General features: G+C 40.4%; 2 protein-coding genes across 5 annotated transcripts; both read left to right on the top strand.

The window, feature by feature from the left end:
* Window positions 1-29,242: 29,242 nt before the first annotated feature.
* Window positions 29,243-46,126, top strand: LOC107767865 (uncharacterized). 4 transcript variants are annotated; one of them, XM_075253710.1, is made up of 12 exons: window positions 29,243-29,404; window positions 33,061-33,159; window positions 33,710-33,907; window positions 34,000-34,124; window positions 34,212-34,333; window positions 34,418-34,500; window positions 35,591-35,734; window positions 37,246-37,359; window positions 38,291-38,473; window positions 38,599-38,693; window positions 38,782-38,879; window positions 46,107-46,126. In XM_075253710.1, exons 1-12 carry the CDS (start codon window positions 29,363-29,365, stop codon window positions 46,109-46,111), a joined length of 1,308 nt encoding a protein of 435 aa, XP_075109811.1. In that variant the 5' UTR covers window positions 29,243-29,362; the 3' UTR covers window positions 46,112-46,126. The 4 variants fall into 4 exon arrangements, with proteins under 4 accessions (XP_075109811.1, XP_016442447.1, XP_016442448.1 ...); XM_016586961.2 differs by lacking the exon at window positions 46,107-46,126 and adding an exon at window positions 39,190-39,472; XM_016586962.2 differs by lacking the exon at window positions 46,107-46,126 and adding an exon at window positions 39,190-39,472 and having other exon boundaries at window positions 29,249-29,404; window positions 33,070-33,159.
* An 803-nt stretch (window positions 46,127-46,929) lies between these two features.
* Window positions 46,930-49,226, top strand: LOC107767866 (uncharacterized). The gene is made up of 3 exons (XM_075252913.1): window positions 46,930-47,949; window positions 48,087-48,341; window positions 48,966-49,226. Exons 1-3 carry the CDS (start codon window positions 46,930-46,932, stop codon window positions 49,224-49,226), a joined length of 1,536 nt encoding a protein of 511 aa, XP_075109014.1.
* The last annotated feature ends 22,863 nt before the right edge of the window (window positions 49,227-72,089 follow it).

Raw genomic sequence — 72,089 nt, 5'->3', positions numbered from 1 at the left:
ACATGTTTTATGCCGAGACTAAGAGTTGTAGCATTTGAACTGATTTATCTTCTTCGTGTTCTATGTGCCTACATGCCTTGAGAATATATGTGGCTTTATTTTGATACTTAGGCTCATCTTTTGACTCCTATGATTACTTCCATGTGTTGAATTACTATGATATTGTGCTTAGTTGTTCAACTTGAGTGTCGGGTTTGAGCCGTCCGGAGTAAATCCTGTGCATTTTGTGATGTAGGTCTTAATTACATTCTGTGGTATCTTGTGTTAGTCTAGAACTTGCCCCATGTGTTAGTCGAAGCGAAATAAGTAAGCTTTGTGAGTCTAGGAGATGGTGTAGGCGCTTCTTTGATTGTCCATTGAGCTAGTATGCCACCATAAATAAAATATCCTTAGAGAGCTCATTTGAGCCTATAAACCTTTTCTTTGGCACCCACATTACGAGCCGATTCCCTTTTTGTTCTTAATTAGATCCTTTTGAACTTTTACCTCCGAAAACACTTAAGTCGCTAGAAGAATAAGGTGAGAGTTGACGTAGCTTTTGAGTTGAATCATAGAAAGGCCTAAAGGTGCATATATGTTTTGAAAGATCATTAGTCGAAAAATTTAAATTTGAAGAGTGTTGAAAAAAAAAAAGAGAAACAAGAAAAAGAAAATCAAAGAAAATACAAAAAATAAAAGAAAAATTTTAAAAATAGAAAATAGACCTCCTATTCGTTTTAACCTCGGCTAGTGAATGCATAGTTGTGATTAAAAAAGAAAGGCCAAATTTTATATGATTTCATGACATTGCTTGAATTGGTGATGAAGAGTGTGTATTGGAAAGTTAAGTGCAGTGTATTAAAGTGCTTAGGAGGGTTAATCACTATACCCAAATATATCCTACCCATCACTTAGCCTACATTATAACCTGGAAAGATCTAATTGATCCTAGACTTCGCAAGCTTATATTAGTAGAGATATACACTATGGGCAAGCCTATGGAACGATTTCGGGATGCACATGAATTTCTTTGAGAGAGTTAGTGAATTCTTTCGATTTGTAAGTCCTTAAATTATACTTGAATGCATATTTGAGTGTGTGGACTAATTTCTCTTTTTGGTTTGTGGTGAGGGTACATGATTTACAAATTAGTGGTTACGTCCGGACATTTTGAGTTGACACAAGAAGTGAATCATAGTAGGGAATGTATTGGAGTCATCTTTTGAGGTTACGATGTTAGAAGAGGACGCACACATATTTTAAATAGTTTTGGTATGGGTCTAATTTTGAAGAAATATGTCACTAGTTCTTATGTTGAGTTCTAAGTGTTGGTATAAACCATTGTCATTGGTGTGATGCTTGAGTAATTTTTGTTGAAATATGTTTCTTGGCCTTGTGCTTAATTTTGAAAGTTGCTCGAGGACGAGCAAGAGTTTAAGTATGGGTATTGATAAACGGCTAAAAATGCATATTTTTAGTGTACTTTCATCTCATATTTTGTGTAATTGCAGGAGATTACATGCGTTTTTGTAGAATTATGCTTATTACGTACATTTTTATATGTAGGAGCAAGTTGAACGAAAGGTGAGCAAAAGAAGTTAATTCGGGACTTAGAGACAAAAGAAGAACTTCGCTTGTTCACTCTCACATTCACACAAGAGTGTGAACGAGCTAGCTGAGGGGAGCTTGAAAAAAAAACAGCGGATTAAGGCAAAAAGGCATGGAACTACACGAGAGTCCTAGAAGGAAAGGAAAAAGAAAAAGAGAAGAACTTCGCTCGTTCACTCTCGCGTGCCCCGAAGAGAGTGAGCGAGCGAGCTAACCTAAAAAGGTTGTTCCGAAGTGGGCTTGTATTATTTCACCCAATGCTAACCCTATCCCATATAAATAGTCCTTAAACTCACTTTTAAACGAGGGAATTGAACCTAAGGAGGCAAGAACACGCAAGGAACAAGGCGGAGAATTCCTCTACAAGTTTTTTACTTTCTTCTTCCTATTTCCATTATTGGTTATGAATTTTAGTATTGTAGTTTTACATACTTTTATGAGTAGCTAATTATGTTATCTAGGGTTCTGATGGAATCTTTTGGAGGATGAATTCTTGATACCTTTTGATATAATTGAGTCTTTGATTTGAATTTTTCTAGTGGTTCAACTACGTGTTTATTTTAGTTGATTGAAGAGCTCTCAATTAACAGTGCTTATTTATTATGTATTGATTTAAAAAGAGCATATATTAGGTGGTTGTTGAACAACGTCACTCCTAAGGTATATGAAAGATCAATACAGCGGGTTTAAAAGCAGAATTAGAGATAACGAAGCTTTAACGTGATCATAATGAGCGGTGAAAAAGTGCTAGCTAGCGTAATTCAGGAGAATATAACTAGTACATTATTGTAGTTGCTCGGGAGATAATTACGATAAGTCGAGTGCTCACGATCAGTATATAATAATTAGGCGAATTTATAGAAGATGTAGCGGGAAGGATTGCGACAATAGGGGAAATCATCACTCTAGACCTCCTTAATCTTGTCTCCAACCCTTAGTAACTTTAGTTATTAATTTATTACTTTAATTTGTTAGTTAATTAGTTAAATATAAGAATCTTAATATTTCTTACTTAGAAATTGTTCAAGCTTGTCTTCTTAGTGATAGTTGTAAGCACGTGATTTTTGCTTCACGGACAGTCACTCCAAAAGAAATAGTAACAAAGGACCTCGCTGTACAATTTTCAATTTTCCGTAACGTGTGCTGCTAGTCATGTGTGGTTCTGTCCATTTTGTCCATTTTTACATTATTAAACAAAATACAAAATGTGTATGTCCTGGTAATTAGACCATAATTCATTCAGTAAAAGAAAAATTCACAAAAATATTCTAGGGTGCGATTTAACCTATTTAAATATTTTGATAATTATGTTTGTTTGAATTTCATTTTATTTTTAGTTTTAAGATTAGAAAAAAAAAGAAGAAAAGAAAAAGGAAAAAAGAAAGGGAGAAAAGAATGAAGAAAACGGTTTGGGCCAAGGAAATAAACCAAAAATAGGCCCAAACCAATTCGATCAGGCCCAGTCCAAATCCGGCTGCCCAGGCACCTCCTGAAACGACGTCGTTTCAGGCAAATCAATCTGAGACGTCCGTTCCAGCCGATCCAACGGTTCAGGACCTCTTTCAGCGACCCATGTTCAAACCCGACCCAAATAACCAGCCTGATCCAACCCCTCACTTAAACCAAACGACCCCGTTTAACTACCAAACGAGCCCGTCTCATGTCTCATCCTCAGATCCAAGCCGTTGAGATCATCTGATCTAACGGCTCAGATCCAATCAGACTCCCCATATATAAACTCAACCCTTCACCCCGCACCCCCTATACCAACCCCACCCTTCATCGTCCCCAAACCCAAATCTGAAACCCCCCGAACCCTAGCAGCCGCCCCAGTATCCCTCGCCATTAAAGCCGGCGGCATGAACGCCGATGACCGCCTCCTGAACACCCTAGGACCACCTCACTGTCCTGAACACGAATCCACTAACCACGAGCCTCGAATCACTTTCGTTCGTCTCGAATCTTCATTTGAAGATTTGAGTCGAACCCGGATCTATGCCAAACCATCCCATCTTCATACCAGACACTCCCCTGACCTTCCTCGTGACCAAACCAAACTTGGTTTGGTCCGAATCTACCCACAACTCCCTAAAAATCAGATCTGGAAATCCAGACTTTAGAACACATGCACCTGGGGAATCCGGCCGGTTTGGACATGGGTTTGAGGTCTAATAGACCTTAATCAAGGTGTTCTCATGTGAGAACACCCTGATTAAAGTTTGTTCGGCCTCAAAAGTTCGAAGTTGAATCAGATTTGGGTCTGTTTGATTTAAACATTTTTGGTAAGTTTTCCTTTCTTTTGTTTTATTTCTAAATAAGTTGTCAGCATATTTCTTTGTGTTTGTTTGTTATTTTGTTATTTTTCATTCGGACTTCTTTCATCTCTGTAAAGACATTTTATTTGGTCAATTGTTTTCTGTGTATGATTTGAATGTATTCTGTGATGTACATGTTCGATTAGAGTAGTCGTCAAGCGAATTAATTCATATAGCCCTAGTAATTGAACAAAAACTGTCTGATGCCCTTTAGGTCCCTGTATGTGTTGTTTATTCGAACGACTGATTATTACCTGTTATGATTAGTATAGTCGACTCGATAAATGTCGTCGATCAGTTTTCTATAACTAATGAGTCGAATGGGCTAATAATGTCGCATGACTAATTGAACCTTGCTATTGACTGAATGCCCCAGCATTGTTTGAAATGGTTTGTTTGCATTGTGAAACTGACTGAAAAGGTTCAGCCCAGGCAGTCTTGAGTTCGAACTTTCATCAGTTCAAAAAATGCCCTGATGCTGCAATAGGCAGGGGCAGTAATAATCAAGGTTGACAGGGGTATTCTGGGGTGTTAAAAAGGGCAGAAAGATTAGTTTAAATGAGCTGACAAGTAGGGTACTAATTTAGGATTAAATTAATGCCAATGGGGAACAAGACATAAGAGCATGAGAATTTAAAATGAATACTAAAATGAACCCATAACTCTTGATTAAAGAAAGCCAGGCGTGGGGAACAAAAAGGGCTGGCATCAAAAGATGCTTAAGGATGGGCTTAATAGGGATGGGCAGACTGCAAGTTGCAGGATGCAGGCAGCCTAGCTGCACTAAGTCTTTGGCTTATAAATAGGCCATTCAAAAACAAAAAGAGGGCTGGATTTTTTTTGAGTCTTCAGAGAGAAAAAAAACTTTAGTCTGAAGAGAGGTCTAGTGAGTCCCAAAATCACAATAGCGTAAACACAAGGTAGTTTCCAATAGACATTGTAACCAAACACTGCCTGAAAGTTGTACAAGAGTGCATATTGGTCAAAGCTATCTTGGCCAAGTTCTGTTGCTTGCATTGGCTAAGTTGTTTGTGGTTGTTGAACTGTTGGTCTTACTGCATTTGAACCCTCAGTTACTGCTGTTATTTCCTTACTCTTTCCTGGGATTGCTGGCTTGGTTTCGACTATCTGCTAGTCCTTGTTTTCTGGGAGATATTGTTGGTTATCTGTGGTTGTGGAAAACACTTGGTTTAGTTGGTTGTTGCTGTGTTGTTGCTTTGTGTCTGCTGCTGCTGTATGTACTGCATACTGCCCAGCTGATCATTCCTTTCTTCTTCTGTTCCTCTATACCAGGTACACACCTAAGACACTGTCAGATGTAGCTGGAAATTTGAGCATGAATGTAAAGGAAAGACCTGAAGAATGTTTTTTTATAGATATAGATTGTTACATTAAATATTCATGCAATGTGTAATAGTTTTACATTTTTGTTCTGGGTACTAGAGTTAGTCTCATGCCTATAAATGTCAATGTATGGTAGTTGAATGCTAGAATGTGCATATAGGTTGGTGATGAGAGTATGCCCAAGGCAGTAGTTTGTATCTCATATTTAGTTCAAAAGTGTAGTATAAGCCTGTAATGTATGCCAAGCATGAAATTCGTACACTAACTAAGTTCTTTCCTTTCCAATAAATTGCTATATATGACTCTTAAAACCATGTTTTAAGATCCGGAACACAAATTCAGGGCCTCAACCTCACAAAGGTCGAGTTCAGGCCAAAACAGGCCAAGCCGGCCTGCTTCGAACAAGCAGTGGCCCAGGTCTGGCCGATCACGCTTGGGCTGGATTTGGGCCCGTGATTATTTGTTCGGACAGCCTCGTTTTTGATTTTAGGCATTTCTGAATGTTGTTACAAACAACTTGCAAGCATATAATTAATTAGGACTATCTACTGTTTTCAATTGATAAGGACAAACGCGATAAGAAACGTAGTTGCTATAGGATATCCTTTTAAAATAAGAACGAGATGAGCCTCGATGAAAATAAACACAACGTGCAGATGCGGGGCCCTTGTTTAAATGTATATTATCGAAGCATTTAGGTTCCAGGACGGGTTGTTTAGCAAATCTCGCAACCCTCCTAAAATAACAATACGTTAGACTCTTTAGGACGCGCCTTAATAAATCTTACCTTCTTAAACTCGGGTGCGCATTTATGTGACCCAAATCCAATTCTCAACGGAGTCGAAATGTGTTTCTAATCACGGGTACATTGATTGTGACGTGGTTCGAGATGCATGTCCATGACGTTGCAAATTCATTAAAAAATAAAGAACGAGATGAGCCTCGCCAAATAAAAAAAATACAAATTGCGGGGCCCTCAGTAAATATTTGCTTTAGAAATTATTTGGATTTCGGGATGGACCGTTTAGTAAAATTCCACGGTCTTACCCAAAATAAATACGCTAGTCGCTTTAGGCGCGTCTTTAATAATTTAATTTCCTTAAACTCGGGTGCGCATTGATGTGACCCAAATCCCAATCTCAACGGAGTCAAAGTGTGTCGACGACCACGGGTACATTGATTGTAACGCGGTTCGCGATACATTTTCACAACGTTGCAATTCCTGATAAAAACAGTAAAATGATAAAAACGGTTAAAAGTTAAATTTTGCACATAAGCTCGCACTTGTATAAAATCAGATAATCGAGCCGAATATGATAGTTAAGCAACCGTGCTAGAACCACGGAACTCGGGAATGCCTGACACCTTCTCCCGGGTTAACAGAATTCCTTATCCGGATTTCTGGTACGCAGACTGTAATATAGAGTCATTATTTTCCTCGATTCGGGATTAAAATTGGTGACTTGGGACACCCTAAATCTCCCAAGTGGCGACTCTGAAATTAATAAACCATCCCCGTTTCGATTGTCCTTTAATTGGAAAAACTCCCTGCGCCCCTCGGGCGCGGAAAAAGGAGGTGTGACAGCTCTGGCGACTCTGCTGGGGATCTAACCCAGAACCACTGGTTCAGGGTTAAGAATTCGAGCTTAGAATAATTGTTATTATTTGGCTTTATTTATTATCTGATTTTATTATTATTTGTTTTAGCCTAAATGTGCAAAATGCTACTTTTACCGCTTTGATATTATTTGAACTGTATATAAACTGTGCCGAAACCCTTCTCTTCTTACCTCTAGGGATGTGCTTACTGGTTGAGACTCCCTATTCTGTTAGTGTCGTACCCTAAATAAAAGAGGCTCGGAAAGTTTCTAAGCCGGCTGGCCTTTTGGTTCCCGGAAAGGAGCTCCTTCCTCAACTCGAGTTGTCCGCTCGGGTACACTGTCTAGAACACCGACCCAGGTTTTGAACATAGAATAACGTGACTTCATGCCGGATCCCTAGTAGGAACGCTTATTTGCATCATGTTGCATATGACTTAGGGGACTCAACACAGGGGTTGGGTCCGTCTAGGACTAGCAACCTGATATGAAAAGACCATTCTGATGCATCCTATTGTTTTCCGTGCATTTATTTGTCTCATGCCCGCATGCTGACCGGTTTGAATATTTGGAATATTGTGAAAAAAAAGGAAATAACGGTTAGGAGTTGATTGTTTATTGTTGAAAAAAAAGAAAAAACAAATACTGTCAAAACTCTGCCAAAATTTTGAAAAAAAGTCGTTGTTCTGTTTTTCAAAAAAAAAAAATAAAAATAAAAAAATAAAATATCAATAGAAATATAGAGTTTGTCTTGTTTTTAAAATGGTTTTTTATGAAAATAATAATAAAAAGAGTCTTGTGTTGTCTTTACTTTTATTATTTGTTGCAAATATATGTATATATATATATATATATATATATATATATATATATATATATATATATGAAAATTCAAAAGTTTTGCTTTACTTCAAAATTTATATATATCTTTATTTGTGGCAAAAGTATTTGTCTTGCTAAAGGTCTAGAAAAGTCCTTTCAGGCTCCCAGTTTTCGAAACAAAAATCCAAAATATTTTCCGTTATTGACTTCTTTAGAAAGTTTTTATATATATATACGAAAATTCAAAATTCACAAAAAATCGCATATATTTTTGTTTTTATCAGGATAAGTGTCGTTTGTTAAAATCTTATTAATAAATGTGCAGAATGAGCACGATTCCGAATGAACCCTTTTCAATCATGAATAAAATCCCCCTCCAATTGCGGCTCTGGTGGAATGATTTGGGCAAAGAAGGGCATGACGAAATCAAGAAGTATCTGAAAGGCCTCACAAGTTTGTTGGATATCAGGCCACGAGGAGATATCATAAGGGCACTAGTCCCCCACTGGGATCCTGCGCACAATGTCTTCCGTTTCTCAGATTTTGAACTTACCCCAACTTTAGAAGAAATAGCAGGGTATATCGGCAGCACTGAGACTCCTTTGAGGCACAAATATCTGATTGCTCCAAGAGCTGTAGCAATACACCGGTTCCTGGACTCTTTAAAGATAGTCAGAACAATTCATAACCCTGACTTGGCAAAAGGTTTTTGCAGCATGAGCTTCGTATATCAAAGATATGGTCACATAGGAGGATTCGACAAGCCAGAAAACCAGTTGTGCAGCAAAGGTAATCGCCAAAAGTGGGAAGAACATAGACGGATTGCTTTCATGATAACTTTTCTAGGACTACTAGTATTCCCAAGAAAAGATGGGAATATTGACATAAAGATAGCAGGGGTCGTCAGTACGTTGCTCACACAGGGTGATAGTACGTTGGCACCCATGATAGTATCTGATATATTCCGGGCACTCACTTCTTGCAAAGCCGGAGGAAGCTTTTTCGAGGGTTGCAATTTGTTGTTGCAAATGTGGATGACCGAACACCTATGTCACCGAGCCCAGTTTCTGAGCCATGGATCCGCTGGAAAGACCTGCATAGAGGAGTTCTATACCAGAGTTGATGAAACCTACCTACCAGAAGGGTTCACAGCATGGACCTCATATTTCCATACCCTCAACGCTAGTCAAATACAGTGGGCGCTAGGGTGGTTACCGATCGACGAAGTCATATACATGCCAGCAGCCAGGCCCCATTTTCTCTTAATGGGACTTAAAAGTATTCAACCATACGCGCCGCATCGGGTTTTAAGGCAACTTGGGAGGTATCAGATAGTGCCGAAAGATGAGGATCTGAGCATCCAGGTAATCGAGATCAGTCCCGACGGCCAGTTTCCTGAAGCAAGGGTTCGTCAAATTTGGAGTCAATGTCAATACTTAGAAGCAAATACTTGTGTAATGAATCGGGCAAAAGGGGAAGTTTCGCCCGGGTATCAGGCCTGGTACAAAGGGGAGACATCATCTGGAAAACCGACCAAAAGACCTCACCTGCAAGAATTTGCCAAATCTTCACAAGAACAGTGGGGCTGGTTGGCCAAAGAGCAGGAATATCTTGTCAAAGCAGGCAAACTGAAGCAACAAGTTCAGGATATGAGATTTGAGTGCCAATTACAGTCTGCCGCCCACGAGGGAGAAAAGAGCAGGTTAATCAGAGAAGGCGAGATCCTCAAAGCTCAGATCCGGAGAATGAAAAAAGAGGCTAATAGCCAGCTGAGAAGCCGGGCAGATAAAAGATTGATAGCAGGGTTAAAGGATCAGATTGCGGAATGCCGGGAAGATTTGGAAAAAGCCAGGGACAGCACAGCAAAATTGCGAACCAAGTGGGCAAAGGGTGCGATAGCTCGGAGGCAGCGCCTGCAACGAGTCATAAGGGATTATGAACTGAGCATCGGGACATTAAGGGAAACGAATGCCTCTCTTCAAGAGAGGATCTTCAAGCAAACACGAGATGCCCAAGCCGACAGAAGGCAATGTTACGAGGCAATGACCAGAATGGAAAGGCAGATGGAGATGTTCCAAGACCGGCTTGCCAGCAATGCACAAACACTAGGATTAAAGAACCGACAGATAAGGCAGTTGTTCGCGGAAAGGGACAACATTCGGGGAAAGATCGACGAGATCGGGCATTACATCTACATGAGATGCCTGGCATGCGAGCAAAAGCCTCGAAAGACCCTCCTTGTTTCCATCATGGGTTGCGTCCACCGAATCATGAATGAGCTAAAAAACCTGCAGAGGGACCTCACACCTAGGGCCGCGAAAAGGCCGAATGATGCCTCGCGGGTCCCTAAGTTGGAAAATTAATCTTTGGTTGAGTCCTGTTTATTTGGCTTTGTCGCTTTTCCATATGTTGTTTTCCTTTCTTTTAGTCAAAACGGGTTAAGAACTGTGGAGTCTGTACTATTGCTATCCCTTGCTTGAAGTAATTTGTAATAGCAAAATTTTGGGAATGAATTTAATGATTTCACAAGAATTGTGCGTTTCTTTACTTTAAGGCAGAACTACACCTGGTCTGATTCACGCGGGGACGTGATACGTAGGCAATCCCCATAAGATTCGACCGCTTTTAATAAATAAATAAAAGAAAATGTAAATAAAATAAAACGCAGAGTTTCGCAAAATACTTTAAAAGAGACGAATGAACAAGCCAGAATGACGCATGTGGTTTGAAGCAAAGCATGTAGAAACGGTTAACTGCCTAGGTGCATTGCATCCTCTATGTGTTACGATCAAATCTGTTAAGCTCTAACACTAACAAAGTTTGTTGTTGTCTGATACCAGACAGTTAGTTGTTAAAGAATTCTGGCAACACATTCATACCAAACCAGATCCAAAGGACCGGTAGCAACAAGCATGACTACTTCAGAGAATAGTAATGAGGAAGAAAGGCCGATGAGCCAGTTGCTAAAAGAGGCAATGGAAAAGATTGAAAGGATGAGACTAGAGATGCATGCAATGCAGCTAGCCCTGGCCAAAACGCAAAAGAGCCCTGAGACACTGGGACACGTGCCGGAGTACCCTCACTCTGGCCCTTCCACAAGCCGCCCAAATCCCCTCTATCATCAAGAAAGAAGCCCTCATGATTCCCAAGCTCCACCACCCCATCAACCTCTCCCAACACCCAATATTCCCATTTTTGTGGGACCTGCATCAGCCCCTTTGCAGCGAACGACCAGTGAGCCATTGTTTCAGGCTCACGATACACAATACTATCCCCCTGAGCCTACATTCCACGCACCGGAACCACAGGCTTACAATCCCCATTTGGAAGTACCGGCAGAGGTTGAGAAGCCGGTTAAGGCCCCTGAACAGGATGAAGTGTTAAGAAAGTTCAAAATCCTGGAGCAATCCTTCAGGAACTTGCACGGGCTGGGCAATCAAGTCAGCGTGGCATACAAAGATCTGTGCCCTTTCCCAGATGTCCAACTCCCGGCTGGGTTCAAGATGCCCAAGTTTGATTTATATGAAGGGCACGGTGATCCCATGGCACATTTGCGGGGATTCTGTAGCAAAATGAGAGGGGCAGGAGGCAAGGATGAGCTTTTGATAGCTTATTTCGGCCAAAGTCTGAGTGGATCTGCACTGGAATGGTATACCAGGCAAGATTTCAGCAGGTGGTACACGTGGGATGATCTGGCGCAGGCTTTTACAGGTCATTTCCAGTACAACCTGGAGATAGTCCCTGACCGTCTCACGTTATTGAGAACTGGGAAGAAACCCGGGGAAAGTTTTCGCGAATTCGGGTTCCGCTGGAGAGAACAAGCAGCTAGGGTCGATCCTCCCATGAGAGAGGGAGAGATGGTAAACTACTTTTTGCAGACATTGGATCCAACCTACTTTGGTCACTTGGTGACAACGGTTGGAAAATCTTTCAACGAGGTGGTCAAAATAGGGGTCATGATAGAAGAAGGTTTGAGGCCGGACAAGATCTTAAACTATTCGGCACTTAAGGCCACAACCCAGGCTATTCAAAGCGGCACAGGAGGTGCGCTAAGAAGAAAGAAAGAAGAGGTTGCCACGATCGAGGCAAGCAGTTGGTCCAGGGCTGGCAGGCCGCACTACAACCAACCCAGGCCTCACAGGTCAAACTACCCATACAACCCACCACAAAATTTCTATCCACCTCGAGAACCACATTGTTCCGTACACCAAGCCCAGGTATACACTCAGCCTCCGGTTCGCCCACAATGGCGCGCACCGGCTCCCCAGAACATATATGCACCACCACAAAACACTTACCCTCCACCAAGGGCATATAGAAATCCTTCAGGGGCAGGTTTCCGGGGAAATCCAGATGCCAGAAATGACAGGTTGCGGAAGCAAAGAACCTTCACCGAACTGGGAGAAACTTACACCGCTGTGTTCCACAAGCTGCGGCAATTGGGTTTGGTTAGTCCTGTCCATACTCGGGAACCAAATCCCCCGCCTCAGAATTTGGATCGTTCAATCAGTTGTGAATACTGTTCAGGGATGCTCGGGCACGATACCGAGAAGTGCTGGAAGTTAAGGCATGCCATACAGGATCTTATTGACGCCAATAAGATCGAGGTCCAGACACCGGAGGCTCCTAACATCAACCAAAACCCACTGCCAGCACACCACGAAACTCACATGATTGAGTTGGTGTGTGAGGGAGGAGAATTAAGAAAACCCTCACAAACAGTGATGATGATCCAAGCCGCCCCGAAGGAAGTCTTAACCAGTGGAGGAACAAATGTACAGTCGGAGGGAGAAGGCGTCAAGCCGGTAGTAATATGGGGGAAGAGCCCGTCCGTCATAGCAAGCAAACCCGAGCCAAGCAAGTTGGTAATACCAGGGATCCTGCCCACACCGGCAGTCATGTTGAAAGGGGTATGTGGAGAATGGGTGACCATAAAGCCGGTGGTCCAACTGCCAATGCTTGACAGCAGGGCTGTGCCCTGGAAATATGAAAAAGCAGTGGTGACGTACCAAGGAAAACAGGTGGAAGAAGTCAGTTGTGAAGCGCAAGGGCTGACTCGATCAGGTCGATGTTTTGCTCCGGTGGAGTTAAGAAAAACCAACCCAGTGGCAACCAAGAAGCCAGTGTCAGAAGAAGAGGCTGAAGACTTCCTGAGGAAGATGAAAGTGCAAGACTATTCTGTGGTTGAGCAGATGAGAAAAACACCTGCCCAGATCTCACTATTGTCATTACTCCTCCATTCCGAGGAACATCGCCGGGCCCTGTTAAAGATATTGAACGAGGCCCATGTACCCAGTGAGATTTATGTAAACCACCTGGAAACCATTGCCAGCAAGATTTTCGAGGTGAACAGGGTAACATTCTCAGATGATGACCTGCCGGTGGAAGGTACGGAGCATAACAAAGCTCTATACCTAGCTGTCAAATGTGAAGACTCGGTGGTAACTCGAGTATTGGTGGATAACGGCTCAAGCGCCAATATTTGTCCGTTATCCACCCTGGACCAGTTAAAGATTGACCGTGGAAGAATCCGGGAGAATAGCATCTGTGTCTGGGGGTTTGACGGAAACGGAACCGCCACTGTGGGGGATGTTGTACTTGAATTAACCATTGGTCCGGTCCTATTTACCATGGAATTCCAGGTGTTGGACGCCACGGTATCTTACAACTTGCTGTTAGGACGACCTTGGATTCATGCAGCTAAAGCGGTGCCTTCCACCCTACATCAGACAGTGAAGTTCGAGTGGGAAAGATAAGAGGTCGTGTTGCACGGCGAGGATACAACATGCACCATGGGCGGAACCATTGTGCCTTTCATAGAGATCACTGATGACAAGGGTCCCTGGGTCTACCAGATTCTCGATACAGGGTCGGCCGACAAAATTTCTGAAGGAGAAATCATCCCGCACCCTAGGGTGGCTGCCGCAACAGTCATGATGGTATCAGAAATGCTGGGTAATGGGTTTGTGCCGGGAAAAGGCCTGGGAGTTGAACTTCAAGGGATAGTCCAACCTGTCTCCCTTCCTAAGAATCTGGAAACTTTCGGGTTGGGGTTCAAACCAACCGCAGCAGACAGGAAGCAAGCGCGAAAAATGAAGAAGAGGGTCTGGTCTCTGCCTAAACCAGTGCCACGCCTCTCAAGGTCTTTTGTTAAAGCTAGTGCCAAGGGGTCAGCGATCCTAAAGATTCGAGGACCTTTGATCGGCATAAGTGAAGACCTAAATCAGAGTTTTGAGAGACTATTCGCGGATGTCAGTATGGTGGAAGCTGGAGAGGGTTCCAGCAGAGCAGAGATACAATTCGTGGGGCCTGAGGCCAAGACCAACAATTGGACGGTTACTCCTCTTCCTATCCGAGGGGAGTCTTGGTAGTAGGCTTTGATTAATGTTTTGTTTGTTTGTTTGTTTGATCGGATTATTCAAGGGTGTAATCCCAATTTTACTTTCGTTTTGTAAAAATGTGAACCCTTTTATCCTGCAAATTTAATAAAGTTCTTTTCTTTTGTCCCATTTTAATTTCTTGTTTTGTTCTTTTTCTTTCTGAACAGTTCTCTTTTTACTGGTCCTAATGACATGGCATGCACAGCGGATCTTTGACCTAGTCTAATAAATCAATCTGAATCTGACTCAATGATGCAAGAGGTCGTTTGTTATAATGAATCCGAATGTGACGAAGGGGAAGCCTTCGAAGAAATAAACCGAGAACTGTGCCAATTTGAAGAGAAACCCAAGCCTAACCTAAATGACACTGAGGCTGTGAACCTAGGAGACGCTGATAACATCCAAGAGACCAAAATTAGCATCCACATTGAGCCGAATGTCAAAGCAGAATTGATCGAAACTCTCAGGGAATTCAAAGATGTTTTTGCATGGTCATATGATGATATGCCTGGATTGAGCACCAATTTAGTGGTTCACAAATTGCCCACTGACCCGGCATACCCTCCGGTCAAGCAAAAACTAAGGAAATTTAAAACAGAAATGAGTGTAAAGATCAAAGAAGAAGTGATTAAGCAATTACAATCGAAGGTCATTCGGGTCACTCGGTATCCCGAGTGGCTGGACAATGTGGTACCAGTCCCAAAGAAGGATGGAAAAATCAGGGTATGCGTTGATTACCGCAACCTCAACAAAGCAAGTCCCAAGGACAATTTCCCGTTACCCAACATTCATATCCTGATCGATAATTGCGCTGGGCGCGAGATCGGATCCTTTGTGGATTGCTATGCGGGTTATCATCAAATCCTAATGGACGAAGAGGATGCTGAGAAGACAGCGTTTATTATGCCATGAGGAACCTACTGCTATCGGGTAATGCCGTTCGGGTTAAAGAACGCCGGGGCAACGTACATGCGAGCAATGACTGTTGTGTTTCATGACATGATACACAAAGAAATAGAGGTGTACGTCGATGACGTGATCATCAAATCTTGGCGTCAGGAGGACCATGTAGCAGACCTAAGGAGATTTTTCCAAAGACTCCGGAGGTATGATATCAAGCTTAACCCGGCCAAATGCGCATTCGGGGTCCCATCAGGAAAGTTGCTAGGATTCATCGTCAGTCGACGGGGGATTGAGTTAGACCCATCCAAAATTGAATCCATCCGAGATTTGCCACCGCCAAGGAACAAAACAGAGGTAATGAGTTTGCTGGGTAGACTCAATTACATCAGCAGGTTCATCGCTCAACTCACAGCAACTTGTGAGCCCATATTTCGGCTACTGAGAAAGGATGCTGCAGTAGGTTGGACGGCAGAGTGTCAGGAGGCTTTCGACCAAATCAAAGGGTATTTGTCTAATCCACCCGTATTGGTCCCGCCTAAGCCCGGGAAGCCCCTAATTCTTTACCTGACGGTCTTGGAAAATTCATTTGGTTGTGTATTGGGGCAACATGACGACACAGGAAGGAAGGAGCAGGCCATCTACTATCTTAGCAAGAAATTCACAGTGCATGAGGTCAAGTACACTCAACTCGAGAAAACGTGTTGCGCCCTAACTTGGGTAGCTCAGAAATTGAAGCACTACCTGTCTTCGTATACTACTTATCTCATATCCCGTTTGGACCCGTTGAAGTATATCTTTCAGAAACCTATGCCCACGGGAAGGTTGGCAAAATGGCAAATTCTGCTCACAGAATTTGATATCATCTACGTAACGAGGACGGCCATGAAAGCCCAGGCACTGGCAGACCATTTGGCAGAGAATCCTGTTGATGAAAAATACGAGCCCTTAAGAACGTATTTTCCTGACGAAGAGGTGATGCATACGAATGAGTTGGAATTACCTGAGGAACCAGGTTGGAAGCTTTTCTTCGATGGAGCTGCGAACGCAAAAGGGGTTGGAATAGGAGCAGTACTCATTTCTGAAACAGGACGGCATTATCCTGTTACGGCTCAACTGCGCTTCTATTGCACCAACAATATGGCCGAATATGAGGCTTGCATTCTGGGTCTGCGCCTGGCTGCCGACATGGATGTCCAAGACGTCTTGGTCTTGGGAGACTCGGACCTCTTGGTACATCAAATTCAGGGTGAATGGGAAACACGAGATCTAAAGCTCATACCATACCGACAATGCTTGCATGATCTGAGCAAGCAATTTCGATCGGTGAAGTTCAAACACATCCCGAGAGTTCACAATGAGGTTGCGGATGCCTTGGCCACCTTGGCATCAATGCTGCACCACCCTGACAAAATGTATGTTGATCCTCTACACATCCAGGTCCGTGATCAGCACGCCTACTGCAATGCCATAGAAGAAGAAGCAGATGGCGAACCCTGGTTTCATGATATCAAGGAATACCTCAGGATGGGGATATATCCAGAACATGCCTCTGGGGACCAAAAAGAGCCCTTCGGCGTTTGTCGAATGGTTTCTTCCTCAGTGGAGGAGTATTGTACAAAAGAACCCCGGATTTGGGATTGTTGAGATGCATAGATGCCGGGCAGGCAACGACGGTTATGGCGGAAGTACATGCCGGAGTTTGTGGGCCGCACATGAGCGGATATGTATTGGCAAGAAAGATCCTTCGAACAGGGTGTTATTGGCTAACCATGGAACACGACTGTATCACTTTCGTAAGGAAATGCCATCAGTGCCAGATACATGGAGATTTGATTCATTCTCCGCCAACAGAGTTACATACGATGTCAGCACCCTGGCCGTTTGTAGCATGGGGCATGGATGTCATTGGGCCCATCGAGCCAGCAGCGTCCAACGGTCATAGGTTCATTCTAGTGACCATTGATTACTTCACCAAATGGGTTGAGGCTAAAACCTTCAAATCAGTAACCAAGAAGGCAGTGGTGGACTTTGTTCACTCCCATATCATCTGCAGATTTGGGATCCCAAAAGTGATCATCACGGATAACGGTGCGAATCTTAATAGCAGCCTGATGAGAGAGGTATGCCAACAATTCAAGATTATACACCGCAACTCCACCCCATATCGTCCCAAGGCGAATGGAGCAGTCGAAGCAGCCAATAAGAATATCAAGAAGATACTGCGAAAAATGGTGGAAGGGTCCAGACAATGGCACGAGAAATTACCCTTTGCCTTGTTGGGTTACCGCACTACCGTCCGGACTTCCATAGGCACAACTCCTTATTTGTTGGTGTATGGAACTGAGGCCGTGATACCAGCGGAGGTCGAAATTCCGTCCCTCCGAATTGTCGCTGAAGCCGAGATTGATGATGATGAATGGGTCAAAGCTCGATTGGAACAGTTGAGCCTGATAGATGAGAAAAGATTGGCAGCAGTGTGCCATGGTCAGCTGTACCAGAAGAGAATGGCAAGAGCGTATAATAAGAAGGTGCGCCCCAGGAAGTTTGATGTAGGGCAGCTGGTATTAAAGAAGATCCTCCCACATCAGGTCGAGGCAAAAGGCAAATTCGCCCCAAATTGGCAAGGGCCTTATATCGTGACCCGAGTATTGTCCAACGGTGCTTTGTGTTTGACAGATGTCGAAGGTAGATGTGTCGACATGGCTATCAATTCAGATGCAGTCAAGAGATATTATGCGTAACTTCTTCAATTATGGCAATTTTGGTTTATTTGTTTGTATTTGGCATTTATTGAATAATGAGATGACGGAGGCAATTCTTTCTTCTATCCAAACACTTTTAAACCCTCGCTTCCCCCTTTGAGCCTTAAGCAAATTCTTTCAATACCCCTCTTTTGGAATCACTAATGGGAAAGATACGAAAAAAAAGAAAAGAAAGGAAAAGAAAAGAAAAAGAAAAAGAAAAGGAAAAGAAAATGAAAAGAAAGAAAAGAAAAATCAAGGAATATAAAACCGTGGGAACTACGTTTGACCTGATTCCTCAAAGAGGATACGTAGGCGCCTCACGGCTCGGTCATAGTATGCATCATAGCAAATATAGGATGCATAATGTACATAGTGTGCATAATAGGCACAATGTGCGCAACGCACATAGCTCAACATAAGCATAAAAGATAAATTCCCCAAGCAAGAAAACTGGGGCAGAGGTTATGTTTTAAGTTCCAACAAAGGTTTGATTCCAAAAGTTGTAGCACATCACCCTTCAAATTTGTTTTCATTTTTATAGCCTTTCTTCAAACCCACACCAAAACCAACATCAACATCCAAAAGACCTCCCGATCAATGTTCGAGAGATGCCAAGTCCGGCGAATAAGACCGAGAATAATACACTGATCCCCAGCAAAGAAGAGGATCGTGAGACTGAGAATGAATTGATAGTCAAAAGAATCTCCAGAAGAGAGGGTCGTATCTACAACGCCCCGATTCCTCGAAAGAAATAAAATGAGAGAGTCTTATCGGTGAAAACCTTCACAGGCACCGAGAGGCGATGTAAGATGAGGGATATGAAATGAGAGAGTCTTATTGGTGAAAACCTTCACAGGCACCATAAGGCGCCGGGAGATGAGAGAAAAGAGAGAGTCTCATTAGTGAAAACCCCTCGAATGGCACTATGAGGCGACAAGATAGAGCAGCAAAAGCTACCACATTCGCAAAAGATGAACATCCATTTATCATCCCCAGCAAGTCAGACCGTCGGACAAATCGATTGATACAAATAGACTGGGTCGGGAATCTATGGTGCACGTCATGATCATGGGGACCAGTTGTGTCCTCCAGATAAGTTCTTTGGATTGTCTCCTCCCACAAAATATTGGTTCAGAAAGTTTTTCTCTTTTCCATATCTTTATTTCTTTTCCTAAAATGTGTCTTGAAAGGATTTTTCAAAGCTTACTACCAGAAACCGAAGGGGAATTCATCCCAATGCAGGATAATACAAACAGTCTTAAGGGCCGGTCCCAGGCAATGCAGTGATTGTGCCTGGAAATTTTGGAAGAAGTAAGCTCCAAAAGGGAGTGGTTTCGGGAGTTAGAAGCAGACTCCCACATCATGTGTTTAAAGAGAAAGCAGAAAAGGGGATAAATTGAAAACCAATCCCCAGCAGGCTAGAGACCCCCAACAAGCAACTTTGCCCGCCAACCAATTATGGGGACAAAGATCAAGAAAGGGGGAAGAGAGAAAGACGGCTCGCCAGAAAGGCACCCTCTACCACCACGATTAAAACTGATTAAATCCTTTTGTCTGCTGCAGGAAAACAAAGGATTGATGATGGCAGCAAGATGCACCGCCATGGAAGTCACCAAAAACCGGGGCAGAAAATTTTCTGCCGATTGTCGAAAATTTTCTCGGAAGAACGGGGAAACAATTTCAATACTTTTAAGTTCTAGGTCGCCCACCAGTATAATGCGGGAATACATTTCAGTTCTAGGTCGCCCACCAGTATAATGCGGGAATACATTTCAGTTCTAGGTCGCCCACCAGTATAATGCGGGAATACTTTTAAGTTCTAGGTCGCCCACCAGTATAATGCGGGAATACATTTAAGTTCTAGGTCGCCCGCCAGTATAATGCGGGAATACATTTAAGTTCTAGGTCGCCCACCAGTATAATGCGGGAATACATTTAAGTTCTAGGTCGCCCACCAGTATAATGCGGGAATACATTTAAGTTCTAGGTCGCCCACCAGTATAATGCGGGAATACATTTAAGTTCTAGGTCGCCCGCCAGTATAATGCGGGAATACATTTAAGTTCTAGGTCGCCCACCAGTATAATGCGGGAATACATTTCAGTTCTAGGTCGCCCACCAGTATAATGCGGGAATACATTTAAGTTCTAGGTCGCCCACCAGTATAATGCGGGAATACATTTAAGTTCTAGGTCGCCCACCAGTATAATGCGGGAATACTTTTAAGTTCTAGGTCGCCCACCAGTATAATGCGGGAATACATTTAAGTTCTAGGTCGCCCACCAGTATAATGCGGGAATACATTTAAGTTCTAGGTCGCCCACCAGTATAATGCGGGAATACATTTAAGTTCTAGGTCGCCCACCAGTATAATGCGGGAATACATTTAAGTTCTAGGTCGCCCACCAGTACAATGCGGGAATACATTTAAGTTCTAGGTCGCCCACCAGTACAATGCGGGAATACATTTAAGTTCTAGGTCGCCCACCAGTACAATGCGGGAATACATTTAAGTTCTAGGTCGCCCACCAGTACAATGCGGGAATACATTTAAGTTCTAGGTCGCCCACCAGTACAATGCGGGAATACATTTAAGTTCTAGGTCGCCCACCAGTATAATGCGGGAATACATTTAAGTTCTAGGTCGCCCACCAGTATAATGCGGGAATACATTTAAGTTCTAGGTCGCCCACCAGTATAATGCGGGAATACATTTAAGTTCTAGGTCGCCCACCAGTATAATGCGGGAATACTTTTAAGTTCTAGGTCGCTCACCAGTATAATGCGGGAATACATTTAAGTTCTAGGTCGCCCACTAGTATAATGCGGGAATACATTTAAGTTCTAGGTCGCCCACCAGTATAATGCGGGAATACCCTTTAGCTCTAGATTTTGGAATCAGTCACCCCACCCGAAAACGGAAGGGTACAACAGAGAGCCCCGAACGGGAAACAATGAAATCCCAGCACCAAGAAGCAGACAACTGCAGAGGCAAGCGCACAATTCAAAGGGAAAAAGGAACGCGTCTCAAAAGAAGTAGTTTGGGAACGTTGTAGCATGCCCAGTATAACAATTCTGATGAAAAGCCATACCACTGAAGAAACCATTGGAAGATCTAAAGAAGAAAGCCGTGTCCCCAGCAAATCAAGCAAAGTGATGAGAACTGGCATTTAGAAAAGGTGAAGGACCAGCATCATCTCCAAGTTCACAAAATAAAGGCGTCAGAGGAAAGCGTTAGCCGACAAGAAAGCAAGGCAACAAGAACAAATTGAAGATGGATGAGATTTCAGGATCCTCAGTTTAGCTTAGCTTCTTGTTTTCCTTTTAGAGCAATGTAATAGGGAGATCGGTTGAGCAGTAGCATCCTACAGCAGCATATAACAGCGCACAACAACAGCAAGCAATACAGTCACACGGTAGTCCCAGCTACCAAAATTTCCCGAACTACATTGACCTGATTCCTGTTCAGCCCAGGATATGTAGGAAACCTCTGAAGCAAAGGTTCGGTCAAATCTCTTTCAAAAAATGCTTCACACGGAGTATTCAGACGGGCAAAAATCGCTCGCTTTATCTTTGCGCGAAAACCCTTCGTGTCTTCGTGCAAAGAGGGGCAGCTGTAAGCACGTGATTTTTGCTTCACGGACAGTCACTCCAAAAGAAATAGTAACAAAGGACCTCGCTGTACAATTTTCAATTTTCCGTAACGTGTGCTGCTAGTCATGTGTGGTTCTGTCCATTTTGTCCATTTTTACATTATTAAACAAAATACAAAATGTGTATGTCCTGGTAATTAGACCATAATTCATTCAGTAAAAGAAAAATTCACAAAAATATTCTAGGGTGCGATTTAACCTATTTAAATATTTTGATAATTATGTTTGTTTGAATTTCATTTTATTTTTAGTTTTAAGATTAGAAAAAAAAAAGAAGAAAAGAAAAAGGAAAAAAGAAAGGGAGAAAAGAATGAAGAAAACGGTTTGGGCCAAGGAAATAAACCAAAAATAGGCCCAAACCAATTCGATCAGGCCCAGTCCAAATCCGGCTGCCCAGGCACCTCCTGAAACGACGTCATTTCAGGCAAATCAATCTGAGACGTCCGTCCCAGCCGATCCAACGGTTCAGGACCTCTTTCAGCGACCCATGTTCAAACCCGACCCAAATAACCAGCCTGACCCAACCCCTCACTTAAACCAAACGACCCCGTTTAACTACCAAACGACCCCGTCTCATGTCTCATCCTCAGATCCAAGCCGTTAAGATCATCTGATCTAACGGCTCAGATCCAATCAGACTCCCCATATATAAACTCAACCCTTCACCCCACGCCCCCTATCCGAACCCCACCCTTCATCGTCCCTAAACCCAAATCTGAAACCCCCCGAACCCTAGCAGCTGCCCCAGTATCCCTCGCCATTAAAGCCGGCGGCATGAACGCCGATGACCGCCTCCTGAACACCCTAGGACCACCTCACTGTCCTGAACACGAATCCACTAACCACGAGCCTCGAATCACTTTCGTTCGTCTCGAATCTTCATTTGAAGATTTGAGTCGAACCCGGATCTATGCCAAACCATCCCATCTTCATACCAGACACTCCCCTGACCTTCCTCGTGACCAAACCAAACTTGGTTTGGTCCGAATCTACCCACAACTCCCTAAAAATCAGATCTGGAAATCCAGACTTTAGAACACATGCACCTGGGGAATCCGGCCGGTTTGGACATGGGTTTGAGGTCTAATAGACCTTAATCAAGGTGTTCTCATGTGAGAACACCCTGATTAAAGTTTGTTCGGCCTCAAAAGTTCGAAGTTGAATCAGATTTGGGTCTGTTTGATTTAAACATTTTTGGTAAGTTTTCCTTTCTTTTGTTTTATTTCTAAATAAGTTGTCAGCATATTTCTTTGTGTTTGTTTGTTATTTTGTTATTTTTCATTCGGACTTCTTTCATCTCTGTAAAGACATTTTATTTGGTCAATTGTTTTCTGTGTATGATTTGAATGTATTCTGTGATGTACATGTTCGATTAGAGTAGTCGTCAAGCGAATTAATTCATATAGCCCTAGTAATTGAACAAAAACTGTCTGATGCCCTTTAGGTCCCTGTATGTGTTGTTTATTCGAACGACTGATTATTACCTGTTATGATTAGTATAGTCGACTCGATAAATGTCGTCGATCAGTTTTCTATAACTAATGAGTCGAATGGGCTAATAATGTCGCATGACTAATTGAACCTTGCTATTGACTGAATGCCCCAGCATTGTTTGAAATGGTTTGTTTGCATTGTGAAACTGACTGAAAAGGTTCAGCCCAGGCAGTCTTGAGTTCGAACTTTCATCAGTTCAAAAAATGCCCTGATGCTGCAATAGGCAGGGGCAGTAATAATCAAGGTTGACAGGGGTATTCTGGGGTGTTAAAAAGGGCAGAAAGATTAGTTTAAATGAGCTGACAAGTAGGGTACTAATTTAGGATTAAATTAATGCCAATGGGGAACAAGACATAAGAGCATGAGAATTTAAAATGAATACTAAAATGAACCCATAACTCTTGATTAAAGAAAGCCAGGCGTGGGGAACAAAAAGGGCTGGCATCAAAAGATGCTTAAGGATGGGCTTAATAGGGATGGGCAGACTGCAAGTTGCAGGATGCAGGCAGCCTAGCTGCACTAAGTCTTTGGCTTATAAATAGGCCATTCAAAAACAAAAAGAGGGCTGGATTTTTTTTGAGTCTTCAGAGAGAAAAAAAACTTTAGTCTGAAGAGAGGTCTAGTGAGTCCCAAAATCACAATAGCGTAAACACAAGGTAGTTTCCAATAGACATTATAACCAAACACTGCCTGAAAGTTGTACAAGAGTGCATATTGGTCAAAGCTGTCTTGGCCAAGTTCTGTTGCTTGCATTGGCTGAGTTGTTTGTGGTTGTTGAACTGTTAGTCTTACTGCATTTGAACCCTCAGTTACTGCTGTTATTTCCTTACTCTTTCCTGGGATTGCTGGCTTGGTTTCGACTATCTGCTAGTCCTTGTATTCTGGGAGATATTGTTGGTTATCTGTGGCTGTGGAAAACACTTGGTTTAGTTGGTTGTTGCTGTGTTGTTGCTGTGTGTCTGCTGCTGCTGTATGTACTGCATACTGCCCAGCTGATCATTCCTTTCTTCTTCTGTTCCTCTATACCAGGTACACACCTAAGACACTGTCAGATGTAGCTGGAAATTTGAGCATGAATGTAAAGGAAAGACCTGAAGAATGTTTTTTTATAGATATAGATTGTTACATTAAATATTCATGCAATGTGTAATAGTTTTACATTTTTGTTCTGGGTACTAGAGTTAGTCTCATGCCTATAAATGTCAATGTATGGTAGTTGAATGCTAGAATGTGCATATAGGTTGGTGATGAGAGTATGCCCAAGGCAGTAGTTTGTATCTCATATTTAGTTCAAAAGTGTAGTATAAGCCTGTAATGTATGCCAAGCATGAAATTCGTACACTAACTAAGTTCTTTCCTTTCCAATAAATTGCTATATATGACTCTTAAAACCATGTTTTAAGATCCGGAACACAAATTCAGGGCCTCAACCTCACAAAGGTCGAGTTCAGGCCAAAACAGGCCAAGCCGGCCTGCTTCGAACAAGCAGTGGCCCAGGTCTGGCCGATCACGCTTGGGCTGGATTTGGGCCCGTGATTATTTGTTCGGACAGCCTCGTTTTTGATTTTAGGCGTTTCTGAATGTTGTTACAAACAACTTGCAAGCATATAATTAATTAGGACTATCTACTGTTTTCAATTGATAAGGACAAACGCGATAAGAAACGTAGTTGCTATAGGATATCCTTTTAAAATAAGAACGAGATGAGCCTCGATGAAAATAAACACAACGTGCAGATGCGGGGCCCTTGTTTAAATGTATATTATCGAAGCATTTAGGTTCCAGGACGGGTTGTTTAGCAAATCTCGCAACCCTCCTAAAATAACAATACGTTAGACTCTTTAGGACGCGCCTTAATAAATCTTACCTTCTTAAACTCGGGTGCGCATTTATGTGACCCAAATCCAATTCTCAACGGAGTCGAAATGTGTTTCTAATCACGGGTACATTGATTGTGACGTGGTTCGAGATGCATGTCCATGACGTTGCAAATTCATTAAAAAATAAAGAACGAGATGAGCCTCGCCAAATAAAAAATACAAATTGCGGGGCCCTCAGTAAATATTTGCTTTAGAAATTATTTGGATTTCGGGATGGACCGTTTAGTAAAATTCCACGGTCTTACCCAAAATAAATACGCTAGTCGCTTTAGGCGCGTCTTTAATAATTTAATTTCCTTAAACTCGGGTGCGCATTGATGTGACCCAAATCCCAATCTCAACGGAGTCAAAGTGTGTCGACGACCACGGGTACATTGATTGTAACGCGGTTCGCGATACATTTTCACAACGTTGCAATTCCTGATAAAAACAGTAAAATGATAAAAACGGTTAAAAGTTAAATTTTGCACATAAGCTCGCACTTGTATAAAATCAGATAATCGAGCCGAATATGATAGTTAAGCAACCGTGCTAGAACCACGGAACTCGGGAATGCCTGACACCTTCTCCCGGGTTAACAGAATTCCTTATCCGGATTTCTGGTACGCAGACTGTAATATAGAGTCATTATTTTCCTCGATTCGGGATTAAAATTGGTGACTTGGGACACCCTAAATCTCCCAAGTGGCGACTCTGAAATTAATAAACCATCCCCGTTTCGATTGTCCTTTAATTGGAAAAACTCCCCTGCGCCCCTCGGGCGCGGAAAAAGGAGGTGTGACAATAGTGAACAATTGTAGCTAAACCTTAATTCTATGTGAGATTCAACTCCGGACTCTTAGAGCGGATTATATTTGCAGCGACCACTTATCCTTTTTAGGACTAGAGTTGGACGTGATCAATTTTCTTTTTTCTCTCTTTGAAATCAACCTTCTTTCTACACTGATCCTACAAGATTTTTTCTTCTAAAGCTCATAATTTTCTCTAACAATGGCAAAGAAAGGGATTAATTTTGCCATGACTGGAGCTTGGAGCTTTTCTGGGCTTTCCATTTTCTTGTTGGCATTTCGATGGCGAGCTAGCAGTAGATGAATATTAATTATTTGGCTCGATTGTTCGAATTGAAATTGTAATTCAATAAAATTTGAGGGTGTTTGACTCTCCACCATTGACATCCATTAAAAAGCTTTGAAACTTTGAATTCGTATTCAAATTTTTAAAAAATATTTTTTATTTGAATTGAGTGTTATTGCAAACGATTAGGAATATTCTATTGAGTTTATATCTCGATTTTAAGGGTATTTGGTGAAGATTAGATTTGATTTTGGTTGAATTTTCAAATTGATATTCGAAGAAGAAGAATAACACATGACATACAATATACATATAGAATTGTATTAAAGTTGTACAATAGTTGTATGAAATTAAACTGTATTTGGTTGTATTTTTTTTGAATGATGTGTGAAAGTTGAAAATTAGTTGTATACTGTATGAGTCATTGTATGAAATTTATATTTAAGTTATAAATACTATATTTTTACATAAAGTTGTTGATACATATCAAAATTTTATTAAGAGAGGAAGTTTTGATTGAAATTTCAGAGAGGAAGAAGAACACACCACATACAAAATATATATATATATATAAAAGACATATAGTATAAATTTGTATGAAAATTATATTTAAGTTATATGATGTTGTAGTTGTATTTAATTGGGTAAGAACGATGATGCATGAAAGTTGCAGATAAGTTGTAAATAAGTTGTATACTGTATAATTAGTTGTATGGAATTTATTTTTAGTATGTATGTTATTGTTATATCAAATCTATATTAAATTTGTACGAAATTTATTTTAATTTGTATGTTGTTGTATCATACATTGTTCTTTTCTTACTCAATTTGTTAAAGAAAGAAAAGCAGAGAATGAATTCTAAATTGACTTGTGTGCACTAATTCATATTTATTTAAACTGAAAACTTGATATTGTAGCAGCAATAGTGACTGACAATGGTAATCCATAAGTAACTGATTTGATTGCACATGCTAAATTAACTATTAGCATAATGTTTATTTTTTTTTTTGTAATTTTTTTGGAGTTGCGCTACAATATGCTGCTTAGAACTTGTTATTTCGATTCTTGATGATGAGAAGTTGAAAACGATGGAAGTGATGATCTGCCGTTGTCATAACTTAATAAAGAACTGAATTGGTTTCTATTTAGGAGGGAGGCGTCAAACAGAGAGAAGAGTTGCGGGATTATGTCTTAAAATAGGTAATGCACAACTAGACGGATTCTCATTGAAAGAGGATTAGAGAGAAAATAGGAAAATGATATAACTAAATCCCCTAATTTAAGGCCCTAATAATAGCTTGTATATAATTTGTAAGTAATCATTATTTAGGGTGGGTAATATACAAAATTAGGACAATCTTGGTAAATAAGTTCAAATATTATATACACAAACAACAAACAACAACAACGACCTAGTAAAATCCCACAAAATGGGGTCGGGGGGAGGGGAGAGGTAGTGTGTACGTAGACCTTACCCTTACCCCAATAGGGCAGAGATGCTATTTCCTATAGACCTTCGGCTCAGGCCGTTCAAATATTATATAGGAAAGAAAAAATCCCTTTAATTAATAAGGGAAAGATATTTTTTTGTGTTATTGTTAATAACACAGATTTTAAAAGCTCCAAAGAAATTTTATTTATACAAAGCCCCCTACTCTTCCTCCTCCTCCTTTTCTTTCCCTATCTTCCCCTTTTCCTCCCCTAAACAATCTCGAGAGATGTTAAATATCTCTCATATCTCTCTAGATATTTAAACATCCTGAACGATATTTTAAAATATTCTTACGAGACATCTTTAGAAATATTTGTGTTGAATCTTCACTTTATTAAATCCCACCACTATCTTTCTCTTGCATTAAGATTGATAATTGGGTACCAAATATAGCACTTATTGATAGCATGATAAGTGGTCCCAAAATATCTGGGGAGGACATCATCAAGATCTCCTCCTTTTTCATCAATAAAAAATGGAACCTAGGCAACCTTTTATTCCACATCCATGAGGCCTCATCCATTTTTATTCCACATCCATGAGGCCTCATCCATACTATCAACAACTCTTTCATCCATGTTAATAGCGAGAATGATGACAACCCCATATGGAGCTTTACCACTAGTATTCTATTCTCTTCAAAGTCAGCCTACTCATTTCGTAGCTCCTAAGGGAGCACCCCACAACCCAAGATACCTCCTTCACATGGATTTAGAAACTAGATGTCCTAAATAGAGTGACTCCTAGTTCACTCTATACTGCCTACCAACAAATGTCTCCATAACATATGGCTCAATTTAAACCTTTCTTGCACTTTCTGCAATGATCCCGAGGAATTCATACATCACATATGAATGCACCAACACCAAAGCTTTCGGGTCTAACTTTTGCCAGTGTTCCCCTAATCAAGAACTAGATCAATTCTTCCATCTTAATCCAACCTCTTAGAATGATATTTGGTCTAAGCTTAAAAATATGGCTTTCAATGACAACATCCAGTGGAAGTTCCTCATTCCTTTCTGCTTTTGGAACTTCTGGCTAACTAGGAATAACAATTTGTTCAATAATAAAAAAAACCACGTAACAATCCAAAATGTCATTGCCAGGGCTATGGAATACCACCATGTGGCCAGAAACAAATCGCAAAGGCAGTGAACTACCATCCAGGTTAAGTGGGAACCCTCTGACATAGGTACTTACAAACTAAATACTGACTCTTCCTCCTTTGGGAACCCAAGGACATGGGATATGGGAAGTGTAATCAAGAACCATTCAGACAACTAGGTTATTGGTTTCATGAAAGGCTTTCCTAACATCACTAACAACCTCGAAGAATTAAGCGCTTTATTCCAAGGCCTTAGATTAGCAGTAAAACACAATCTAACTCCTTTGACCAGTAACACTGATTCAATGGAAGTTATTAAAATATTAAATGCTTATCATTTGCCTTACAATCCTATTATCTCTAAATACAGGTCTTTGATGGATCGACTGGGGAACCCAGATCAGCCATAACTTCAGGGAGCATAACCAGGTGACCGACCTTCTAGCTAAAGAGGGAGCAAAATGAAGCTTTTGACAAGACATGGATTTTGATAGTTATTCCGGTGTTTGCTAACGATGCAATATGGTCAGACATCTTGGGAACTACATTTAGTAGGAAAACTATGCTATAATATTAATGACACTCTAACTAATAATGTTGGCCACTTGGACAGCCCTACAAACACGTTTGCTATGTTATTATTATTTAATTAAGTATTTGGTTTACCAAAAAAATGACAAAAAAAAAATGAAGAAGTGAGTCACTTATAATTGTTGAGGTTTTAATATCTACTAATAAGTTTTTAATAATTATAGTTCAAATCCAAAATTTTTAATTATCCCCTAATTACCAAAACTTGGTCAAAATCTTTTATTTTATTCAAGACTTAGGGATCATTGTGCCCCATTCTTCTCGAGTCTCTATCACTTTCAACTCTTTGAACTGAAACAAACTTTATATAGAAAAAATCAGGAGAAGAGTTTAGAGTTCCCTCCGGAAACATCTAGAGAATCCTCAAGGCTCGACGTCAATGGCGAGGGTTCCAGGCAAGCACTCTCGCGATCAATTTCAGGTATACTCTCTCTCTCTCTCTCTCTCTCTCTCGTTGTATTATTTATTTATTTATAAACTGAAACTGCCTTCTACTATTTCATACCGCTATCTTACTCCTATAGCGGAGCTTATTAAAATGGAAATTAAATTCTGAATTCCGGGTTTTATTGATGGTTGAAGCTTTGTTCCACATGGTTTCGCTCTTGGATTTTAAGTCTGCAATTTTTTTTACTGAACTCTTGCTGAAACTAGAAGTAGTTATGTGTGTACTACTAAACAAAACTCAGGGAATAAATATTGTTTGTCAACTCTGTTTTTATTGGCGAGTAGAGAGTTTAATTTCTGGGATTTGTTTGGTAGAAAAACAAAAATGCACTAAGAAAGATTGTTTTATGACCGAGAAATCTGTTTGGGGCTAGCCCTTAGGGCCAAGCACTGCATTCAAAACTTGGATAAGGGGACCGACTCTCTTTTCTTCTCCCCTTAAATACCAGGCTTAGTTTCCATGTAGCAAGGCTCGAACCTGTGACCTGTCACAAGTCCCTCAACCTTTGCCGCTTGAACTAAGCTTGGAGAGCGATGCACCAAGAAAGATTATTTCTTAGACAAAACTATAGAAGGATGTCATTGGCCCGCAAAAGACTAATAGACTATAGTGGTAGCAATAGTTAAGGCAAGCACGGACGGTAGCTGAAACATTTACATCTGCTACAGAAAACTGGGGTTGGTTCTGTATAAGGGTATGATTGTTGCTTTTCTTTGGTGGTCGAGGGTGGGGTGCGGTTAGTGGCATAAAGAAAGAGATGGGGGTGAGAGAGCCATTATGCATTTTAGAGGTGGTTTTGCCCATGCCTCAAGCTGTGAAAGACTACACCTTATTGTGTCTTTTGGAGTAAAAGAAATGGACAGAAACTTAGGGGTGTGTTTATGATGATGGATGTTTTTTTTTTCTGAAAATGTTTTCTGGAAAAAGACTTAGTTTCTGGAGAATGTTTTTCCTGGAAAACGTTTTCGATGCTGATCGGAGGTGTTCTGAAAAAAAAAAAACATTTATTAAAAATTAATAATAATATTAGCAAACCGGATAGTGTTTTGAGAAAAAACTTTAGTATTAAAGATTGATCAAATTGGTTAAACATAAATTAGTGCGATGAAGTTAATAGTTGAGATAATTGGAAAGGAAAATGACTTCCCCCAAATTGAGGGAAGTCATTTTCTCCATTTTGGTAGAAACCAATTACCAGAAAATAAGTTTTTTTCTAAAAATATTTTCCGTCATACCAAATTAACCTGAGATGGAGACGGGAGTCATATGATTGTGTAAAGAGTTCTCTTTTATCTAATTTGTATTTGGTGTGCAAGCATGAAACTCTTGCTTGTGTAGTCTGATTCCTTTTTGGTTAGGCTTGAGGCAGAATAGTTATGTCTACTCTTGTAAATATGACACCTGATATTTTTCATGTATAGATTGATTTATCACAAAAGAATGTCATGTCAAATATTTATGTATGTATCGATTTATCACAAAAATATGTTATGTCAATATTCTCAGTGATGCTGTGAAGGATAGAGCAGGTAGGATCAAATTATAATAGAAGCTGGCAGAAGCAAACACATTAATTCAAATACCTGTATTATGACAATTTTATGTGACCCTTAGTAGTACCATTCACAGTTCGGACGCGGTGAGATTTCTCTTCCTGTCTGTGACGTTATATAATGAGTGATTTCAAGTTCATTCTTCTAAATTAGAAAATGTATCTAGAAGCTCTTTTATTTACTTCTCAATTTTAGGTTGTATTTTTGAATTGACTTGATTTACCATCCAAGAGAAATTCCTTGTGAAAATGCAGCAAACTAAGCAGTGAGAAGAATTTGGGTTTTTACTCTATCCTGAAGTACCTCAAGTCACGTTTCATGTATCATGTGTACATACTTTGTCTGTTCTGCTGGGGGTGATCATAGTTGAAGCTAGCAAAAAAGATTTTAACTGGCAATACAGTTTATTAAACATGCTCTGGTTAGCTGACAATCAAATTTTAGTTTTGCCCTTTCTCTTAAGGTTTTTTTTTTGGTTGACACACATCCCAAACAGAGGCGGATCTACATAGAGCCGAGGGGGTGCGACGCCACCCGCAGACCTCGGTCGGAACTCTGTGTATATATCTATAAGTGTAGAGGAAATATTGTACATATAATAAAATGGCACCCTAATGAACAAAACAGCCACTGGGTGCCAATGGCGAAGGCCTGAAAATAACTCCCTAGAAGCGAGAGTTCGAGACCAGTGCAACCATATAGTTTTTGGAACTTTTATTAGTACTATTGGACAATTATTGTGAGGTGTACAAACAGTTCACTTGTTTTCTTTTTTATTTATTCTTTGTTTTACTTTATTAATACTTTTTGACTTATTAAATATTGTTTGACTTTTCTATTTCTATTGTGCTTTCTTTTGAATACATTAAAATAACAAAAGCTCCCTTATTTCCCCAAAAAATTTTCCCACCCAAAACCCTTCTATGCTACGGTGCTGCTGTCCCAAACTTGGGGACTCTTGGATTTTCACCTTTTCAGTCCGTCACTCACCGGCAGCCGGCCACCACCATTTGGCGTCCACTTTTCCATCGCACCTCACCTTGTTGCTGCACCACTGCTTTGTAATTTGACTGCATATCTCTCTTATTTTGATTTTTATTTTTTTTAATTTTATGTTGGGTTTCTCTGAAAATAAAATATTTTTGGTGGTATTGTTAATATTTAATAGTATAGACTTACAGGTTACTATACCCCTTTGACCCTTTCATTTTCTCCCTTGTTTTCCTTTTATTCAATTCAGATTTAAATTTTTTCTCTGTTCCGATTATACTTTATTGTGTTATTGTGCATATTGTTCTCTTGAATCTCTGATTGTATTAGCTTTTGTATGATTTTTGAAAAGGTAAGTAATTACTATCATTGACCGTTTTCAAACTATGAAAACTCGCCGAGGACAATTGTAAATGAATGATGTATATGTGTGTTTTTGTTTATTCAAGGATGAAAGAATTATGTATGTCTTAAATATTAGTTGTAGTGACCAACTGATTATGGTAGTATTTTGTTAACTGGAAGATATTTCCAGGTGTCAAAGATGAAAGAAGTGGTTGTCTTTTTGTACTTTTCTTGTAGAAGAAATTTTATGATATTGGTATTACTGCTGAAAATTTTATGATGTACGTTGTACGCTAAGTTATAAATTTTTTTCATTCGATATATTTATCTATATAAATTGAAAAGATGGATAGCTCGAACTGAAGCACAAAGTTGATCAAACCGACTAAATATTTTTCCCATTTGGACCGTATAAATAATAATACGTCTACGTATAAAATAATATGGCACCCGGAACCTTCTAATCCTAGATCCGCCTCTGATCCTAAACCTTTCAGGTGCATCTCAATATCTAGACGTCTACCTCTCTGAGTTAACTAATGTTCATGTGTGTTTCAAAGGGGTTTTAATCGTCTGCTCTGCATTTGATTCTTTATCTTCCACCCACACGTGCACACATGCTAGTCTCTTACTTTTTTTTTCTTCAAATGTTTCATGTGAGTGACCTGTTTGTAATTTTAGGGATTCATTTGCTCGATATTATCTGGTTTGTGGTTTTACTGGCATTATTTGGCTGACCAGGACATGCAGGGGCTCTTGAATAACTTACAGGATTGGGAACTATCATTGAAGGATAAAGACAAAAAGATGAAATCGCAGGCTCGTGGCAAAGAGAAGTTGGTAATCACTTATTTCAAAACCTACCTCTTGATATGTACTGGTAACGTGTATTTTTAAACGATGCTTTAATTAATTGGAATTATGCAGTGGTGATTCACTTTTTTTTGGTGTGTGACACGTCATTTTATCTTCCCCTATGTTCTGAGTCAATTTTCATCTGTTTGTGTGTGGCACTTCTAGGGGATCTTTGAGTGATATGTGTAATCCTCTTTAGAGGTGCACCTTTTGTTTGTGATTCTGATTCTGATATCTGCTGTTTTAAATTGTTTAACTTTGTTTAGTACATTTTTTTAGGTTTTTCTGTCAATAACTAGAATAATTGTGGACATCGCATTGATTCAAGTGTCTGCAGCCGTTTATACCTTTCTCAGTCATTTGGCTAAGATCAAAATATGTTTCTGCACACTCTGCCTTTGGTTTCCTTTGAAGAGGTTACATCATGCGTGCATCATCCATGAGGATTGTGGCGCTGTGGGTTGTTTGTAAATGATTTTGTCTATGTTGACTTCTCAATCCTAAACGTTCTTTCTTTCTCCTAATTACCTTACAGAGAGAAGACTGGAGCCATACTAGTGAACTTCCTACTGGTCCTCAAGTTAATGGGACACAACGAGTTGGCAAATCTACCTTGATCTCAGGTGCTGCTGGTCCATATGATTATTCTAAAAAGTACAATCCAACTAGCCATCTATCAAGTGAAATGTTGTCAGAAGAGAGTAACATTGACGCCAATTCAGAGAAAGAGCTGGTATTATTTGATCCTTAAAATTTATTCTCCTTTTTTTGGGGAATGAAAGCTTGGCCATTATAGCTGGTGCTCTGCCTTTTATCTATTCCCAGGGTAATGAGTTCTTTAAGCAGAAAAAGTTCAAGGAAGCTATTGATTGCTATTCTAGAAGCATCGCACTTTCACCAACTGCAGTAGCTTATGCCAATAGAGCAATGGCTTATCTTAAACTCAAAAGGCAAGTTTAATGCACTTCATTGTTCTTTTAGTTAAAGTATAGTTAAGACTTGAAAAATTGGTATCAGTCTTATCTCCTTGTATTTAGGTTTCAAGAGGCAGAGAACGACTGCACAGAGGCCTTGAATCTGGATGATCGCTACATTAAAGCATATTCTCGCCGTTCAACTGCTAGGAAAGAACTTGGAAAATTGAAAGAATCAATTGAAGGTATACTTTAACCTAAATTTAAGCATAAGGGGTACTGTCATATTCAGGTTTCCATATTTGTCTAATTCAACGGTGGCAGCACAGATGCTGAATTTGCCTCGAGGTTGGAGCCACAGAACCAAGAAATCAAGAAGCAGTATGGAGAAGTTAAGGCTCTGTATGAGAAGGTGATCACTCTACTTAGCCTAGATGCGATCTTTTTTTTTTCTTCTTAAATTTTTTTGCATTTGTAATAATCTACAATGATTTCTTTCTTGGAGATACTTTGATGCATGTCTGCTAGGACCGTGTGATGGTCCTAGTCCCTTGTAGGCTACAACAACAACAACAATATACCCAGTATTATCCCACACCGTGGGGTCTGGGAGGGTAGTGTGTACGCATGACTTATTGGGGGCATCATTCCTACTATGGGGTTAGACAGTTCTAGCTTGCTTACAGAAAATAGTATTTTCACGCAGTGTTGTCAAAGGCGCGCTTAAGCTCTGAAGCGAGGCTCAAAACATGTTGAGCGCTTCGCCTCGCTTTGTGGGTACTTTAGTATCACATCAAGGCTCTAAGACATACTTTTCCTTGCCAATAAGTATAATCCTGAAAAGGCGACATTAAACAATTGATATTTCGCTTTATCGTAATTTTTTTTCAATTTCTTTGTTCCCATATTTGTTATTCATGCTTATAATTATTAGTCTTGGATTACATATACATACCTTTACTTTCTCCAGTTGCGCTTTTTTTCATTAAAGCCCACGCTTTAGTTGCGCTTTGCGCTTAAAGCCCCCATGGACTTTAGAGCTTTTTTGCGCTTTTCGCCTTTGATAACACTGGTCTTACACAATATTTTCCTTGATGAAATGAGGAATAGGGACTGGTGGTAAAACTGAAGTCACAGCTATACCATTCTTTTACAATCACTTCACCTTTTGAAGTATTATAATTCCAGTTTACCAGCCAAAATGTCTGCTTCATGTAGGCTTATCATGGATGGTAATCTGGTTAATGGGAAATAGCGCTGTTTGTGCACATATAATGTGGGAGGAAATAGTGCAAGCTAACTGATAAAGCTCTGTTTGCATGCACTGTAGATCTATTGTTTATTTTTCCTTGATTGCACCATGATACTTTAGTGTGGAGCATCATCTCTTGCTAGATCTCTTGTTCCCTTTCAGAGGCTGTATAATTTGTTTTGACATTGTGTTTGTTTCTTTTATGCATTGATCACGGATTATTTAGTAATCAATTTAATCAACCTTGTAGGAGATTCTTAAAAGAGTATCAGGAGCAACAGGAGTTTCTGCACAAGGGGCTCAAAACACTGGAAAGACAAATAAAACTGGCCCTGTGATCCAATCTGTAGGTAGTTCTCAAAAGGTGGCTGAAGTTCGGAAAATTCCTGCCAAGGTTGTCATTCTAAACTGTTGCATTTAATTTTCTTTTCCATTTTGACTCTGTAAAGTTCACACCTGTGATTATATTTAACGCTAAGAGGAAAAGAATTTGGATAAACAGAATACTCTTTAAGTTTTTTGAATGATTAGATGCATATAATTAACAATTCCTGGGGCATCAGTGGGAATTATTGGATTTTGATAGCATGATAGCATTAAGTATCTGAATGCAAAAGCATGAACCAATTCACTGTTATCTTGTAATAGTTTCTTAACAAATTATTGATTTTACTAGTTATTTAATGGTATTCAAGCACTCTTTTCAATAAGAGAAAATAACACTCAAGCACTTAGCATACTAAAGTTAAACTGATGTGGGGAGACGTGAAAGATTTAGAGGAATGAGGATCGTAAGAAACTTTTATATGATGATTGGAGTTCATGCATATTTCCAATTATCCTTGATAGAATTGTGATTGGGTTATAAAATTTGTGCAATTTTTCCTAATATAAACAATAACCTGAAATGTTTTTCTCACAGAGTGATTCATTATCAGGTTCTAAAAGTATGATTAACTATAATAGATTGTTAACATGTAAAATAATCCCCTGTTTCAATCTTTTATCTTCTATCTTAGATAATGGTACTCAAGTTAGATGTCAAATTTCGTAGTAAAATAAGTAGGTCTTTGGTGGGGATAAAGTTTACTCTTTGGAGAATTTGAACTTTCTCTAATATAATTTAGGTTGTGCGGCTCTATCCTTATGGCAGAACATTGAGAAGTTATTGAAGCATGTAGGGAGAATTTTCTCTTTTTAAAAGTAGACACCATTTTTGGACAGTCTAATAAGTAATAGGACAATTAAGTTGGGACAGATGGAATATCAATTATAAGACTGTTCAATTATATCTTTAGAGCTATTCATTTTTGCCTATTACTTTTTGAGATTCATCACTACCATGACTATGTAAAATACATAGTAAACTAGTTGTCGTTGAGGGCTAACAGACCCCCCCGAGCTAAAGACATAGCCACATGAGCTAAATTGTTTGCAACTATAGGAATTGTCACTAAAATGGAAAAACAAATCTTTGAAGCATTCTACTAAGGCCCAAAAGACCCAAAAATTTTACGAATATCATTTTGCTCTCATGTTCCTTTTAATGAATAAAGATATGGCGCTAATATATAAATATTATGTTAAATCAAACAGAAACAGCTGAGTTGTAAAAATGAGGTTCATGTGTTAATTTGAAGATTCCTGGAATCTTCCGGCCTGTAGTGTATTTTTGTCCTATCTGAATAAGTAAGAGTGGAAGCATGTGAAAGTGACATGGTATTCTGCATCTCAATATGTGGGTTATATCTTTAATGTAATCTCAACATGTAATTTGACTTCTTAAATGATGTTAACAGTAGATTGATTATCGGGTCACTAATATATTTTATGATCTGGTGAAAATTAAGTCAAATACTGGTGTTCACCAATCCACAATGCCTTGACATTCAAATTCTGTGCCAGGAAAGTAGTAGAGATGTTCCTGGGACTGCTATGGAAGTTGAAGATACTCATATGCAGATTAATAGCAAAGGTTCAGATGCTTCTGCCACCGTTCCTACCCTGAATCCTGCAAAGGTTTTACTCCTGGATTTAGTTGTTTCTACTATTCCTTTCTGTGCTTTTTTGTGGGTGGAACATAGGGAGGCTGTTTTGAGATTTATCCAATTTGTGTTGAATATTTCCAAACAAACCCTCCCCCCCCCCCCCCCCACCTCTCTTCCCCAAACCCTTTCCCCCTGGCACGAAAATATAATTACAAGGTTCTAGTTCATATAAGCATGCATAATGTTATGTGTCCAAAGGTTTATTAAGAGTATATATATAGTGTTATTTGTCAAAAACTTTGTGGTCATGCCTCATAGCCTTTTCACCGTGGTATTCATAATCCAGGTTTCATGGTGTCAACGACTAAACCAATATCATTTCTTCTTTTCTTTTACAATGAATAAGTCAAATCATTATCAATTACGATCACCAACATAAGATTAATTTGTAGTCAGATGCTTGTTCAGTTTGTTTTCCCATGCATAAAGCTATCTCCACTTGCTAGCTTATGCACTTTTCTTCTCAAGAAACATCTACCACATTCAGAACATGCCATGTATATTCAGCAACCTAAGTATGCACAATCATAACACTCGTCATAGGGAATTTGTCGAAAGTATTTGGCGGGGCTATATAATAGTAGTTCTACTATTTTGCAAACTAACGTTAAGATCATATTAAGGTTTCATCTCGCTTATGTTTTCTGAAAGGCCCTTGAGTATTTTATGTTTTAAGTAAGAATTCAAGAATAATATTCCTTACTGAAGTTTCACATATGGTGTAACTTTGAATGTTAGTACCTCCAAGTGTCTGAATTTATTTATGACTATCTGAAAGTATTTTAATGACCATCTGTACTTCATTTACATGCAATATCACACTATTATTCTGTCTTTGTTGTTATGCTAATATTCTTATCATGCACATAACCCTGGTGTCACTTATCACTTATTTTTTGCAGAGACCTCACAAAAATAGCAAGCAAGAACTCAAGGAATCTGTCCAAGAGCTTGCTGCTCGAGCAGCTAGTCTTGCCAAGGCCGAAGCTGCAAAAAATATTGCACCACCAAATTCAGCGTATCAGTTTGAGGTTTCTTGGCGAGGACTTTCTGGTGATCGTGATCTGCAAACTCATTTATTGAAGGTATAACTTACTGTCTCGTCTTCTTTTATTCTTTGTATTTGTTGGTCAAATCTGTGTTAAAACAGTCAGACGACTTTTCCATTTCTCACCTGTTTCAGTAATCTAGACCTGCTTTCTCTGTTCAGGTCACTTCACCTTCAATGTTACCCCAAATATTTAAAAATGCCTTGTCTGCTCCGATGCTCATGGACATTGTAAGATGCGTTGCCACATTTTCCATGTAAGTATGGGGTACATTTAGGTGGAATCTTCAAGTAGAGTTTGCAGATAGTTAATCTTGACATGTTTGCTCTCCTTTTATTCACCAGTGAAGATATGGATTTAGCAATTAGATACCTGGAAAATCTTACAAAGGTCCCAAGGTTCGACATGATCATCATGTGCCTTTCATCCACTGATAAAGCTGGTATATCTCGAGTATATATGGTTTGCATTTTTATTTCGTGTAATTACATGTTATACTTTGTACTGATGTAAGCAATAAAGCCCTTGCATAACAATGATCCACATCATTCCACTACTTAATGAAGAGATGAAGTGTAGCAGTGTGAGACACATGCTACGGAACATCATCATGGAACATTATTTTCCTGCATAATTCACTTATCTTCATGAATTCCTCTTTATATCTTCTTGGGCTAGATGAGAGTACCCGGTGCATTGAATTTAAGTTGCGTATTACAATTTAGTTTTACTTATTTCTGCATGTTAAACAGAACTTGTCAAGATATGGGATGAGGTTTTCTGTAAGGGAGCCGAGGAGCACTCTGCAACCCTCGGTGCACTTCGCTTGAAATATGGCCTATAATAATGATGGAGTTCACGCTGGTGCAGTTAATGTGAAAAACTGACATTCTTGTATTATTTCAGATCTTTGTAATTGTCAAAGCGAATGTGACTAATGTGTACATGGATATAGTTTTTGTTGAGATGGGAGCTTTCTTGTCGAAATTCTGGGTCAGTATCCTTAAGATGTTTGAAGACTTGTGACAGGGAAAATTTGATGTTTCCATCTGTGTCGTATTGTTGTGTCCTTGGAGGACATTAACATCGTTTCACTAGAGCTGAGATGGCTAATTTTAAAGATGGTCCTGAAAGAAGCTTTCACGAGCGAGATTATAAGCAGGAAATCATATGAACTCACATTTAGCGGTAGAGTAATGTATCTGCGCTTGCGTGATAAGTATTTCACTTTCAGTCGTAGCTGTAGTTACGGCTCCAGAAGAGAAAAAGAATAAGGAAAGAAATAAAGAAAGCTACATTGACCTGACTCTTGAGGCAATGCTTAGAGTTCTAAAATTCTCAAGCAAATCTGTTGATTCATGTTGTGAGTTGTCAATGGTGGATGGCTCAGCCTATGGCCTACGCGCAGGACAATTTCTAAAATCTTGGAATAACACTCATCTAAGCTTTAATCTGTTACAAAATTAAAACCTTAATTTTGGTGATGGCAGAAAGATTCCCAATGAGGTTGGGATTGAAAGAGACGGTATCAAATTTTTCATCCCAATCTGGGCTGAAAGTCAGACAAGATATGAGCTGAAGACGCAAGAAAACGAACAATGTTTTGAAATAGAGAGAGATTTGAACAATCAACTGGGGTGCACCTTATGGCAAATCACTGATAAAGGAAAGGCAAGTGGGCAACTTGCACAAGACTCGAGTTCGATAATCAGGGCAGTAAAGTGACAAACAACGAGCTGAAATCGTATGACTTCGATTTAGCTGCACAAGTCATTTTTAATGATCTCTTGTGTGAGTTTTCTGTTGATATTAGGCTGAAGCCTTATATTGAGGAAATGGGAGGATCTTCTTACTTGGGGGCAAAAGAGTCCTCTCCAGGGGATCCAATCCCCAATGAAAATCTTCAAAGTGTGCCAAAGGCAACACTTATCAGTTGCAGTCAACCAGAAAGTGGAGTAGAGATAGCAAGACTGGAACAGAAGGCAGGGGAGCAAAGCATAAACACAAATATGGGGAATGATCATGTTGGAAGTGCTTTGGAACATCTAAAGCAATTTAGCTCTATCCAAGATTGGGAAATTGAAGAGGTGAATCCTATAGCAGTTCAGCAACACAATCCAGTAATGGATAAAGACATGGATGCAACACTATGGGTCCATCAAAATATGATCAAATTGTGGAAAATGTTTGGAGTAGATTTTCAAGGCCATGAAGAAGAAGCACTGGAGTTGTTAATGCAAATTGACAGCTGCAGACAGGTAAGAAAGGTGGAGACATAGTTGGAGGTGAAGAAACAAAGATTCAAAGGATCACTGGAATTAAAAGGGTTAACTTCTTTTGATGTCAAATTCAAGAGTGACGGGAAAAGGAGTAGGGGAAGAGATCTATCAATCATTTCAATATGAAGATCAAAGTAATTTCCTGGAATGTAAGGGGATTAAACGATAAGAAGAAAAGGGAGATCATAAAAAGTCAAGTGCAGAATTGGAGGGCAGACATTATATGCATGCAAGAGACAAAAGTGGAGGGGGATATCGAGGAAATAGTCAGGCAAATATGGGGTGGTAGATAGGTGAGGTATGCAAGTGTAGAAGCTAGTGGCACGAGAGGGGGGATTTTGTTATTATGGGATTGCAGAGTATGGAAAGGGGAGGTGTTACAGACTGGTGCATACACTTTGACTTGCAAGTTCGACGCTCTTTTACAGAATTTTCAATGTCACACAACAGGAGTGTACGCCCCAAATTGTAGAATAGAAAGGAAAAAAGTATGGAGAGAAATTGGTGCAGTGAGGGGATTGATGGAAGGCCCTTGGGCGGTTTGTGGCGATTTCAACGTTACAAGGTACCCTTCTGAAAAACGGGAATGTTCAAGGAGGTCCAGAGCGATGGTGGAGTTCTCGGATTTTATAGAAGATATGGAGTTGATAGATCTTCGACTTGAAGGAGGCAACTATACTTGGTTCAAAGGGGACAATCATACAGCGGCTTCAAGAATTGATAGATTTCTCATTTCAGAAGAATGGGATGTAAGCTTCAGAAACATCAAGCAAACTATCCAACAAAGGTTGATTTCAGACCATTCACCTGTGGCTCTATACTGTGGTGCGTGAGAACAAGCTAAATCATACTTTAAGTTTGAAAATTGGTGGCTGAATGTGGAAGGTTTTGATGACAGAATTAGAGAGTGGTGGATATCTTTCGAATTTTCAGGAAGACCTGAATTACATTTTAGCTTGCAAGTTAAAAGCTCTCAAGGGCAAGCTAAAAGAATGGAGCAGAAGTTACGAAGGTAATTTGGGACTGCAAAAATCAAAATTGCTAAGTCAACTAGCAGATTTTGAGACAACACAACAACTAAGAGCGCTGACAGAGGAGGAATCAGTGAGGAAAGCAACTACTCTGATGGAGATTGAGGAACAACTCAAGAATGAAGAAATTGCATGGAGACAAAAATCAAGAGCTCTGTGGCTCAAAGAAGGGGACAGGAATACAAAATTTTTCCATCGCACTGCAAATGCACACAAGAGAAACAACAACATTGATCAAATAATGATTCGACATGAAGTAGTCGAGAATCCAGAAAGAATAGAGAATGAGATCACTGAATTCTACAAGGAGTTATACACAGAACCTGAACAGTGGAGACCAACGGTCAATTTCGAAAATAGTTCAAGCATTTCTGAATCAGAAAGAGAGTCTTTACAGAGTAACTTTGAGGAACAAGAAGTGCTGAGAAGTCTGAAGATGTGTGCAAGTGACAAGGCTCCAGGTCCAGATGGATACACAATGGGTTTTTTCAGAAAGTGTTGGGACATTCTGAAGGAAGATATCATGGCGGTCTTTAACAACTTCCATTCACAGGAGATGTTTGAGAAAAGTTTCAATGCAACATATATAACTTTGATTCCAAAGAAGACAGATGCGAAAGAATTGAGAGATTTCAGACCGATCAGTCTGATAGGGAGCTTCTACAAACTGCTCTCAAAAGTCTTAACTGAAAGACTTAAGAGGGTGGTTGGGAAAATTGTCGATGCTCAACAAATGACGTTCATCAAAGGAAGACAAATAATTGATGCAGTGTTGATTGCAAACGAAGCTGTGGACTCAAGAATTAAAAAAAAAAGAACCTGGAATCTTATGCAAATTAGATATCGAGAAGGCCTACGATCATGTGAACTGGAGCTTCCTACTAAGAATGTTAGAACTAATGGGTTTTGGGCAAAAATGGATTAGATGGATGAAATTTTGCAAATTTACTGTAAAATTCTCCGTTCTCATAAATGGATGTCCTAAAGGTTATTTTCATTCACACAGAGGTCTAAGACAAGGTGATCCTTTATCTCCATTTCTATTCATTATAGCTATGGAAGGATTGAACAACATGATCAAAACGGCTAAAGTCAGTGGATGAGTTAAAGGTTTTGAGGTAAACAGGAGTGGGGCTAACAATCTAGAGATCACACATCTCCAATATGCTGATGATACTCTAGTCTTCTGTGATGCTGAAAAAGATCAACTTAGATTCTTAAGGATCATTTTAGTTTTATTTGAGGGAGTCTCAGGATTACACATTAACTGGAGAAAGAGCAATATTTTTCCCATTAATGAAGTTAACAACATGGAGCAACTGACACAGATATTGGGAGGAGAAGTTGGGTCACTACCAACGGTTTACCTTGGGATGCCTCTTGGTGCAAGATCCAAATCAAAAGAAATCTGGAATTCAGTCATAGAAAAGTGTGAGAAGAAGTTGTCAAGATGGAAATCACAATACCTATCATTGGGGGGTAGGCTAGTTCTAATCAACTCAGTATTAGACTCACTACCTACTTACATGATGTCTTTGTTCCCAATTCCAGCAGGCATTTTACAGAGACTGGACAAACTCCGAAGATCTTTCCTTTGGCAAGGTAACAAGGAGAAAAAGGTCTTCCATTTAGTTAAATGGAAGACACTCACAATGGATAAAAAACAAGGTGGATTGGGGATAAGGAATTTGAAGAATCAAAGCAAGACTCTTAGAATTAAATGGTTATGGAAGTACTCTCAAGAACCCCAATCTTTATGGGGCAAAGTGATCAAAGCAAAGTATGGTGAGGAAAATAACTGGGTGTCAAAAAAGTCAGAACATCATATGGAGTAAGTGTGTGGAAATCCATCAGAGAACTTTGGCCCATAATGAAGAATCACTCCTCCATAAGAGTGAACAACGGAAGGAACACATCATTTTGGAATGATAACTGGTTAGGAATTGGAAGCTTAAAGGAAAGATACACAGATATGTTTGGTTTAGCACAAAACCAGCATAAGACAGTGGCTGATATGTGGAGTCATCAAGGATGGGAAATCGCTCTAAGAAGACAGTTGAATGACTGAGAGATAACAAGATTAGCTGACCTTTACAAGGAGCTGGAAGCATTTACAGGATTACAGGAAGGTTTGGATTCAATATGGTGGAAGAGGCATAACAGAGGGGTTTACCGAGTGAAGGATGCATATAAGATTTTGAATCATAATAACCAACTGGTAGACACATGGCCTTGGAAACATATATGGAAAACAAAAATTCCATACAAGGTAGCTTGCTTCACTTGACTAATAGCAAAGGAGACGGTTTTAACCCAGGATAATCTTATAAAAAGAGGAATTTCTCTGTGTTCAAGATGTTTTCTGTGTGGGGAAAATGCAGAAACTGTCACCCATTTGTTTCTACATTGCAAGATTACAGACCAACTATGGAGAATCTTTATTAGTCTTAGGGGTATTTCATGGTCAATGCCATATAGGCTTAAAGATGTCCTTTATAGCTGGGAAGAAGCTGGAGCTGAAGCAACTAGTAGTAACAGATGGAGGACTGTACCGGCTTGTATTTGGTGGACAGTTTGGAGGGAAAGGAACACTAGATGTTTTGAAGATAGAAGCAATCCAGTGCAGAAGATCAAACTCAATTGTATTCTTCTTTTTTGTTTTTGGTGCAAACAGATGTACACAGAAGATACATTGACTATCATAGACATACTAGGATCTTGCTAGGTCTCAAATTAGAACATCTCCAATTCCTTCCCATGTAAATTTGGTTTTCAGTGCAACCTATGTACTGATATTTATAATATATATAATAGTTACCAATTCAAAAAAAAAAATTAAAACCTTAATAACTTACATACAAGAAAACAAAAATGGTTATCCTACTGCTGCAGATGACTTGTATCGCACATTTGGCTGTGTTGAGATTAGCCAATTTCAGAAGATTTATTCTTTCTAAGATTGTTTAGTAATTGAGTGAGATTAACAGGGACTATAACACCAAACAAAAGAATATTAGTAGATACCCAAACCATTCTTGCTTCTCTTAGCCAATCATTTGCACCTCCGTTTTCACAACCATAGATTCGTCTAAGATATCTTTATTAGGTTCCAAGTCTTAGGTTTATGGCTTCAGTAGTTGTTTACAAAAAGGTACGTACTTCATTTGTTTCTCCTAATGTATACACCACCAGCTACCCTGGTTGGTTGAATGTGAAACTAATCTTTTTCTCTCAACTCTTTTGGATCACACCTAGGATAACCTATGTATGTTGGGTGGTTTTAGCTTCTTTGGTATAACCTTGCAATCCTACACCAAGGACGCATCTTTTGCAATCTTACACCAAGGTATAACCTTGCAATCTTTCTTTTGTTCTACCCAGAAAGAATGTTTGGCATATCAGCCCTCCTCCATTCGCTCTAGCTGAAAAACCCCTCTCAGTAGACTAAGAAAGCTCAAACTTCATTCGCTCTAGCTCCTCCTCCATCTTCTTAAGTCGAGAATTATGAGTCGTCCTATCGAAATGCTCTTTCTCAACCTTGACTTTGCCGGCTTCCACAAGACCCCTCAGCTCCAAATTCTCCCCATCATAACGACTGGTCCGCTCTGAAATCTAGAAAGACATCACGTGGGCCTGGATGAACAAAGGGAAAATCACTTGAACATTGAAATCAAAGAAAAATGCAAGACTTAGTGTAATAAAAAGATCTTACCCGGAGAATACAGCTCGATATCACTACAACTTGAGGATGGCATCTTTTCCGGCCCAGGGGCGGATTTACCCTGGTTAAATTAGTCAATTTTTTTTATTAAATATATTTATAGCAGTAATCTGCTAAAGAAAAAACGCGTACAAGTAAAATAAAATGACACCACTATGTCAAAGCAAGCTAATTGGTTCATGGGTTAATTCCCTGAAATGTGAGGCAGAGGTCGGGAGTTCGAAGCTCAGCAGCTTCGTTCCTTTCCTTTAAATTTTCAAGCAACACGTTTCTCTTTTTCCAGAAGCAGCGTACTTTTTATATATTAATTAGAATTAGATGCATTGTAGGATACAATTACTCATCCAAATTGTGTAGGGAAAAAGATAACTAAACTACTTTTTTTTGTGTAGGAAAAGGATAATAAACAATATAAAATACAATTGGAACTCAATTATTTTAGACCTACTTTTTGGAAAAATATAGTCATTGAAATTGCCGAAATTGCTTGCCTTGAGTTGTTCTACTACTTTTAGTTTTTCTCTTTTTTTTTTTCTTTTCTAATTGGAATTTCTTCAAACATATATTACTTTTCTTTTTGAGTTAATTTTTGTGCAATTTACAGGGTTATCTAATTGATGTTTTGATTTATAATTCAGCTTAAATTCCAATGAAGAGATTTTATTCTGTAGTACCTTCCGAGCCTTCAAAACAAGGATCAACATCTCAAAGTTCATCTAACTTGGAAGAAACGACCGATGAGTCAGAACAACGTCCACAAAGTGAAGTAGTTAATTTGGATTCTTTAGAGACTAATCCGGCTAAAAGATTAGCAATTCGAAAATATCATCTAAATGACCGTGATGCAGTAAGAAGAAGATATATTCAACAAGGTCCTTGCCGATCTCGAAATCACAATTTCCCTCAAAGAAATTTTTATGGGCAATTGCACCGCTTTAATCCTCGATGGTTTGTTGAGTACGATTGGTTGGAGTATAGCATAACAAAAGATGCGGCATATTGCTTCTATTGTTATTTGTTTCAAGATGAATGTATTAATCAAGGGGGAGGAGATGTATTTTCAAGCATAGAGTTTACAAGTTGGAACAAGAAGGATAGATTTGTCGTGCATATTAGTGGACCAAACAACATTCATAATCAGTCAAGAAGGAATTGTGAAGATTTGATGAGACAAAATCAATCCATTCAAAGTGCACTTGCTAAACAATCTGAACAACAAAAGTTAGAATACCGAACTCGTTTAAAAGTTGCAATTGATGTGATAAGATATCTTTTGAACCAAGGATTATCATTTCGGGGACATTGTGAATGTGAGTCATCTTTTAATAGAGGTAATTATATTGAACTTCTTACATGGTATGCAAAGCGATGTAAAATATTGATGATGCGTTTAAAAAAGCTCCAAAAAATAACCAATTGACTTCTCCATCTATTCAAAAGGATATTATCACTGCATGTAAGATGGAAACAATTAAGAGTATCATTAAGGATATAGATGATGATCACTTTTCTATCTTAGTTGATGAATCTCGTGATGTGTCATGTAAGGAGCAAATGACTACTGTTCCGCGTTACGTTGATAGAAGGGGAAGCGTGATTGAGCGATTTATGGGTATTGTTCATGTTCGTGATACTTCTGCATTGTCTCTAAGGAATGAAATTGTTAATTTACTTGCTCAACATTCTTTAAGTCCATCTTCTATACGTGGACAATGTTATGATGGAGCAAGCAACATGCAAGGTGATTTAAATGGTCTTAAGATCTTAATGCAAAAAGAAAGTAGAGGTGCTCATTCTATTCATTGTTTTGCTCATCAACTTCAATTAACTCTTGTTGCGATTTCTAGAAGATGTGATCAAGTACAAGAACTTTTATTATTGCTTTCCGATATATTGAATATGGTGGGATCTTCTTTCAAGCTTAGAGATGAACTTCGTGAATCTCAAGCAGAAGAAATAGAAGAGGCATTACGTAAAGGGGAGCTTGAAACTGGTAAGGGTTTGAATCAAGAATTGGGTCTTGCTAGAGCTGGTGATACTCGATGGGGATCTCATTATAAATCCTTTAATAATTTTATTATTATGTTTGGCCCTATTATTGATGCGCTTGATGCTATTGCTGTTAACGAACGTTTTGAAGAGAAATGTAAGGCAAAGGGATATCTTAAAGCATGTTTAACATTTGAAGTTGTCTTCACGTTGCATTTGATGCGTACAGTTTTAGAAATCATAAATGAGCTTAATGCAGCCTTTCAAAAGAAGGAGCAAGATATTGCAAATGCCATGCTACTTGTTGGAGTGACAAATGATCATTTGCAAACATTGAGAAAAGAAGGTTGGAATTCACTTATTGATGAGGTATCTAAATTCTGTATAAAATATGATATTTTTATACCCAAATTTGATGAGCTTTATGTTATCCCTGGAAGATCACGTCGTAGAGTTTCTGAGTACACTATTTCGCAGCACTATCGTGTTGAGGTATTTTGTAAAATTATTGATTGGCAATTTCAAGAACTCAATAATCGCTTTGGTAAGGTGACAACTGATTTGCTTCTTGGAGTTGCTTGCTTGAACCCAACTCACTTATTTTTTTTTCCAATTTTGACATTGAGAAGATATTGAGATTAGCTAAGTTATATCCTGATGATTTTGATAAATATTCAATGGTTGACCTTCGCTTTCAGCTTCAGAATTACATTGTTGATGTCCGAGATCATGATAAAAGGTTTTCTGGTCTTAAGGGACTTGGTGATCTTTCCATAAAACTAGTGGAGACAAAGAAGCATGGGACTTATCCTCTTGTTTTTCAACTAGTGAAATTTGCTTTGCTTTTGCCAGTTGCTACTGCTACAGTTGAGAGAACTTTTTCGGCAATGAAGTTGATAAGACCGATTTGCGGAGTCGAATGGATGATGAGTTTTTTAGTAGTTGTTTGGTGCCTTATATAGAAAAGGATGTATTTAGTGTTATTCCTAATTCGGTTATTATGAATACCTTCCAAAAATATGAAAACTCGTCGAGGAGAGTTGTAGTAAGGTAATTATTTTTAAAATATGATGTCGTTACTATATTTATTTCTTTGTCTACTTTAAATGTCGACACCACTTATGAAAAATCCTGCGTACGCCCCTGTTCTGGCCCCGACAAATCCACTCCCTAAGAACCTCTATGTAACACAAAGCTTACCGCCATTTTTGGAGGAACCGTCTCGGGAAGGAGTTGGAGTAGGGGTGGGCATATATCGGGTAAAACCGATAACCCGAACCATTATTTATTTATTGGGTTATCGGTATTGGGTTATTGGGTTAACGGTTTGGTAACAGATTAATTTTTTTTATTGGGTTATCGGTTCGGGCTCAATTTTGCAATTCTGTTATTGGGTAAAATCGATAACCCAATAAGTATTAACTAATTTACTAGTTTACCCTTAAGTATATACATACTAGGGTTTCATAATTCATAGTTCACTCTTTAATTTCCCTATTCTTTCTCAGTTTCTCCGCCTCACGCCCTCACCAATCAGCTTGTCAAGACTCAGGCCGGCGTCAGTCGCATCACGCCCTCACCAATCAGCCCGTCAAGATTCAAGCCAGCGTCAGTCGCATTTCTCAGCTTCTTTCTTTCATTCTTCAGTCGCATCTTCACTTCATTTCTCAAATCAATCAGATTCTTCAGTCGCATTTTCATTTCACTCTTCAGTCGCATTTCTTAGCTGCATTCTTCAGCTTCATCTTGATTCTTCGTGTAAATTTTAGTTGCTTCATCTTCATCTTTTTCTTAGTTTGTTTGAAAGCATTCTGGCTCTGGATTTTTCTTAGTTTGTTTGAAAGCTGAAGTGAGATTTGTCGTGTGCTTTAATTGTTGAGCTGTTACGAAGTTATCTTGTGTCAGTTATTATAAAATTTGTATTTCATAACTAATAAACTTGTATTTGTTATTCATTTAGATCCCTTGTGTTTGCAGAAAGTGTCGAAGTAAAAATATGACTAATATTCTGTTTTTCATCACTGACTGATATTGGGATTTTTGTTTATATATTTTGGGTTAAGAATGAAGGATATAAACTTTGGTTAGTGTTTATTTTATTGGATGTTGCAGTAAATTTAAATTCTTGTGAAATAGAACAGTTCTGAAATGAGTTTTAGCAAAATAGTTCTTAAAATCTTATAAAATTATTTTAGCAAAACAATTTTATATCGAAACTGTTTTATATATTGCCGAACAATTTTATGCATTGCGAAACTGCTTTAGTTGTTTTATCTTATCGGGTAAACCGATAACCGACCGATAATGATGGATAACCGATTAACCGATAACCAATATCTTAAAACCGATAATATTCATAACCGAACTGAACTGACCGATGCCCATCCCTAGGTTGGCGGCCCGCAACTTCGAGAAGTTTTATTGCTCTTTCAAAACACTGCTTCGGGGCCACAATAACTTATGCCGAACACGTCTAAACAACTCAAAATCACCTCAAATTTTGCACACAAGTTCCAAATGACACATAGAACCTATTCTAACTCACGGAACAAAAATCTAAACCTTATAACATCGAAGTCAACAACCGGTCAAACCAATGTACTCTCCAAACTTTCAAATTGCCAACTTTCGCCAAATAGAGCAAAAATCTTCTAAAACCAAATGCAAATCTGGGCATATGCCTAAGTCCAAAATCACAATTCGGGCCTAACAGAACCATCAAAACTTCGATCCGAGGTGAAATATACAAAAGTCAAACTTGGTTGTCTCTTTCAACTTAAATATTCCAAATTGAGAATCATTCTTCCAAATTAATCTTGAACCACTCGAAAACCAAGACCGACCATTCACGCAAGTCATAATACATCATATGAAGCTACTCAAGACCTCAAACCACCAAATAGAATGTAAATGCTCAAAATGATCGGTCGGGTCATTATATCTCAACATAACTTTGCTGCAATGCGTGACCTAATTCAAATGGCGGTCCACATGGATTACCCATTGCCCAATTTCTCATACTTACCAAACACGTGTATAACAACACCAATCACGCGAAGCGCATGATCATAACCATGAAGAAATGGATAGCACAATATTCCACCAATAGGAAGACCATAACCGAGGCACCACCAACCATTCAATACCGCAAAAGCCATCTCGCTCGAGTTCCTTCATAAGGTCGAAACAGAACTGCAGTATGTGTGTAAGTAGTCAACAGTCTCACAACCTCTTGTGGCATAAAAGAGTAACACATGAAACATATCAGCCACGAATAAGATCAACCCTAGACGAATGACACCCCTCAACAATAGCCGTGCTAAGTAAACAAATTCAACCCAATGCAAAATACACATCCTTATTAGGCCTGCCAGTGGCCTCCAAATAAATTTCGATCCTCCCTTAATACGTAGATGACCCCCGAAATGTCCACAATAACATATCCATAACATAGACTCAGTCGTCAACCTCTTTACATACATTCACAGTCCGCAATCAAGGAACAATCTGCCTTTAAGAACCCTTCTGGTCTTCAAACCCCTAGAATTAGGGGTGGCATAATACCGACCGAACCGAAAAAATCGGTCGAACCAAAAATTTTGATTTTTCGATTTATTCGATCGTTTTGCGGTTTATAGTTTTAAAAAGTTCGGTGTTCGGTTCAGTGGTCGGTTTTAATGGTTTGGTTTTTGGTTTAACAGAAAAATCGAAAAAACGAATTTTGGTAGAAGTGGCCGGTAGACTTTGTCCACTGCAAGGCATCATTGTGTAGAGAAAGAAAGTGAATCAAGACATTAATAATGCATTATTCCCACACGCATTGATCGGCTATTATGTTGACACATTTTAGGAAATGTGAATCCTTGATAATGTGGTGCTGTAAAACTGTAAAACAGGAGACCGTTTCCATTGATTTTAGCTTAACTAGTCCTTTTTTTTTTTTGTTTTTTACCAAAGAAAATATTCAATTTCTTAAAATAATCGTATTATAGTTAAAGATTTAATGTGGCTCGTTATCTTTGAAAGGGAAATAAACTTCAAAAGACAGGTAAAAAGATTAATTACACTAACATCTCAGATAACTGTACATAGTATTAGTATATAATTTACTGTTTCATTTGTGTTTTTTTTTTTGAAAGCTTTGAAGTGATAAGCAGAAATAAAGTAGGCAAAAATACCTTAAACCACCCCTAAACTTGACTTAAATTATTAGTATCTTCCCCGAACTATGCCCGGTCTTAACTACCCCCCTCAACTTGGCCTTTTGAGAGCCATTACCCCCTTAGACGGTGATGTGGCAAAAAGTGTGGGTGCACTCGTCTGCCACGTGGATTTTTCTGTATATATGCCTTTTTTTTGGAAATAAAAAATATTTTTACCTTTTTAAGAATATTACTTTTTTAGATAATTCTTTTCGAATATAATTTATAATAAAACTTGGATAGAACTACATTATTTAGGCTAAATATTTTTATTTTGCAAAAAATAATAAAGTTTAGTTAAATCTTTTTTTTTTTTGAATTTGATCTGAAATAAAGATTTATACAATTGAAATAAATAGTCAAGTCATCAAAAAAGTTATAAAAAATACATAGTTTGAAATTAATAATTTTGGGTATAATTTTTTATATAGCTCTAAATTACGGTGCTCTAAAAATATTTTTTTTTACAGATTTTACCTAAAAAGGTAAAAATACACAGTTGAAATAAATAGTCATTACATAAAAAAAAGAAATTGTTTACCGTGAAAATAGTAACAACAATTAAATTTGTAAATGAGATTCTAAAAATATGTGATATATTCCCAAGCTAGTTTTTAGGGCAGTCGATGCCAGAAATGCTAAGTGTAAAGATAAGATACGAGTTAAGACGAAACAGTAAGCTAACCGAAGGGGCCTGTTGTCCGAACGCAGAGTAGATCGATGGAGGCCTCGGGGCCGAGGTTTGAGCCGGGATCGAGCTATCGGGGACAGTCGGGGAAGGGATAACAAGCAGAAATACGATTAAGTAAGGCTCTTTATGGCCAATGTATAGCTAGACGGGCAGAACAAATAAGAAACAATAGATGCGAGGTGGCCTCGGGCCAATAAAAACAAATGACTTAGAAGAAAAGAGAGAGAAAGATATTATTGCACTTGTGGAGAAATGGAGCAACTTGCTTTACAAGGTAGGGCGAGCCCTTTTTATATAGGAGGAACGACTCGATCATAAACGTGTGGAGACAAAACATAAAGTACGGAGATGGGATGGCTTGATGTGATACCTCAGCACAGGCTCTGGATAGGCCGGCCTTTGTCAGGTCGAGTCGTGTGATTCGGGAACTTCCCCCTTGGTTGTTACAACATGTTGTATTAGTCGAAATGCAACACTTTCCGGATCAGTTTGAGGCGAACCTTGAGGGTGAGTCTTGACCTTATCTTCGAGCTTAGAAGGTCATGACCGCGAGATAGCCCTATGTCGGGGAATCCGGCCCCCCAGATTTACCGTACACAGATAGTCTCCGCGTTTTCCAAAGTAAGGGCGACGCAAAGCGATGAGAAACGGTTCTGAACTCTTGCTTCCTGCGGCGTCTTTGCGAGCGGCTATGGGCCGCCAGCGCATGCAATGTGTGTCATTACTGCGGATTTCAACATTGACCAGAGCGGTTAGCCTCCTTTAATGTACCCATGATGTTCTTATAAATATTCGCCTCTCCCCTTTCGAGTCTTATCTTGCACCCAGAACCCTATAGTGAAGTTTGTTTTCCCTTGACTTTCGCTTCTCTTTTTAGGAGTGTGACTCCCCTCCCTTTCTTATTCTCTTGGACTTTCTCAAGGATGGCGAATACTTCAACTGCTATTTCTGAGGAGATCGCGGGCTCGTCTTCTTCGTTCCTTTCCCAAGGTGAAGTGACCGCTCCGCCTCGCATCGAGGAATATGTCCCAGGGCCTTTTGCGATGACATCAGATTTCAGGGTTAAGAGACCCTCCTCGAAGTCAGGGAGCCGCGAGCCGGTAACTCGATATGTCTGCTCCATAACAGATGTCGAGAGAGTGAGGGCCGATTGTTGCTGGGGGGATGCCGTGCTTGTGGAGATTCCTGCTCAGGATGAAGACATCACTGCTCACAGGGCCGGTTTTCTGAGCGTGTACACCTATCCATTCACTTTGGGGCCGGTTGGACCGTCTTTGTCCTCGATTGACCCGGTGATTCTTGAATTTTGCCGGAGTTACCAGGTGACTTTGGGTCAGATTCATCCTTCGTTCTGGTGCGTGGTATATATGATTAGGCATTACTCGGGCATGGTGAAGGGAATGCGCTTCACTTTGAATCATTTGATCCAAATGTATAGTCCTCGTCTCCTTCGCGGGGGATTAATCAGGCTTTGCTGCCGAGCCCCGAGATCCCTTTTTGCATGTACTGAGAAATTTGGGGATGATGGATGGTTGAGTCGGTTCATCCGGGTGAAGACGTCTGATTTGATCCCAGTGTAAGGGATGCCGTTCCTTGAGAAGTGGAACGCCGGGCGTAAGTGAATGCGGGGCCTTTATTTCCCTTTGATGTTTTCACTTTATGTCCCTGATTCCGTTGTTTCTTTCCCTTTGTTTTTTCAGTCATAACAATCTATCCTGAGCGGTGACGGATCTTCAGAGTTGGGTTGACCATTTGTACTCAGTCTGCCCGTACAACAATCGCACGTGGCGGGATTTATCTCGGGCCCGATAGGAAGCAAAAGACCATGGTGAGTTCTGAGCTTTGATGCATCCGCATTTTTTAGCGCAGCTTGCTGCCAGCGGCTCTGTCCTTTCTATGCATTTGACCTCCACATCTATGCAGGCCTGGGAGGAATTTTACTGACAAGGGAGGTACCACCCGTTGGAGGGGACGTCCCGATACCTGGAGAGGAGAAGAAAAGGCAAAGGGGCATGTCGGCCGAGCCACCGAAGATCAAAAGGTCCAAAATGGAGAAGTCCAAAGTTGATTCACCAGTCCCATCCTCTAAGGCGGTAAAAAATGCCCGTGCTGAAGGTGAGGGAGAAAACAGCTTCTCGGCACCCCTCGAAGGTCTTTCGAGATTGGTTGCCCCTCGGGCCGAAGGGACAAATGCTTCTGGACAGGAGTCTGATGTTGACGCGACCCGTCCTTATGGTGGCAAGGCAATTGATGGGCTATCAGGCACTGACCTTAACTCGACGGGTGTCCAGAATCCTTCTCGAGCTGGGACGCCCTCAGCAGGCGATCTGGAGGAGCCTCGATTGGAGAACTGGGATGAGAAAGGGGTGGAAATTCTGCCTGACCCTACAAGCCCGATGGTTATTGTTGATTCTTTAGAGGGGGAAGTCCTTCCATCCCCCGGATTGCAAGATGAGCCTCGCCGGGGTCTTTCCGAGGAGGGAGCGCTGATCGAAGGTGGAGACGCCCTCGGGAGACCGGCTACTATTGTAGAGGGTAGCTCAGGTGCCAGCGCCTCCTTTATTTTTGGCGAAATGGGAAGACTTTGTGAGCGGGTAACTTCTCCTGTAACTTTACTTGTCTTTATTCGTTGTTTCGGGCCGCTCCGATCTTCATTCTCTTGACCTTTTCACGTGATTTTAGGCCGAAGCACTTTATAATCAGGCCTTCACCCAGTATCAGGACGAGGCAAGCTGCCAGGAACATGAGAAAGCCTTCTTAACCGAACAGGTTATTCATCCCCCGTTCTGATTACTGTTTGAGTTTTTGCGGGATTTTATTGTTTCTAACCCCTTGGGCCCTAATTCATGCATTTTGAGAAGGAGAAGCTTTTACTGAGGGGGAGCTTCAGGCCAAGGATGCTGAAATCTTTGAGCTTGATCATCGTGTGGACGAGGTGGTCTCGGAAAGGGACAGCCTTAGGAGGAGAGTCATCTCGATTGAGCGTCAGCTTCAGGATGCAATGGAGGATAGTGGCAAGTATAAGAGTCTTCGTTCCGGGCTGGTGTATGCACTACTTCGGATCAGAGCCGAGGCCGAGGCGCTTGTATCTTTACACGGAGAGGGAGTGGTCGCTGAAGATTCTTGTGTTGAGAGGACCATTGAGGGGGCAGATCTAGTTTTTCCTCGAGCCGCGGACCGTGTTCGGCCGGACCTTCGAAGGTTGACCATCGAGGGCACGTTAGAAGGCAACTCGAGTGATGTTAAAAATGGGGGTGAGTCCCCGGAGAGAGGGGATGCTGTCGAGAAGGGACCGATAGAGGATCTGTGACCGCTTGGATGCAACCTTTGAGGCTGCCGATCTGGCGATAGATTTAGACTATGTTGTTTCTTCCTGTTGATCTTCCTGTTGATCTCCTTGTCTGTATACAACACTTTTATTTTGGCATATGTATAGGGAAGAACCTTGTGGCTTTATTCCCCCTTTTTGGCGAGTGAATATTGGACTCGCGGTGTTACTTTACGGCCTGCTTAGGCCAGTCGTTATGGAAATTTTGCCGTGCCCTTAGGCTTTTTGTAGCTCAATTATTTTCGGTCCAGTCTTCGAGTCGCATCGCGATTCGAGCTATAATTGACCCTTGAGTTTTCCTGATTCCCTGGTCGGCGACAGTGGCATTTATGCCGTGCCCTTAGGCATATTACAATTTTCGGGCCTAGTGTCTCTGGGCCGCGTTGCGATCCTACTATAATTGACCCTCGAATTACCTTAAATTTCTAGTTGGCGATAGTGTCTTCTCATTTCCCGCCCTTGGGCATTTGGCAATTTTCGGGCCCAGTCTCCGGGTCGCATTGCGATCCGAGCTGTAATTGACCCTTGAATTACCTTAAATTTCTGGTTGGCGATATTGTCTTCTCATTTTCCGCCCTTGGGCGTTTGGCAATTTTCGGGCCCAGTCTCCGGGCGACAAAAATGGTACTTATGTCGTGCCCTTAGGCATGCTGTATTTTCCGGGTCCAGTCTCCGAGTCACGTTGCGATTCGAGCTGTAATCGACCCTAAATTGTTATTGAGTTTTTGGCGACGGTGGTACTTATGTCGTTTGGTCGTAGAGGCCTTTTAATATGTGGCCCGTAGGCTTGCATAGTTAACTATTTTGGATCCGGTCTCCGAATCAGGTTACGATTCGAGCTCATTTTAATCCTCAAGTTATCAATATTCTTTAACTTGCGACAATGGCTCTTATGCTGTTTGGTCGTAGAGACCTTTCAATATGTGGCCTGTAGGCTTGCTTAGCTGGCGACAATGGATCTTACATTGTTTTTTGCCCGTGGGCTTTGTATCCGCTCATTAAGGTCTTTTTGTAGTATTTTTGCCTGACCCATCGGGTCCAAAGGAACCTCGATTTCAATTCATTGTCGGCGGTGTTTCGAGCACCTCGTAAGGTTCATAGCTCGTAGGTTGAGTAGATTGACGCTCTTGCATTTTGGAGCCGACTTTGTCGAAGCTCGTTTTTGCCTGTGGAGGGAAGCCTGTTTTAACCGGTTCTTTCCGAAGTTTATCGGAGTAATGGCCTGCGATTTTTTAGCAACAATCGGGCGTCCTCGAGTCACGTTATTTGGGCTGTATCAACCGTTTCGACCGTAGCCATTTTCGATCCCTAGTGATAGTTTAGGCGTCTACATCGAGGGTATGCTCTTTAGGGATTCTTACAAATGCAACGTATAGCCTAAATATCGGGATTTTCATGCATGTTGAGGTCTTACAGTTTTGTCATGCCTGTTGAGGTCTTACAGTTTGTCATGCATGTTGAGGTCTTACAGTTTGTAATGCATGTTGAGGTCTTACAGTTTGTAGAATATATCTGGTTGTGCCGAGGCTGCCTATTAGGGTCTTACAGCTTCAGATTTTTCCAGTCGTATGGCGATTGATAGTAGTCTCCGAGTCATCGAGTTTGTTTAAGCTTGAAGACAGCTTCTCGTGAGCTCGGAGTTGCCTTCCAGGGGCTTGATGAGCATGGAGTTCAGACCCTGGGGTCATGAAAGTTATCGAATTGCTTATATTAAGTCTCCGAGCATATCGGGACCCATTTGATGGAGATGCACTTGTCGCGAATGCTTCAGAATAGTCTTTCTCGAAGTGCGAAATGTCGGTAAAAATATTCTTTATTGCTTGGCGTAGATACATGCTGTAAATACATGTTGTCTCATTGCCATGAGCTCGGCCCGCGTGGGCATGACTCCTTAGACTGCTTGGTCTGGTGTGTTGTCTTGTTAGAAAAGTCCTGTCACACCTCCTTTTTACACACCCGAAGATAGTACAAGGGAGTTTTTCCACTTTAAGTGACATTATTCGAAATGAGATTATTTATTCATTTTAGAGTCGCCACTTGGGATAGTTTATTTGGTGTCCCAAGTCACCAGTTTATTTTAAATCCCAAATCAACGAAATTTCGACTTTCCTTTTGAAGTCTGCGAACCAGAAATTCTGAATAAGGAATTCTGTTAACCCGAGGGAAGGTGTTAGGCACCCCCAGATTCCGTGGTTCTAGCACGGTCGCTTAAACTATTATAATTGGTGCATTATCTGATTTTAATGCATGTTTTAGCCTATGGTTATTTTAAACTTATTAACCGCTTTTGATTATTTTAAAGAAGATTTAACATCGTTTAAAATATGTCTTTGGATCGCGCCACATGAAATGCACCCACAATCCGAAACATATTTCACTCAACGTTGTTAAGATTGGGATTTGGGTCACATGAAATGCACACCCGAGTTTAGGAAGGTAATATTATTAAAATAATGCGCCTAAAGCAACTACGCGTTTTTAACTTTGCGAGGGCCATGGAGATTTGCTAAATGGCACGCCTCGAGTTCTAAGGATTTTTTTTAAAAAATAATTAAATGAGGGCCACGCATTTTGAGGTTTTATTTGGCGTGGCGCACCTCCATTCCATTTAAAAGGGTATTCAAACTAAGGTTCGAAGGGCCATAGACTATTTGTATTATCTAATATGGCATGCCTCCAATCTACTCTTAAAAACCCGACTAATTAATTTAAGGAAAACTTAAAAGAATTCTAACTACTTTTCAAGCTAAATGTTCGAACCAATTTTAGGCCAATGGACCAATATTAGGAGAGACGAGCGAACGACGGAATAGTCTTAGATTAACAGCAATAAGAGAAAACGTTAGGCTCAAATAACTGGCCCTAAAATACCAAGGGACATGGCCTGTCTCAAATCCAAGCCCAACGTGAGCCTAAGTCTCTTGAGAACTGAGTACCAAAAAGGTGCAAGACTCGAGATCGAGTCTTCAGACACGCTGAGAACATCAGAATGTCAAAATATGGATGTGAGCCCAACATGGCTTTCAATAACATATAACCAATTGGCAACCATGCTCACCTAAATCTTCAGCGAACTCAAAGGATAGCTACGTGATACTTTAAATCTAAATGAACTTCTTTTCAGCACATAAAATAGCATATGAAAGACTCATGAGCTTGTTGAAGTAAACCCATATGTATCTTGAGCTTAAACAAGCTCATACATGACCAAAGACAATTCTGTACAAGGTTATAGTCTTAAAGCAATCAACCAGACCATTGTTTTATTCAAAATGACTATGCACTAAATACTAATTTGGAAGCCATTTAACTAACAATTTCAATGAGGTAAAACATCACATAGTTTTCCAAGTAGCAGCATATAACACTAGGACAAACTATCACTGAAAACTTCTTATCCCATTCTTATGCATACCAACTCTGGCATCCTCAAACCAGACTTACCAAAATAAACACAAAGAAATGATTCTCAACGGATTCACATGGATCAAACAGATTCAATTTTTCTTTTGCTAGACTTAATAACTGTGCTGAACTCACGTCTCATTCATCAAGATAATAACTCAGTTTACTCGAGTAAACCAACTATGGATGGTATATTTACACAAATGGAATATTAGCTCATCTAAAACCAAATAACTGAAGGTAAACACTTGTTCATTGTTTCCAGCAGAACTTAAATGCAAATCTAACACAAATCACTTGACTGAACCTTCTACTATAACAATTTTAACAGTCCTAAAATCAAACACAGTGATGAAGTTCAGTTATTAAAGACCAGAAATCAGCTAAAAGGTAAAGTGAATCAAAACACAATGTAATACAACTGAATTATAACAAATGGTTGAAACTATGCTCCAAAATTCCAATTTCTCATTCCATGCTTTGAATCTGACTTCACATTCAGTAGAGCTCAGGAGTAAGTACCTGGGAATAAAGGAAAAGCAAGAAGAAGTGAGGGATCAGTAAGCAGCAACAACAAAACAGAGTCCCAGATTCCAGTACTAGGGGTAAACCAGCCAACCAATTTTGAAACCAGAAAAATAAAGTTCAGCCAAACCCAAAATCCAGTTTCAAACAACAATCAACCCAGCAAACATCAACACTCGACCTCAATGATTAGAACTCAAACCATTTCAAAGTCCTAACAATCAGAAAATTGATTCAGGAAGTGAAGATTTCAGTTTGTAAAGCAAAAACTCAATGGAACAGTCTTTCTTGTTAAAAAAAGAATTCAGCCTTGTTATTTTCAAAATTGTTTTCCTTTTCCCCTCCAAAAAAATCTCTCTTGAGCTTCAAGTAACAACGCCTTTATAGGCAAGCTTCTAGAGCTACAGAAATAGTTCAGTTTTTGCACTTAAAAACTTCCACAATTTTTATTTTTGCTTAGATACTCCTAGCTTAAAATCAGTATTTTCAGTAAAGTCCTAAAGGCACCTTCCTAGCATCTGCCTCAATTAGTTACTGAGAGATTCCCTACCTAGATTTCCTAATCTACCCTTTAAGACTTTGTCAATTACCACATCAGACCACATGGGTCAATTCTGACCCAAGACTTAAACCAAAATGAGTGGGCTTCCCTTGGAAATGGGTCAGAAATGACCCCAAGCCCAAAACCAATCGGAAATTCCATTTAGTAATTCATGAAAAGCAGAAGAAGAAACCGATTAGTTGATTTCAAAACCAAAATCTAAACTAAATGACTAATTTAAACCAAATAATGAGCTAGAACTAACTATATTACCCAGTCAACAACATCTAATTAAACTAATCATACAACTAGAAAAAATCAAAAACTTAAAGTCATGAGTGACACTTAAGCATGACGAGTAAATAATCTTACCAAAACAACGTTTAAAAGTTGAAAGGAAAACTGAAAAATAGCCGGAACCAACATAGATATGAATCAATCTAGAAAAAGAAACATAGGTTCAGAACCTTGGTCAATTTTCGGTCCACTTCATGAAAAATGAGAAGAAAAAGAGGAGTAGGAGGTGAAATAACAAAATGGACAGAAAAATAAAGAAAGCTTACCGACTAAACTAATAACGCTGATATCTTGTTTTAAACGGAACTGATACTAATCACTTGTTCTTTGTCAAGAACAAAAGAGTAGCATCAATTCGCGTTGAATCAAACTTCAACACTCGAACAAATCGGAAGCCTATGGTCATGCATGCCAACAGATTCAACAGAAATTGATTTTGGGTTTTTAGGGTTCACGCTCAGATTTGAAATTCGAGCAGATGCCAAAGGATTCGAGGGAAATTAGTTAGGGATATGGGAAGGGGAGGTTGCGAGGATTTTAGGGTGTACGTTTGGGGCAGGTTAGGGGTGGCGCCGCCACCGGAGAAAACAAAGGCGGCGCTAGGGCTTCTCCTTTGAACCAAGATTCGTGACGTTCCAGACAGATTTGAAAGAAAAGGAGTGAGGATTCGGAACGGGGAGGTGAAAGGGAGTCTGGGGTGTTTATTTGGTGTTGATTGGGACCGGCGCCGCCACCGGAGATGGCAAGGTTTTGAGGGCGGCGCTCTAGGGTTTGGATAGGCGCCTCTGAGGATTGGGGAATGGGAGAGACGATTGGAGAGGTGGGGGTAAGGGTTCAGACAGTTAAATAGTGAAGGGGTCCTTAGTTCCGGACCGTTTGATCAACTGAGATCAACGGTTCAGATGATGAGCGACTAAACGATGTCGTTTAGTCAATGACAAAGGCAGACTGGGTAGGGAACATGGATCTGGGCCAGTTGGTTGGGTTTGGGGGGAAATTTGGTTTGGGCTTGGGCAATTACAAATAATTTGGCCCAAAATCTGACTTCTTTCCATTCTTTCCCTTTTCCAATTTTCCTTTTATTTTAAAGACTCTTTTTCTTTTTTTTCAAAAATTAAAAATAAAACCTAAATTAATCCTTAATACAAATTATCCTACCAAATTAAATTACTAACTCTAATAATAATTATCACAACTAATTAAATACCAAATTAAAGAAAACTACCAAAATTCGAAACTCAAAGATTAAAAATGCAAAAACGAGTTATTTTTTGCGATTTTTCCATTTTCGTAAAACAGATTAATTTACTAATTAATCTAAAACTGTAAAATTAAATCCTAAATGCAATACGTGATATTTTTTGCTATTTTTCATGATTTAAATAAAATTAAATATGCGCACAAAATGTAAACAAACACGAAAATTGAGCAATTAATTCCTAAAAACCAGATAATAAAAAGAAAAATCCTAATTTTGGGGATTCTGTAGGAGTAATTCGTGCGAGGCAAAAATCACGTGCTCACAGCTGTCCCTCTTTGCTCGGAGACACGAAGGGTTTTCGGGCAAAGATAAAATGAGCAATTATGAGGGATTTTTGCCTGTCTGACCCTCCATGAGAAGCATTTTTGAAAAGAGTCTAACCGAACAGGGCTTCAAAGGTTGCCTACATATCCTTGGCTATAAAGGAACTAAGTCAGTATAGTTCTGGAAGTTTCGATAATTAGGACTACCGAGAGCAGTGATTTCACTACTACTGTTGTTGCTACTGCTTGCTGACTTCCTTATTACACCAAAAAGAAAATAAAAATGCTAAGCTAGCTAGGCCTACCCACTACGAGTTACAAGATTTCTATCTATAAATCTCCTGAAACTTGATCTCGAGTCGTAGCTGACTTTACTGTGGACTCTGATCTGAATCTTGATGCTCGTCAGCTGCGTGTGCTGGTTCTCTCTTCAGTTTTTGGATCAAAGCGGGTCATGCGAAGCTTGTGACTTCAATCATATCATGAGCAATCCGTATCTTTATCGGCTTCAGCACTCTAAGTTCACTTCTTTTGCTCTTTTCTTCTTTTCTTTATTTTGGATTGAGACTCATTCTTTTGGTCATCTCGAATCCTGTGCCTTAGGGTAAAATCTGCTTATACACCAAAACAAATGAACGAACGAAATTTTCTGCCCCAGTTTTTACTAGGAAAATTTCGTGAGTTATTTGCAACACAAATCTAAACTATCTCTTTATAGAAAGCAACAAAAATCAGGATTGTGTATCCTTGGAAGTAGGGTGTGAAGCCCTAAATTGGGAGGATTGCCAGGTTATGCTGGAAAGCTGACTGGGTTATGCCGGAAAAGAAAAAGGGTCCTCGGGTTATGCCGGGGAAGTCATCGGGTTATGCCGGAAGAAAAGAAAAAGGTCCTCGGGTTATGCCGGGAGGTCCATGGGTTATGCCGGGAGGTCCATGGGTTATGCCGGGAGGACCATAGGTTATGCCGGGATAAAAGAAAAAAGTCCTTGGGTAATGCCAAGGAGGTCCACGAGTTATGCCGGGATAAAAAGAGAAAGGTCATTGGGTTATGCCAGGGAGATACACGAGTTATGCCAGGATAAAGGAAAAAAGGTCCTTGGGTTATGCCAAGGAGATCCACGGGTTATGCCGGGATAAAAGAAAAAGGTCCTTGGGTTATGCCAAGGATGTCCATGGGTTATGTAGGGATAAAAGAAGAAAGGTCCTTGGGTTATGCCAGGAAGGTCCTCGGGTTATGCCGGGATAAAGGAAAAAAGGTCCTTCGTTTATGCCAGGGAGATCCACGGGTTATGCTGGGATAAAAGAAAAAAGGTCCTTGGGTTATGCCAGGGAGATCCACGGGTTATGCCGGGATAAAAAGAGAAAGGTCCTTGGGTTATGCCAGGGAGGTCCTCGGGTTATGCCGGGATAAAGGAAAAAATGTCCTTGGGTTATGCAGGGAGATCCACGGGTTATGCCGGGATAAAAAGGGAAAGGTCCTTGGGTTATGCTAGGGAGGTCCTCGGGTTATGCCGGGAGTGACTAGGGAATGTGACCCTATATTGGGAAAAATGCAGCTAGACATTGGGGCCATAGGCTACCATGATTTTGAATTTTTCTTCTTCTTTTCTTCTTCCTCTCTTTCTTTTCTTTCACTTTTCATTTTATTTAGGAGAATGAATGAAGAGTTTAAAAGGACTTCCCTTTTCGGGTCACCTTTTGCTGTAGAACTGCTTTGGTTTCTGCGTGTCTTGTTTTTACTGCACCTGCTTTTTGCAGGGTTATTTTGGACTACACCTATCCTCCTGTTTTCAAATCAAAGAACAATTTCTCAGTTTGAAACAATGGTTGATTTTTGTGGCCTTGAATGTTTTGATCGCTTGATCTCGGGCCAACTTTTTTGGTGAGAACCTCTTCTGCTTGCTGGCTTGCTGAAAACTGATCTCTCTCCTAAGAGCGAGGAACTCAACTTTTCAAACCTCCCAGACGACGGTTCAACCGTGCGGGGCTTTGGCCTTTTCACTTCATCCCCCCTTTAGGGCTTTTGACTTCGAATTTCTTTTATTTTCTAAAATTCTGGTTTCAGAGCATCAGCTATCATGACCAGTCAGGATCGACTCGATGCACCCGCTAAGGATGGGTACTCTTCTTTGATTTGGCTCTTATCACGCGGAAACCTGTAAAACCAATCTTGCTACCTTGTCTTTGTATCAGTTTTGGAACGGAGTTAGACCTAAAGGGATTCAAGGAAAAGTAAAAAAAAAAAGACAACAAAAATGAATTTAAAGGAGAAGCATCCCTTTCGGTAGGGAAGGAAGGACTTATCTGGGGTGGATGCAGGCTTCAATAGACATGACATGCTTCTTGGACTGGATGTCCCACCCACACAAACTTCCCTAATTCCTCATAAACTCATTGTGAACCATATTTCCAAATCGAGAAACCTAGCCAGGACTCCAATGGTGGCGAGGGTGTCTTATTTTTGATCAACGGCGCCCTTTGCGGGTTTTCGCCAATCGACCTCTCTCATTTCTCTTCTCACCGTCGCCTGATAGTGCTCTTTACGAATTTTCACTAACCAAGCTCTCTCATTTTCAATTTCTCTGCTCACCATCGCCTTATGGTGCCCGTAGGTTTTCACCGATAAGACTCTCTCATTTTATTTCTCTCATTTTGATTGTATCAGATCTAAACAGCTGTGTTTTCTAATTCCAACGCCTTTGCCGATTGATCAGAAGGACTTGGACAGGGTTCGGGTAAAAAGAGAATTGGATCGCATTACAACTTCGGAACTGTTCGGCAGGATCATTGCCAAGCCATTATATCATTTGCCCCAGTTTCACTTTTGGGGAAAATTGGCTTTTTGTTTTGGTGTGACTGAACCCCATGGAGAGGCTGCCTACGTATCCTTTCGGAATCAAGCCGAATGTGGTTCAGGGAAACATTTGTTTTTTTTTTCATTTTCATTTCATAACACTCTTCGGTTCCAAAGAGGGTAATCAAAGAAGAGTAACCGGCTCAAATGGGTTTGCCGAAGGGGAGATAGTATTTGGGGTAGCGAGAACGAAAGCCTTCGTCATCCCAATCAGACAAGGTTGTCGCTGCAGAAAACCTAAACATAGTACCTTTTGACTGCATCCGCATTTACAGCTGCTTCGGGATCATTTCCTTCGATATCGCCCAGATACAATGCTCCTCTCAGCAATATCTTTCTGATGATGTATGGGCCTTTACAATTGGGAGCAAATTTTCCTTTTGCTTCCTGGTGATGGGGAAGAATACGCCTTAAAACTAGTTGCCCCACTTCAAAATTTCTAGGCCGCACTTTCTTATTGTAGGCACGGGCCATTTTTTGTTGGTACAACTGCCCGTGGCAGATCGTGGCCATTCGTTCTTCATCGATCAAGGTTAACTGTTCCAGATGGGTTTTAACCTACTCACTATCTTCAATTTCAGCTTCCACAATGATCTGGATAGAGGGGATTTCAACCTCTGGGGGTATTACGTCTTCAGTGCCATAAACCAACAGATACGGGGTGGCTTCAATTGACGTGCGCACGGTAATGCGATATCCCAACAATGCAAACGGTAAATTTTCATGCCACTGCCTGGAACTTTGAATCATCTTTCTCAAAATCTTTTTGATGTTATTGTTTGTTGCTTCGATGGCTCCATTGGCTTTGGGCCGATAAGGAGTAGAGTTCCGGTGCATTATCTTAAAATGCTCATATATCTCTCCCATCATATGACTATTCAAGTTTGCGGCATTGTCCGTGATAATAGTTGCAGGAATGCCAAAACGGCAGATAAGATTGGAGTGCACGAAATCTACCACTGCTTTCTTGGTAACAGATTTGAGAGTGATGGCTTTAACCCATTTTGTGAAGTAGTTAATGACAACTAGTATGAATCTGTGCCCATTTGAGGCTTTCGACTCGATTGGTCCAATGATATCCATACCCCAAGCAACAAATGGCCAAGGTGCTAACATAGGATGCAGTTCTATGGGAGGTGCATGAATCAAATCACCGTACACCTGACACTGATGACACTTCCGGACAAAGCTGAAACAGTCCTTTTCCATGGTTATCCAGTACTAGCCCGCTCGAAGGATTTTCTTTGCTAAAACATAACCGTTCATGTGGGGTCCGCATACTCCCATATGTACCTCATGCATGATTCTTCTAGCCTCTTGTACGTCAACACATCTTAACAAGTTGAGGTCCGGATTTCTCTTGTACAAGACATCGCCACTCAAAAAGAAACCACTTGCGTGCTGCCTAATGGTTCTCTTCTGATCTCCACTGGCTTGCTCGGGGTATTCTTGCGTTTTCAAAAACCTTTTGATGTCATGGTACCATGGTTGGGTATTTGGTGTTGTTTCAACCGTATTACAATAACCATGCCTTTCCCGGATCTGGATTTCCAAGGGGTCAATATGGGCATTGCCTGGGTATGGTAGCATTGAGGCTAAAGTGGCAAGCGCATCAGCTAGTTCATTGTGGCAACGAGGAATGTACCTGAACTCTATTGACTTGAATTGCTTGCCAAGTTCTTCCACATGTTGCCTATAAGGAATAAGCTTGACATCTTTCCCATTCTCCTTGGGCTTGTCGGATAATCAAATCTGAATCTCCCATGATTAATAGTTCTTCGACATCTTGGTCGATTGCCATGTTCATACCCATAATGCAAGCTTCGTACTCGGCAGTGTTGTTTGTGCAGAAAAACCGAAGCCTAGCTGTGGCCGGGTTATGCTGACCGGTGGGCGAGATCAAGATTGCCCCAATTCTGACACCTTTTGCGTTTACCGCTCAATCGAAGAACATTTTCCAAGCATTGATGTCTTCGGATATTGTCTCAACTGAGTTTACCTCTTCATCCGGGAAGTAAGTATTCAAAGGTTGGTATTCATCATCGACCGAATTTTCAGCCAAATGATCTGCCAACGCCTAGGCTTTCATTGCCGTGCGAGTGACATATACTATTTCGAATTCTGTAAGCAGGATCTGCCACTTTTCTAGCCTCCCAGTGGGCATTGGCTTCTGGAATATGTATTTAAAGGATCCAACCTGGTTATGAGGTAAGTGGTGTAAGCTTGCAAATAATGCCTCAGCTTCTGAGCGACCCAAGTCAGAGCGCAACAAGTCCTTTCCAACAAAGTGTATTTGGCTTCATAACTGGTGAATTTCTTGCTCAGATAGTAAATGGCCTGCTCTCTCTTTTCGGTCACATTGTGTTGCCCGGGGACGCAACCAAAAGAATTTTCCAAGACTGTCAGGTACAAGAACAAAGGCCTCCCTGGCTCAGGTGGGACCAAGACTAGCGGATTTGATAGATATTCCTTGATTTTATCAAAAGCTTCTTGACATTCATCTGTCCAATTGATTGTCGCGTCTTTCTTCAGCAATTTGAATATGGGTTCACATATGGATGTCAACTGGGCAATGAACCGACTGATGTAGTTCAATCTACCCAACAAACTCATAACATCCTTCTTGGTTTTCAGAGGAGGCAAATATCGAATAGACTTTATCTTTGTTGGGTCTAACTCGATGCCCCTTCGACTGACGATGAATCCTAGGAGTTTGCCGGATGGTACCCCAAATGCAAATTTGGCTAGGTTCAGCTTCAAATCATATTTGCGCAGCCGCTCAAAGAACTTTCTCAAGTCTCGAACGTGATCGTCCTGAGTTTTGGAGTTAATGATTACATCGTCCACATACACCTCTATCTCTTGGTGCATTATATCGTGAAAAATGGCAGTCATGACCCTCATATAGGTTGCCCCGGCATTCTTCAAACCAAATGGCATGACTCTGTAATAGTATGTACCCTACGGTGTGGTAAAAGCTGTCTTCTCCGCATCTTCTTCATCCATCAACACTTGGTGATATCCTGCGTAACAATCCACGAAAGATTGTATCTCATGCTTGGCGTAGTTATCAACAAGGATGTGGATGTTCGGCAAAGGGAAGTTATCTTTGGGACTTGCCTTGTTTAAATCTCTGTAATCCATACACACCCGGGTCTTCTCGTCTTTCTTTGGCACTGGGACCACATTAGCTAGCCATGTGGTGTATCGGACCACTCGGATCACCCTCGCTTTCAACTGCTTTGTGACCTCTTCTTTGATCTTGTTAGTGATATCAGTTTTAAATTTTCTTTGCTTTTGCTGGACTGGGGGACAATTTGGGTAAGTAGGCAACTTATGAACTACCAAATCAACACTCAGCCCTGACATGTCGTCATATGACCAAGCGAACACATCATTGAACTCAAACAGGAATTGGATTAAGGCGTCCTGAGTTTTTCCATCTGCGTGAATGCTTATCTTGGTTTCCCTAATTTCTTCAAAACTACCCAAATTAACCGGTTTAGTATCATTTAAGTTCGGCTTAAGTTTATTCTCAAATTGTTCCAATTCTTGATTTATTTCCCTAAAATCCTCCTCTTCATCATACTCCGGTTCTTGATTCATTATTTTGCAGTTAGACAGCATGTTTGGATCTGTGAATGAAATTCGCAAGCATGTCATATTATTTAAAGCCGCATTATTAGAACTGAAAAAAGAAATAAAAGAGAAAAATAACAAAATTAGAAGGAATAAAAAAGGATGAACGATGAAATATTGATTTCATTTCTTGGAATTTGAAGATAACAAGGTTTACATTGGAAAATTAAAAGACAAAAAACTAAAGAAAACATCCGAGTTACACCCTGAAATAACTCGTGATGCAGAAAAGGTGGTAGGACAAGACTACCGGGATTCCCGCCTGATTGGGAATGGTGTAGCCTTCCAATTTTGCAACTTGGCGTTAGGTCCCATATACAGCACCTCAGCGGTGCTTGAGTCCTCCCCTGGCTGGACCATGTGGGTTTCATATAGTATCTTCCTCATCGCCCCATAGATCTCTTCAATCTCTTCGGCCGTGAAGGCCTCATATTCTTTTTCCTCATGGTATTTTGGCTTGACAAATGTTCTGTACAGATACGGCACCAGCTGGTGCAAGACCCAACCATCATTCTTTCTATCATTTGCCCATTTTACATCAGCTGGAGTGGGTCGGAAGCCTATCCCAAAGAACTTTTCACTGGCGGTCAAGGTGATAGGTTTAGTTATTCCTTGCAAGGATTTCCCGAGCCCCTTCCCCGATTTAAAGCCATGTCTAATCATTTCTTTGGCCACCATGATTGATGCATTAGAAAGGAAGGGTTGGGGGCAAGGATTTCCCTCTTCGTGCTGGTCTACGACCACAACTTCAAAAGCCTGATAAACTATGTGCTCACTTCCTTCTCTTGCTTCAAGACATAGGACTGATAGGTCCCGATAAATTGATTGCTCGTCTTCCCCGTGGACCACAATCTCTTGATCTTCATGCTCAAATTTTACCATCTGATGAAGGGTAGAGGGTACAGCCCCCGCTGCATGAATCCATGGCCTTCCCAAAAGAAAATTGTAGGATGTGTCCATGTCCAAAACCTGGAAGGTTACTTCGAAGTCTACTGGGCCGATGGTCAGAATCAGATCGATCTCTCCAATTGTGTCCCTTTTTATACCATCGAAAGCCCGTACACAGACATTATTGGGTCGAATTCTTTCGGTCCCGATTTCCATGCATTGTAGAGTTGAGAGTGGGCAGATGTCTACCCCAAAGCCTCCGTCCAGCATAACTCTTTTCACATAGTACCCTTCGCATTTGACTGTCAGGTGCAGGGCTTTGTTATGCGTGGCCCCTTATGGGGGCAAGTCATTTTTGCTGAAGGAAATCTGGTTAATTGCAAAAAACCTTTCTGCCATCCTGTCCAACTGTTCTACAGAAGTCTCGATAGGCACATATGCTTCGTTAAGGGTCTTGATCAATACCTTCTGATGTGCGGTGGAGCTCATTAGCAAAGCCAACAAAGAGACTTGTTCGAGATATTTTCGAAGCTGGTCGATCACCTCATAATCCGCCATTTTCATCTTTTGAAAGAAGGTCTCTGCTTCTTCGGCACTCACGGGCTTCTTAGATGGGAAGCGCTTTCTAGTGGCATTGTTCACCCCTTCCAAATTAGAATACTTTTCAACGGGGTTATCTTCTTGTACTTCTCCTGATATTTCTTTGCCTTTATAGGTCACTACCATTTTGTTGTAGTTCCAGGGCACAGCGGTAGGATCTGTCATGGGCTTCTGTGGCGTGCGTCCAATAACCACGGGCTCGCTCAGCCTTGGTGGATTAATTGGCCCCGCATCATATAAGCCCCATTATCCACATACATCTGGATTGTCTTGTTCAACTCGAATCTCCTGGGGGGACTCAAAGTCATTTGCTTTTCTTTACGGCCTCGCAGGACATAGAGAACAACATCCTTGGGAGGCGTTGCCCTAGTATTGACTTCAACTTTCTTCTCAAACTTTGGAGGAGTGGTTTTGTTCTTTTCCTCCCCTTTGTCTTGCTTCGAGACATCTTTTGGTTTCTTTTCTGCATCAGCGATGACAATGATGGCCTTCAATGCTGGGTCAAACTCCTTATCCTCACAAATCATTTCGATTACTGGCCCGTTGTTGTGGGCTGGCAGTGGGTTGTTAGTCATATTGGGAACATCTTCATCCCTTAGCACTATCTTCTTCTGTTTTATCAAATCTTCCATAACTCTTTTCAAAGTCGAACAATTTTCCGTATCATACCCCCTCAGCCCCTGAGTGATAAGCGCAACGGGTGACACGTTGGTAAGAAGGTGATTCTGGGTTTTGCCTATTTGGGGTTACGGGCTGCAACAAACCCATTTGGACTAATTTTGGGAATAGGCTAGAATAAGATTCGCCAATTGGTGTGAAGTTTGATTTCCTTGGCGGCTCCCGGGCACGGAAGTTGTTCTATGGAGGTCGGGGATTGTAGTGGGCTTGGTAAGGAGGCTGGTTTCTGGGAAATGGAGCTTGGTTTCGGTTAGCTTGTTGTTGTGGCCGGACATAAGGTTGAACATTCATGATCGGGTATGGGTAAGGAGCATAAGCCACACCTTGTTGGGGGTAATAGTGTTGTGGGGTTCTTTCTGGGAAGGGGGATCTGGGAGTACGGTGTTTTCTTGCACCCGACACTGCCATGAATGTTTCTTCCTTTTTCTTTCCCTTCACTACTCCTCCAGACCCACCCTGAATGGCTTGGGAGGTGGCTCTGATAGCAGATTGGCTTAGAATTCGACCCGTTTTCAGCCCATTTCACCAATCTTGATGGCTTAAGCGAACGGTTTACCTATTACAGACATCATATTTTGGAAGTAATCAGTTTTCTGAGCTTGGAGGAAACCTGTGACAATTTCAACCTCATCCATCGGAGGCTTTACCCTAGAGGCCTGCTCATGCCATTTAACCGCGTACTCCCGGAAGCTTTCTGAGGATTTCTTCTTCAAGTTTGTCAATGAGTTCCTATCTGGAGCAATATCAATGTTGTACTGGAACTGCCTTGCGAAATCTCTAGCAAGATCATCCCAGATGTGCCAGCGGGATATATCTTGGTCCATGTACCACTCAGATGCGATGCCCACTAGACTTTCTCCGAAATAGGCCATGAGGAGTTCTTCATTTCCACCGGCCCCACGTAGTTGGTTGTAATATATCTTGAGATGAGCAATAGGATAACCGTGTCCATCATACTTCTCAAATTTTGGGGTTTTGAATCCCAATGGTTGGTGCACATGGGGAAACATGCATAAGTCGGCATAGGATACACTTTTCTGTCCACTCAATCCTTGTATGCTTTTGAGACTCTGTTCCATACTTCTCATCTTCCTCACAATCTCCTCTTGATCAGGAGTTTTGGTGGTCTTTTCTTGTCCCGCAGTGAACTCAAATTGGGGTGGCTGAGGGTAAGTATAGGTGGGAAACTGAGGAGGCTCCATTTGGAAGGTGGGTGTTTGAAAGGTGAAAACTGAAGGGTCAAAACTGGGCCTAGGCAGCGTAGGCTGTGCTGTGGCCAAGCATGGGGGAGCAGTGAAAATATTTGAAGTTGCACCAGACATTAACACCTGGGGGCGAACCTCAGAAGGTGTTACCACAAAATGAGCTGAGATAGTTGGGTGTCCTAGTGGTGTATTTGGGTGACTGATCGGAACAATGAAGGTACCACTTGCTCTAGGAATAGGTTTGGGGAATCCCGG

Source organism: Nicotiana tabacum, chromosome 5 (genome assembly GCF_000715075.1).
Source record: "Nicotiana tabacum cultivar K326 chromosome 5, ASM71507v2, whole genome shotgun sequence".
In the NCBI taxonomy this organism is placed as follows: Eukaryota; Viridiplantae; Streptophyta; class Magnoliopsida; order Solanales; family Solanaceae; genus Nicotiana; species Nicotiana tabacum.
The sequence above is the reverse complement of the archived record's forward strand: the minus strand, read 5'-3'. Positions and strand labels throughout refer to the sequence as shown.

Bases quoted from the DNA above. Each gene is read 5' to 3' on its own strand.
- LOC107767866 (XM_075252913.1), top strand. From the start codon at position 46,930: ATGGAAACAATTAAGAGTATCATTAAGGATATAGATGATGATCACTTT. The intron at 47,950-48,086 runs GTATTTTGTAAA...GACATTGAGAAG, and splicing joins CGCAGCACTATCGTGTTGAG to ATATTGAGATTAGCTAAGTT. The intron at 48,342-48,965 runs GCAATGAAGTTG...ATTCTTTCTCAG, and splicing joins CAGTTGAGAGAACTTTTTCG to TTTCTCCGCCTCACGCCCTC.
- LOC107767865 (XM_016586961.2), top strand. From the start codon at position 29,363: ATGGCGAGGGTTCCAGGCAAGCACTCTCGCGATCAATTTCAG. The intron at 29,405-33,060 runs GTATACTCTCTC...TTGGCTGACCAG, and splicing joins ACTCTCGCGATCAATTTCAG to GACATGCAGGGGCTCTTGAA. The intron at 34,125-34,211 runs GCAAGTTTAATG...CCTTGTATTTAG, and splicing joins GCTTATCTTAAACTCAAAAG to GTTTCAAGAGGCAGAGAACG.